At 38.6% G+C, this 72,089-nt stretch overlaps 1 long non-coding RNA gene across 1 annotated transcript; it reads left to right on the top strand.

Annotated features, from left to right (window-relative positions):
* Nucleotides 1-20,682: 20,682 nt before the first annotated feature.
* Nucleotides 20,683-47,869, top strand: LOC125156627 (uncharacterized). The gene is made up of 4 exons (XR_007148711.1): nt 20,683-20,785; nt 20,960-21,046; nt 46,397-46,544; nt 47,553-47,869. It is a non-coding gene; the product is annotated as an uncharacterized LOC125156627 (long non-coding RNA).
* The last annotated feature ends 24,220 nt before the right edge of the window (nt 47,870-72,089 follow it).

Below are 72,089 nucleotides of genomic sequence, written 5' to 3'. Positions count from 1 at the left end.
GCAGGGAAGCCATTCCCCTTATCCGTCAAGTTGGCTTTGCACTTTGTCGTCTAGTCCTAGGCTCCGTGATCTACGACTGGGTCAGGAGCTGGATGAGGAAGACAGTGAAGAACCTGGCTTCCCTTCTCATCATATGTCTACTCTCAATTATTCCAAATCTTTGCCAAGTCCAGTACGTTTCAGTGTGCTTCCTTCTCTGACTTTCTATCCCACGAGCAGGTAGCACGCACACACCTCAACACGGAGCTTTCTCATATTTTCATTGTCATTTACCTCATTCGTTCATCCACTTGGCCAACTGGGTCTTAACACTAGGGGTAACCATGGTGGGCAAAATAACCAAGAGGCTGATTTTGTAGAATTTACCATTGGGCAGATTTTTAATCCAAGGTTTCTTAAAAACAAGCATCTTCCCTGCAAGACTTCTTAAAGATCATGGAGTGTATTTAAATGGTTTCATCTGAAGATAAGTAATCTCAGGAACGCACTGAGCTCATCAGTACAGTGGCCCCTGAGGCAGTCTTTCGTTATAAATTGCAGATGCGGGGCACATAATTTTGATTATGAAACTTTTGAAAATGGGGTTATTGTAAACTATAGTTACATCATGGGCAATAAGAAATGAAATTGCACATCTGATAACAAAATTAGAGACTGAGACCTGCCACTGGGGTTCTAACTGTGCAGAGAGAGCAAGTGGAGAGGCTGCTCACCACAGGGAGCAGAAAGAAGCAGACACTCAGAGGGGCGCAGCAAGGAAGGATGGTGACCAGCTACCCAGGTGTGTCTGTACTGAGGGGCTTGTCAGGGCACTGGACTTCAAGTGCTAACACCAGGAATGTTCCAGGCAAGCTGGGACGAGTGGGCCACTTTACCAGGAGTTCCTGGAACCCAGCTTTGTTCCTGCACTTGATTCTATGAGAATCATGAGTTAGTAACTTGCAAACTTGCTTGAGAACTAGAATCCTAGAATCCTACTACTGAGAAGTAAGTAGGTTGTATTTCCCACTTTATAAAGAATTTTGAAAAAAGTAGATGACATCCCCATCTTCGAGTGGAGAGAATGGGCTTGGAATTGTGGGAACATTTATTATGATCCCATGGCTAATGGGTCAGGGAGCAAGGCTGTGTCCTCTGTCTTGTATCAAGGAAGGTTTGTATTTCTAGGAGGTCTCCTTCATAGGGCACAGGGGTTTTAGCATCTTGCAGACATGGATCCTGCAAGGCGTGGGCCATCCATCAGTCACCACCCACGCTTTTAAAGACACTGCCACCCACCTCTACTTTGTTCAGAGGTTGTGTATGCTCCTGCACCCTACATGGTGGTCAACTCTACCACTCTCACCCCATTTCCTCTCCCTGGCTTCACTGCATGAAAAAGCACGAAAGTAGGAATAACCAAAACTCACAGGTTACCTCTCTTTAGGGCTCTCCACAGGTTATCTAACTTAATCCTCAAGATAGTTGGGTAAGATAGGTTTTACTATTTCTCTTCACAGATAAGACATCTGAAACTCAGGGTTTGTCACATGGCTTGTACAAGGTCGCACAGCGATTGTCCAGGGAAACCATGATTCAAATCCAAAGCTTCTGACTCCAACACCCATTCTTTTTTCCCCACACATAATGCAACTTTTAGGTACATAAGGTACCCTGTTTTGGAGCACGCAATTTTTTCATAGGAGGAGAACAAAGGAGAGAGTCGTTGCAAAGTTTCCGTATGGAGAAAGGCCAGTGAGAATGTCAAGCAACTGTGGATGCCTAGCCTTCAGACTGTTCTAGAGCTGCTAGATAGGAGAGGCCCCAAGATGCACGTTACTTTCTATTCACAGTGCATTTGTACTCACCCTGGAATTTTCCACTTCATGTATTTAGAAGACTCTCAGAATGAATGTTCCTCAAAAGGAAATAACAAAATTTCAAAACCAGGGAGAAAAAGAACTAAGCATAATCTTTTGCTTAATGTCTATTATTTTTTATTTCATAAGTAATGGGTGTTTATTATAAAATTATAATAATTGAATTGTAAAATTATTAAAAATACAGATGAATAAGAGAAATGGTAAAAAACTCATTTCTGGGAAGATTTTACCATTTATTCTTCCAGGCTAAACACACACACACACACGCACACACACACACACACACACACACACACACACACACTTTGGAACCAAAAATAAAATCACATAAAACTGGTTTCATAACCAGTTTATTTCTCTCTTAACTGCCAATTGTGAATATCTGTACATGGTAGTGAATAATAATTTTTATTGTTTCTTCCTAATAGCATAGAGCATTCATAGCTATCCAAATAGATGCCAGTACTTATGTTTTTGTATCTGGTGTTTCCTCTTCCCCCTCCCCCATCGCCAAAATTCAGGCCCCTCCATGAGTAATGCAGTGTCTGATGAGCTCAAGTATTTAGTAAGCTAATGTTCACTGTCCACAGCAGGAGGCCCGCACAGCTTGGCTGATGAGAAATGAACTGCCTGAAGCGATCTTTTAATGGCAACTAATTTCCCATATTTGATTCTCAGCTTAGCCAACTAATATCCAGTTCAAGCGTGACAAGGCATTCGCAGTTCCTTTTCAAAGTTCTCCATCTGAGAAGCCGAACAATGTGTCCAGGGCCATCGTGACCCTTCTGAGATCTTGTCCTGGCTTTTCCAAACCAAACTTTGATCAGCCGGGGTCAGTGATCTTATAAAAAAAAAAAAAAGTGTAGGGATGGGTGTCTTTATATAGAACCCTTTCTCGTTTAAATTCTATTTTCAGAGAAGTTGCTGATGAAAATCGCTAGGCAACAAAGTTTGTAAATGTCCCTCAAGAGTCTTCAGAGACCATACATCTAACCCTTAAAAATATTTTCATTTTCTCAGAACGGTTTTGTATCAATCAGTCTTTTTTACTCTTAATGCATTTAAGATATCTAATGTGGATTAAGCTCCTCTATCCTTGCCTTAAACAAATCCTATTACTCTGTGAGTCTATCCCATTACACAGTGATTACTGAATAGAGATCAGCGTAATTGGATCCGATCATGTCCTGGTATGTAGAATTATCATCCAGGAAAGTTAGTATTTTTAGTTATTACCAATATCCCTATTTCTGCTATATTTTACACTTTATCCCCCCAAAACTACAGAAGGTTTCATTAACATTTTTGTAAATGGCTCTAGATTTAGGGGAGAAGATATTCAAGGATCTTTTTAAAAAAAATTTTTTTAACGTTTATTCATTTTTGAGAGATAGAGACAGAGCACGAGTGGGGGGGGGGCAGAGAGAGAGGGAGACACAGAATCGGAAGCAGGCTCCGGGCTCCGAGCTGTCAGCACAGAGCCCGATGCCGGGCTCGAACCTACCGACCTTGAGATCATGACCTGAGCTGAGGTCAGAGGCTTAACCGGACTGAGCCACCCAGGTACCCCCAAGGATCTCTTTATCACAAGTTTTAGGGGCAGAGAGGGAGAAACAGGGGAGCACAGTGAACACTGACAGGAGTTAAATGTAGGTGCACGTGTGTGTGCAAATGTGCACATGTGTGTATGCACGCACATGCTGAAGCTTTTTGTATCATCAAAGGAAAGTGCCACCTTCTGCTTCCCCACCTCCCACCCGTGACCTCTATTTCATGTCCCTGGTTTCTGGAAACCCGAATTATGAATATTTTTAGTTTGGACTAGGTCACCATTTTTTAATTCTGAGATGGCCTCACCATCTCATTTACACTTCAGCAAGAATGGCAATCTCAGATGGTACTATAAATTGTTCGCAAAAGCCCAGATTGATATGAGCGGCATTACAAGCCTCCTAGGAGGAAAAAAAAAGTCAGGAGGCTGTCAGGGAGCATGATGGGACTTGGGTCCTCACCCTCAACTGACGAAAGCATGACTGTCTTCCTGTCAATGAGCTATTCCTGAGCTGTTCACGCCAGCGAATTAACTTTCCCACGAAACTAGAGTCAAGTGATTCATTCCATTCCAGTGCTTTTGGAAGAAGTGATATCATGGTTTGCCTTAGAGAAAGGTCAGGCCCAATAGATACTCATTTGTCCCCTTAAATTGCCCAAGAAACAGTTTACCTATTTGCAGACTCATTGCTATTAAGCCATTGGCAGAATGGTTGTCTAGCATGAAAACCTTCGCTCTTCTATGAAACCTAAGAAATTCCATCATTTTCCTAGAATATCCTTCCCTGAGGTGGTACAAAACCACAGCACGTGGTGGTTATGGGGATAGGCTCTGAAGTCTGACTATTCTGGCTTTGACCTTCAACTATGCCACATGTTCCTGCTATGACCTTGGACAAATTATGATTTGTCTTTTGATGTCTCAGTTCCACACTCAGTAAGATGGGGAAAATAAGACAACCATCTCATAAGACTGTCATGAACAATAAATTAGATAAAGTATGCAAAATTCTTAGGTGATTGCCTGAGACATAATAAATTATTAGGTTGTAGCTCCTGTATTATTATTACTATGTTTTAGTAATAAACTATGTTTATGTCTTCAAAGCCCAGTCAAATTAGGAATATTTCTTAGGTTATAAGGTTTTCAATTCTTGGTTATGTCACAGACTCTGATTCCTTAATAGTCCATCTCAATTAGATGATATTCTCATAACTAATGCCCACCAACAATAAGATCACAGGTATTAAAGACTCCTAAAAAACTCTGCCTATTTTCTTGTTGGTTGCTTCTTTGGTTTTGTTTTGCTTTTAGGCTGGATTCTAATAAGAGTACATTAACTGCAGTCTTTAGATCTGTGTACTTCTTTCTTAGCTTATTTTGATGACAAGGAGTAAACAAGATGGCTTAAAAAATGTCAAAGATTGCCATGGAAAAGGAGGATTGGCATTGACTGTTTGTGAAAGGTAGGCGTAAATAACTCTGGACAGTAAGTGACATTCATAGCCTATACTGTCCAATTATTACTGGATAAAATGTTTTGTTTTTCCCTTGCTACACTGTCAAATATAGCAGTCTATAGCAGTCTCTAATATACCATTAGTCTTATGTGGCTCTTTAAACTTCTATTAATTAAAATAAAGTAAAATATTTAGTTTTTGAGTTCCCACTAGCTACACTTCCAGTGTTTAATAGTTACATGTAGCTAGTGGTTACCATGTTGAACAGTGAGAATTATGGAACATTTCCATCCTCCACAGAAAATTCTATTGGACAGTGACTTTCTAGAGTATGGGGAACAGAAGGCCCACTTCTGGGTAGGTGGAGGCTAACGTACAGATCTTCTCCTCTGTCCTATGGTAATTACACTACCTAGGCAAAGTGCCTTGAAAATGTACCCACTCCTCAAATTTAGAAAACCAATCTGCTTTTGAGCCAACCATTGGAACTTGGACTTATTTGGAAGATTAGAAAGATCAAATTTGGAAAAAGTCAGGGAAAACTGCCTTCAAGGGTGAGTCTACCCGGAATAACGTCAACTGAGTTGGGTCACCTGTTACCAGGTGGTGAAAGGGGAGGGACCCAGGTTGCCGGCCCCACCAAACGTGATCCCGCCAGGGTTCACCTTGACCGGGCACGAGTATCAACATGATTTATTTAATATCAGCACGATTTGCTTAACATTAGTCCTAGTAATACAAGACACAGTGAGTAATAATGATCAAATTCAGTTTCCACATGAAGAAGATTATCTCCATTTCAAAGAACTGTGATTCCATGTTTTGTAAGTGACTTGCCTAAATGTGGATATCTGGAATTGATATAGAAATTGCAATCCTGGTTTTCTGATGATAAATCCTCAGCTTCCCCCCCATAAACCAGGATGTGTTGTAGCTTTAATATACAGTAACTAGTGTCCTTGCCAGTGTGCTCAAAGTTTATTTTCCTCCTGGACTAATGACTTATCTTTTATTAGCACGAACATCCCATCCACACGTGGAGACACAATTCTAATAAGAATGTCACAAATAGAATGTAGCTATTATTTTATTTTTTCAAACCAAGATGCAATAGGTGCCACGCAAAAGTGTGTTTGTCCTATTATCTCTCAAAAGCTCACCTGGCATATGCCAATCAGGTAATTGCTTGTGCAAACGGATCATTAGGTGCACAATTACCTCATTTGAAACACAAATTCAGGGCTGAGTGGAAGCAATCCCTGTATGTGCAATTTTGTGAGTGTACTCATCATTACAGCCAATATGGAAAAATTAGCCCTTAAATTCTTTTCCCACCTATGGCTTTCTGTTTCCTTCGCTGATGATATTCATTAAAATCAGACAAACATGATGTGTTTTCTGGACATAAACAATTAGTCACTTTCCGTCCTGGCTTCTTGAGTAAACACGTACATAAAACCAAGTTGTGTATGCAAACGTCACCCTGCTCTATCCAAGCAGGGTAGTTCTCCTCCCTTTACCCCAGGCACCCGCTGACATTCTATTTCATAACTGTTTGCATGGAAATGATGAAGGCTTTATTTTATTTTATTTTATTTTTTTCTTTCCAAATACATTTGGCAAAATCTTCCAAGCTGTCTCTTTTATGGCAGAATATTGTCCCTGGCCCATTTATATGCTAATTGCTGAAGTGTTACCTTTTACTGACAAGTATTTACATGTTAATTAACTTTGGGAGGAGGGTTAGAAATACTAGTTTGCCCTGTTTAAAGTGATAAAGGGGCTGCTCTTTCCTTTCAAGAAGAGAACAAAGACAGTATCATAAAAGGAAATTATTTAATTACCTCCTCCTAAGAATTAGAAATATGTTTTCCAACCTTTCTCTCTGTAGAGGAATTCTCCAGATTGTGACCTGAGGTACAAAAGGAGCAGGGAGTGAACATCCTTCCGTTTAATCTGAGTTCCAGGTGAACACATCTGGTGTGTGGAATCTAGGTCAGTGAAAGTGAAGAAGAAAAACAAAAGGAAAGAAAATGAAAAAGGAAGCTTGGAAATGGCATATCTTTAATTGAAAATACATGAGACTAACTGGATTCCATGAAAACCTATGCAAGTGAATGAGAAATAGTCTCTGGACCTCTTACTTGATTACACTGGTATGTGCTATCCCTGAAGGAGGAGGAAGAAGAGGGCTGTGATAGAAAGAGGATGTGACTGAAAATACTGGGGCCAGCTACAAGAGGCGATCAGAGTAGATGTCCATAATGGTAAAAGAACTAAAATGAAGAACCCTTTAAATTTAATTAACAAAAGAAATCTTTTCTGGAAATTGGAGGCGATCAAATGGGAGCGTTACGAGACAAATGGAGGAATATTAAAATTTAAGTATATATTTGAGCAAAAATCCACAGGAATAAAGCAGTGCCAAACCTTAAGTGGTTAGGAGCGCCCCCCTGCGGCAGCGGAGGGTGAGACTCTTATAGAGAAGAGGAGGAAGAAAAGCACAGAAATTATTTGATTGGCTGTGGCTTAATTAGATGCATTATTTGGGAACTCCCGTTGGCTGCTTGTGACTGGTTATCTTTAGGGTTCAGTTAGAAGCTTAGGTTTTAGTTTGCTTGTGTCTACCGGCCCCCTTGTTAAATTAACTTAGTAGGATCAAGAAGTAGAAAGACACAAAGTCACCATGGGAAAGAGCATTTGGGGGAGACAGTAGTTAGCGATGGTCAGTACTTGTGCTCTCTAAATTTTGTAAACTCATTAACATCCATGTTGATGGAATTTTTTGAAATGTTCCAAGTTTCAGGTGAAAAACCAGCTGGCACCCAGGATTACTTGCCTTTTTCATCCTCTGGATGCAAGTCTTAGAGATTTTACCTCCTCTCTGTCTTTAACATATGTCTAGCCCCTGTTTTCCATCTCTGCTACCTTTTTAAATGTTTATTTATTTTTGAGACAGAGAGGGCCCACGCGGGAAGGACAGAGAGAGGGAGGCAGAGGATCTGAAGTGGGCTATGCATAGATAGCAGACAGCCTGATGTGGGGCTTGAACTCACAGACTGCAAGATCATGACCTGAGCTGAAGTCGGATGCTTAACTGACTGAGTCACCAAGGTGCGCCTCTACTACCTTTTTAGATCTTCCTCATTTACCTCCCCAATATCCTCAAGATCTTTAAAAATCCCCTACCTATTCTTACCAGGTCCAGCTGGCCCAGTCTCCAATTCATCTTCCACACTGCAGCCAGAGTGATTCACTGACTCCTCAGTTCACTGATTTATGTATTTTGGGGGGAAGTTTTCATATCACAGGCTCAGTGCTGGATATATTTTACATGGCTTCTTCCTTTAAGAAATTTGAATGGATTCGATACACAAGTTACATACCTCTTCACCTGCTAATTGCTAATCATGTTCATAAAACATAATAAAATGTAAGAAAATATGCTGTTAGCTGTGAACTTTGGTTTTGAGTTGCTTTATGTGTTTAATTCAATAGAGAAGATGTAAATGTTTGTAGTTTTCTTTAAATTAAGTATATAAAGTTTCCAGCATTCTTCTCTAATAGCAGAGATCTGTCTTACTAATAGAGGTTTCTTTAGTGAGACTACCCCTCAGGAGAAACAGAAAAATAGAAGGCTGCATACCACCCTCTCCAACTTCTCCCTTCTTCAAAAGGTGAATGATGTAAAAATGGTGAGGTCAGTTTGGGGAGGGAGGTGAGAACTGTAGACAAATAGTAAGCTCAAGGAATTGAGGGTGTTGGGACATGGATAGTAGAGGGAGAAGTAAAGCAGGCTACAAAGAGAGAAAAAAGACAAAATTCTGATTTCAAAACAGAAAAGTAGTCTGTGATAAACAACATGAAGAAATACAGAGTCACTGTTTTATATCTATTCAAATATGCTTAGAATTAAACTCTGGTAATAGAGATCATTTTGCAATTGAAGGTGATATGTTCCCTTCAAAAGACTCTTTGCTAGAATAGGGAAATGTGGTATGCTAATTGGGTTTTAATTGTAAATCTAAGCATTGTGTGAAATCTCAAACTTCTGATCAAATGGAATAGAATTTATATCAGTATTTGGTAGAAAGAAAGTAATTTTCTGATTATGTTCCACACACAAGAGTATTATTGCCTTGTTGATTTTTTTTTTTTATTCCTTTCACATTTTGTTTGGTATTAAGCCAAAAGAGGAAATAGAGTCTGAGTGCCAGAACTTAGAAAGATAATTAGGGCCTTTCCTCCAACTGGCTGGCTGCAAGCAGGCAGAGAGATCTTTTTTCTCTAGGAAGTAGCAATCTGTAAGAGAAAAAAGACCAAATGTTTTTTGTTTTTTCTTCTGTGCCAAATGTAGCTTTAGTTCTAGCAGTATTTACACTTCAAAAGGGCTCTTGTCTAGACACAGGTATTCAGGGTGAGATGATAAAACTATCCTACCCAAGCCTGGTAGAAAGCCATGGGTAGAGAAAGATTAAACAGTAATTGGCCATAGTTGACATTTAGTGAGAGTGACATGTGGAAAAAAAATGTATTTATATATTTATTTAATAAATACTTGATGACATATTAAGTATTAGTGACATATGGCCGACCCTATCCTAAGTGATGGGAAAGCATCGATGAACCAAATTACCCATCCTCATGGGGATACAGGCTGTTGGCACGGTAACTACTTGTTTGCTTTAAAAAAAAAAAACCTTGCTTTATCAATGTATCTTTCAAATCAAAATTATTAGTAGTTACTGGTTATATTGGGAAAAAATATTTTTTCCCATTTAATAAGGGGTAGAAAAGGTGTCTGGACCCCAAAGCCCTTATTAAAAGTGCACCTCTCCACATGCATTTGTTAGAAGTGTAGCTTTTTTTTTTTTTTTAGAGAGAGAGACAGAAAATGTGTGAGTAGGGGAGGGGGCAGAGAGAGAGAGAGAGAGGGAGAAAGAGAGACTCTCAAGCAGCCTCCATGCTCAGTGAGGAGCCCAACACCTTGATTCCATGACCCTGGGATCATGTCCTGACCCGAAATCAAAAGTCAGATGCTCAAATGACTGAACCACCCAGGTGCCCCTATATTCTAATTGTAGACAACATATCAAGGAGAAAATGAATAAATTCATTTATATTCTGCTTAGGAACCCAAATCTAAGATGTAAGATCAGAGGAACAGACTCTTAGGCACATTTCTACATTAAAAAAAAAGAATAAAGGGGAGCCTGGGTGGCTCAGTTGGTTAAGTATCTGACTTCGGCTCAGGTCATGATCTCACTGCTTGTGAGTTTGAGCCCCCGCATTGGGCTCTGTGCTGGCAGCTTTGAGCCTGGAGCCTGCTTTGGATTCTGTGTCTCCCTCTCTTCCCCTCCCCGACTTGTGCTCCCTCTCTCAAAAATAAATAAACATTAAAAAAATTAAATTAAATTAAAATTAAATAAAATTTCTATAACACCTGATATTTTGTTAACGTTCCCTCATAATACACACACACACACACACACACACACACACATAAATAGCACACTGGAGTCTTCTCATTTACTGTTCATATTTACTTGAAAAATTGAATATAAAAAGGAAAGAATTGTTAACTTTTTTGGAAACTTCAGAGGCACTGTAAACAAAGGGCAGAAAACAGTTTGCAGGGTGTCTCATCAATAGCTATGGTAATTATTTGGTAAGATAAAGATGCTGTAAGATACGAAATAAATAAACAATTGTGCTAATTTTCAGTAAACAGCATTATTTTGGGGTATCTGTTTCTCAAGCCTTCCATTGTTCAAAATTTTATCCCTCCCTTCTTTTGAATACCAGACTTAATGACTGAAGTGTTCACGACTGAATTTTCTTTTTTATGTAGCCTTCTCAAACCCCACCGTTCACATGCACTTGAAACATACATAATTAGAAAAGATGAGAGCCCAATTATTATCTTCTCTCCACCCCCTATCCTCACAGGTGCCTGGCTACTTCAAGAGTGCGAGCTAATCACAGGGAAGATTCATTCTCCGTTCAGCTGCCTCATTTGATCAACTCAAGCCTGAGTCCAACAAAAGTGGTGTATCTAATGAAACCAATTTTCATTTTCCCTCCTTAGTTTATGAAAGACTGAGAATGTGAAAGGACAAAAGAATAGAGTGAAGCATGACAGTTAGAAAATATTTTTCTCTGACCTTTTATTTGACCTTTTCTCTTCTTCTTTTACTTAGTTATTGGGCTTCTTTATTTTCTTTCTCATTCTCTGGGGGTTGGCTTCCCCTACTTTCTTCCTTTATGAGGAAAGAATTAAAAAACCCGTGGCCTGAGGGCTAGCATACCTGAGAGGCCTCCAGGTTCTGAGCTGTGGGATCAGAATGCTAGGCTCCACCAAGGAAACGGTCATTGGCACGGCCATCCCAGAGATCCAGGGGAGCCTTTGCGTAAGGACAGACGGAGGGGAGCAAAGTGAGAGCGTGTGAGTGTGTATAAAATTGGGTAATTGGATGTTTTTGCCGCACATATAATAATTATACATTTCTGCCCATTTTTCCTCTTAAAGGCTGCTATTATGTTACTCAAAATTCATTGCTTGGTAAAGCTGCAATTCACCTTTCTAATTCACCTGTTTGGTTTACTGTAACACAAAAGAGAAGAAATTGAGTAAGCCTTCACTCCGTTAGCACCAGAATCACAATAGAGTGATGTTGGAAAGAAAACAAGGACCTTGTGCCAGGCAGCTTTTAATTGCAAGTAACAGAAAATTTGAGTCCGGTTGACTTTTAAAAAGGCTGGGCAAGGGTGGGGTGCGGGTGTCTTATGTAAGTAAAATAAATCTCGCACTAGGTGAAGATTAATCTCATGGATCAACAATGACCTCCAAAGAACACATTTCATCCCTTCTGTCCTCTCTGCCTTCCCTAACCATAAACTGGCTGCCCATAGCTGGTGGAAACTATTTGCTCCTTATTCATGTCTAACAGGAAAAAGCAGCGTCTAGCCTAAGTTCTCAGCAGTAAACTTAACATAAGCCCTTGGTAGATGTAGCCAAGCGTCTGATTGGTCCAATTGGTCACATTCTCTGAACCAATCACCGTGGCCAGGAGGATGGAACCTGAGTGGTGATTGGCTGAGCCAATCAGGACTCCCACACAGAGTGGGGGAGGAGTCGGTGCCTGCGCTGTAAGGGTGAGATACCAATGCCTGAATTATGAAAAACCCAAGCAAAAGGCGAATGGACTCTGAGAGGTTCAAGGTAGAACATACTCACCTCAGAGCTGAAAGTAGGATGAGTTGCACAATTCTTAAAAAGGCCCTCACAAAATGAATAATGATACAGTAAACATTAGTTCTGTAACACTAAAAAATTCTAACAGGGGCGCTGGTTAGAAGGTTAGAGGTTAGAGGTTAGAGGGTGGCTCAGTAGGTTGAGCGTCTGAGTTTGGCTCGGGTCCCCATCTCACAGCTCTTGGGTTTGAGCCCCGCTTGGGGCTCTGTGCTGGTAGCTCAGGGCCTGAAGCCTGCTTTGGATTCTCTCTCTCTTTCTCTCTCTCTCTCTGCGCCCCTCCCCTACTGGCACTGACTCTGTCTCTCTCTCTCTCAAGAATAAATAAACATTAAAAAAATTTTTTTTTAATTCTAGGCATATGGGTTTTACATATGTAAAATAAATCTTTACATAAGATGAGTTTAATATATGCACAGTGAATATGTGTGTGTGTGTGTGTGTGTGTGTGTGTGTGTGTGTGTTGTGTATTACGGCGTTTTTTGAGGTCTTAAATAACATTTCTGACTAGGGAGAGACTGTCCCTCCCTAGATTAGCCAGTTCTTAGAAATGGCAAAAGCATGCCTTTGATTAGCAGATTAACCAATCTAGAGCCACACCTCATCTGTCTGGCCCATACTCTCTAGGAGGCAATAGTTCTCTGCCTTCATCATTCTAGGGTCTGGAGAGCCTGGGTGGCTCAGTTGGTTGAGCATCCAACTTCGGCTCAGGTGCTGACAGCTCAGAGCCTGGAGCTTGCTTGGCATTCTGTGTCTCCCTCTCTTTCTGCCCCTCCCTGGCTCATGCCCTGTCTCTCTGTGTCTCTCAAAAAATGAATACACATTAAAAAAAAAAAAATCATCCTGGGGTCAGGTACCAGGCACCTAGGGACCACTCTTACAGTTTAGAGTTTGTTGAAATTATTCAAACTGGACCTTAACCTGTTTCTCTGCCCTGCCTTGTCTTTCCTGCAGAAACCCCAATAAAGGCTCTTGCTTCCGCTTTCCCCTTGCTTCTGTCACCCGACCAAAACATGATGCTTCCCTTCGGAGCCTGCCTGGCATGGAGGGACCTCTCCCTAGGTTCTATGACTGTAATTAACTTCGTTTTCCTAAGACTCTCCTGTGTCTCCTCCTGTGGTTGCACTTGACTGACCATCATGTAAGAAAACACAGAATAGCGAATGAGTAGACTGGTTTTATATCTCAAAAAGAATAGACATTCAGGTAAATGGATTGTATGAGAATGACATTTTACCCAGTTATCTACAAATTGTGTAATGGCTGGTCATGGCATCCCTGTAATGAAGACTAGTCTATGGGTATGAATTATCCAGGAGGGACTGAGGACGGCAGGCTTGGTGGGGCCTTCTAACATAGACCTACAACAGTGCTGACTTTAACACAGCCCAGGGTCCCCTTTGTACATCACATAGAAAGTTCTAGATATTGAAGACGTCAAAAGATTTTCAGCTTAAACAATGATTTCCCCATTGTAGTAAGTGGAGTGTGTGAATCTTACTCTACAAATCTAAAACACAAGAACAATCACATTCTTCTATTTTCTTTAAACCGAACTAAATTCCATTTCTTCAGTGATGACAGAGAATGTAATCTTAGATATTAATAAGATTTTCCATTTTCATTTTCCTTCTCCTTCTCCTGACTTTTCTTCTACCTTTACCTCTGTCTCTTTTCCACAAGCATAGTCTCTTCAAATTAGTCAGTCTTCCAGAATTCATATCCCAGTAAATTTTTCTTATATTTTGAAATAAAGACCTTCAATGCAGTAATAGAGTGTAGGACCTGACTTCAGGTCCTACACTGACTTCATTCAAAAGGAAAAGAGGAAATTCAATGAGGATAAAACACAAATTAATAATTCAAATCATCTTGCCACATATTACCTGGCAATACATTCTATGAACAGTTTACTAGTTTCAAGTTTCCTGTAATTTTATATTGTCCCCCTCCCCCCAACAAAATAACACCAGAAAACACTAGAGTAGATTGTCAGGGGAACATGTGCAAAATTCTTCCCTGGAGATCTTTATGAGAAGCCTGAAAACTTCCTATCCTGGAGAGTTTTGGAGGTGTTTTTAAGCTTTCTGCTTCTCTCAGCCCCCAGGCCTTTATCTGTGCTGACCAAACGCTCTGTGAGGAGCGTTTCCCCATGTTCCCTCTCCTGTCTTTACCTAGTTAATGATCCTAGCACCTTCTGTGCTTTTGCTTTAGAGCACATAGAATATGCAAATACAATTTGTATCATATGTCATCAATCAGTCTACCTTCCCTGCCAGACAGACTCATGTGACCAATGGCTACGTTCTATCTCAGATTCTGGCACAGCGCCTGTTATAAAAGAAGTGTTACATTAGTGTTTATCAAGCAAATGAATGTCTTACGTGGTAGGAAGAAAACTGCTTAGAAAGACAAAAGGGAGAAAAACCTTTTGGAGTGCCTAGCACCATGCCAGGCTTTTTGTTCTCACTGTGACTTGAAATGATAGATGCGTGATCGCCATTTTGCAGGTGAGAAAACTGAAGCTTCAGAGATCATTTAACCTACTTGAGATCGCAGTCAGTGGGTGCTGGGAATATCTGGCTTCAACTCTTAGTATGTTTTTCCATGGTCCCATGATTTGTGTGTTCCATCCGCAGGCCTCCAGAACAGTGAGAGTGAAAAATGAGAAGTATTAGAAGGAATATTAGAAAGAATAGACAGAAAAGGAATCATTCTCATAAAAAGGAATAAGGAAAAAGACACTTAGACAAGTACTGAAACCTAAAGACAGCTGTCACTTTTTCTGCTGACCTGCTGCCTCCCTACTCCCCACCCCCTGCCCCCCCGCAGTGGATTGGAAACCAGCAGTGAACCTAGATCTCCACAGAGGATACACATGTATGCAGCAGGAAGTTCAAGGTTCTCTGATGGCTGGTGTGCTTATTTCGGCAGTCAGAGGACCATTCACGATGCTGACTGACGCTCTGAACTCAGTCAGAGATTTACTTTCAGTCCATGAAAGTAATTTTACTGGGATGGCTTTTCTCCAGTTGTGCTCTGTAGAAAGTATAGCACAGAGTGAGGTTCACGGCCACTGCAGGGCTAGCCAGCCTTATGGGGATTACCACGCTCAAGCACATGGGCATTATGGCCCCTGGCACTGGTTCTCCAGGGTTTGTGCAAAGTTCTCCCTACTTTAGGTCTGCTTCGCCTTTCCAGAACACAAAAGGATCATTTTTAGCGGGTGCCCTTGTCAGCTGTTTCTCTAAGAATAGGGCCTTTGATAACATCCAGAAAAAAAGTAATTGTGCCACCGCCCCTGCTTCATTTACATAACTGAGATTGATGAGAAGGGAAGGAAAGTGTTTACAGTGCAGGAAGATAGGAATTTCGGGATTAAGTAGGAAGCAAACCGAAATGAGCTGTCTGAGGTAATTATGAAACACATACTTCATATGTTTTCATTAGATATTGCTATTATACTACACAAGGCAAAGGAGTTTGATTAAACTACAGTTCAGTATATAAATGTATGCATAAATTACAGGGAAAGCAGTTACTTCATTACATTCCAAGAACTCTTCAGGGACATTAAATAAGTAGAAATTTAGCCATTAGGTATACTGCCTTAGAATAAAACTGTGGTCAGGCGAGGAGCATGGAGGCACAAAACAGATGAAAAGTGTGCACACAAAGCACAGCCAAGAAAACTGGATGATCATGGATTAAACAAAGTGAAAGCCAAGGTGGCAATATGGCGCACCTAATAAGAAGCCGTAAGAACTTTGTAGCTGTTGTTGAAATCTATTGAAAAATAATTTCCTTAAAATCGTCTTTGCCTACATTATATAAAATATTTTACCAATTCCCATCTGTGTCTTGTACGCCGTTTGTACTTTTTTGACTGCCAAAGACAAAAAGAATGGCTTCTCATTGTGTCAAAGATCTCAAAGGGCAAAGATGTCAGGGCATCTTTGAGAAAGCGTCTGGGAGCTACTGTTATTCCTCAGGTAGCCAGAAGCAATAGCCATCGGTTCATCTTCCCTGGATAGTTCTTTGTCCATGAACCACACGATCATTTGGTCCTTTGGAGCCTCTGCCTGAGTCTTGCCTTGGACTAAAGGCGAAGGAAAAATGGGTTTCTTCTGGCCCCTATCATGAGCATTCCCTCTCCTCCTCAAACACTTATTGCTAAACATTTTCTTTAGTCAGCCACTGTGTCAAAGTGAACTGATATATTATACTCACTCGACAAATATTCCTTCCACAAATACTTGCCTTCTAAGTGAAAGACAATGTTTTACTTTCCTAGGGCCACTGTAACAAATTATCACAAACTTGGTAGCTGAAGACAAAGAAATTTATTGTCTCACAGTTTTTCGTGGCCAGAAATCCAAAATCAAGGTGTTAACAGGTTGGTTCCCTTTGAAAGATGTGAGGAAGAGACTGTCTCATTGCTTTCTTTTAGCTGCTGGTAGTTGATGGCAATCGTTGATACTCCTTGGCTCACAGACAACTCTATCTGTCTTTACAGTGCTTTCTTCTTTACATCTTTGGGTCTTCTCCTTTTTCCGTGCCTTGAAAGGATAGTCTCACTGGCTTTAGGGCCCACTGTAATCCAGGTTTATCTCATCTTGAAGCTTGTCTTAATTATATCTGAAAGGACCCTTACTCCAAGTAAGGTCATTTTCTGAGGTTTTGAATGAACATGAATTTTTAGGAAACACTATCAAACCCACTACACAGATTAAAATGGATTTGGCTTCAGAAGTTATCAGAGCTTTAGAGATCACAATTCAGAGCTTATTTAATGTCCCACAGATGTCTACCATGTTAGCTAGCACATGAGGAAAGTCCTGATTGAGGCTCAAGACGTTTGGCCAAATCCTCAGAGCAAGGTCTTCAAACTGGGTCCAGGGGAATTCCAGGTTTTGGAAGAGGCATCTAGGGATAGAGGTAGGACAGTTTGGGAACCTCTATATAAATGATATTTTAACTAGAGCAAATTGCCCTTTTCCTGTTTCATATATGGTGGTTTCATGTAAAAATTTATTTGTAAAAGAGAATCCACTTCATCGATGATTGAAAATTAGTGGCCAAGAATTCCATGTTCACACACATATTTTTTTCAAAAGTGGTTCCAAGGAGGAAAGCACATTACAGGTTTCAAAATGTGGCATAAAACTGACTGTATCACCTCCCAAGTATCTGCGTGATGGCTCGCAGGGCTAGTACATTTCAAGAAAAGAGGTGGCTGTCAGGGAAGGTCTAGACCCTAATGTGCTCCTTGGATGAGCGACCTCTTTTTAGCACTTTTGAAACCAGAAGCTTCAAATAGGACTATAGACTATATTCTGAGAACAGAGCAAAGCATTGCATAAAAGGCTCCTCCCTGAATGCTTAGGGTGTGAATGCTCCCAGCTTAGAGCCAGGCTCATTCATTGCCCTCACGCTGGCACCTGGCTAGTAAGCATGAATCCTATTGGGTTGAGAGAAGCAGACTTGGGTTGAGGTACAGTGGTGATTATTCGGGGAGTTGGGGAAAGCTTCTTTCACTCACATTCAGGCTTCTAAGCCCTTCAGCACCCCCAGAGCAGCGAGACTGTTGAAATTACAGAGGCTTTCTGGACTCTCACATCTGTTTATGAATAACCCCAAACCCTAAGCTAAGCAAATCTATTTAACTCAATGTAATTATAAATATGAGCCTTTATTATTCAAATGACTTCTTCATATGCCAGGAAAACCACCTTGCAAAGCTTATTAGGAACCACAGCACAGAAATCTTTGTTCGCAGAAATGGCAGATGTCTTAAAGCAAAACAAAGCAAAATAATAATAAAATACTCAACCTCCCCCAAATGGCAGCTTTTTATGCTAGATGAAGAATAGATATTTGACCTCCAAACCAGTAAGATGTCTGGAAGGGAAATAATGGTGGTTTGGCCACTTGCTGCTTCATTTTGATTAACAGGCTTCTACTTCTGTTGGTTTGGGATGCTCATTATGAAGTATTTCCTCTGAGATCATGTGGAGTCACCTCTGAAGGTCCCTTCCCTCCACTCTCTCCACCTCCTTCCCCATTCCACTATTACTACCAAATAAAGAGTAATTCTAGATTTTACATTCTCTGACATTACTTTGATCTTAAGGGCATGCTGGATGCTCATTTTGTAGTTGCTAATCAGTTTTGTTGCCTTGACTTAAATTTGTTTCTTTGGAGATGGGACTGGAAAAGAGGGGGAAAGTGCACGCTTTCATCAAAGCACTCTCTGTTTAGGGTGCTTTTAACCAGGAGCATGGGTGGCTTGGTCAAGGGAGTGCGTGAGAGTGATGGCACAGAGATGAGGGCTCATGTCAACAAGTGGGGTGCTGGGGTCACTTTCTTCAGGGAAAGTCCAGGTAACTGGTGAAAGGCACAGCCTCTGCGTAAAATTCACCTGTCACTGATTAGCAGGTGACATAAGGCAAGGTCCTAGACTCTCAGTTGTGAAAATTATATAGATCTACGGGTGAAGTCTTTGGACCTGCACCTTTGTAAATGTCAGGTATGAAACAAGTCAGACAAGGGCACTTTCTTCGTGGTCTCCATGATCAACCAATTAATGGGTTAATTTCAGATGCTGTGTGAAATAAACAAGAAACAGGAAAGGGGCAAAAGCCTAGTTAGAGAAAAGAACTTGACATGAGAGGATTAGAAATGAAAGCGCATAGTTACTGGAGTCCAGGCAGGAGGGGTGGTGATGGGAAATTAGGTGAGGGAGGCAGGTAGGGGACACATCGTGCGGGGCCCTGCAGGCCACATAAGGGAATTAGATTCTCCCTAAATGTAGTGAGAATCCCCTGGAAATGACATCAGGAGATTTATGCTTTAAGGAGATCCTTGGTTTATTGGGTGGATTATGAACTTCAGAAAGAACCAGGAAGGTCAGTTAGGGCGTCAGTGTCATGGGAAGAGCACAGGGTTTACAACTGGAACATCTATGTTTGATAGCAGTGTGGTCGTGAGTAAGCTTCCTGAGACGTACTTTTCTCATTCACAAACATGGGAAACAGTAATACTTACTTTTCAGGGGTGCTTTGAAGATGAAATGAGATGATATATATGGAAATGCTTGGCGAACTGTAACTGTAGACAAAAAACCAGTTCTTAAAAATGTTTCTATGCCTGTTATCTAAAACTGTGTTTTTCAATGTATGGTTCTCATGCCATCTGCATCAGAATCACCTGAGGCCCTTATTAAAAGCACAGAGGTCTTAGTTCGGAATTCTAAATTTCTGCCCACTTTTTCTAATCCCCAGTATTGTCCTGACTGACGCATTGCAGCGTGGTGATGAAGAGTGTGCAGGCTGGGGCAGGACAGCCTGTTTTCAAATTCTGGCTCTGCCTTGACAAGTTTCTTTACTTCTGTGCCTCACAGCCTCATCTATAAAATGGGAATGATTAACTGGAGCCCTTTTTTTATTGGATTTTGAAAAGGCAAGTGAATTAGTACATATAAAGGACTTAGAATAGAGATCAACTTACGGTAAACACTAAATGAACGCCAGCCACTGTTACTGCCCAGGAGGGGTCTGATGGGGTGCAGATGTTAGTGTTGGACACAACCACCGAAGACTAATCTTTTGACATGCAAAGACACAGTCCTTGTTTGTGAGGTGTTCCCAGGTTTGCAGAGGTGATAGACATACAAGCATATAGATACATTGCAATGTCATAATTGGATAACAGAAAATTCATGCTGGTGACCTTGGGTTTTAATGTGCATTCCATGATGATCTCTCTCTCTCTCTCTTTCAGGCCCAGTTTACTATTCTTCTATCTTTAGAACTGTTAAACCTGGCTAGCTTAAATGTCAGTTAAAATAGTATTTAAATATTTGGTTCTGAGATAGGAACTTTGGAGAAGAAAAATAACTACAAAAGCTTTATTTCCTTTACTTTTCTCATAGGCCCCTCCTGGTTTGTGTTCCAGTAAACATTTATATTTATAGCTCATTGAATAAGCTTGCTTCAGCTTTAAAGAATTCAGTGCAGCCTGGCTTGGGATGTGGAAACGCTAGGAGAGCTGAGAGCATGAGGAGCAAGCCGAGTATAAAATGAAATCTTGGATAAAGGATCTTTAAAAGTTTTTACTTCGGGTGTAGACCTTTTAATTTGGTCTTGGGTCTTTGATGTATTCCATGAAATAATTTATTAAGTTCTCGTTATATGAAGACATATACAACTTTACATGATTTCCAGGAGTCGTAGCATACACAAAAATGCAATGTATGTACCAAATGGGCTATGGTGGGGCAAGGGCCATGAATACTGTAGCCATTTAGAAAAGGAAGAGAGTCAGGGGCAGCTTCATAAAGGATATGGTTCTTCAACTGGGCCTGGGAAGAAGTCTAAGAAAAAATAAATTGACAAAGAGATATTCTAGTACTTGATAAGTATAGGGTACCTAACCAAAATAAATCACTTTCCTTTATAAGACCCATCATAGGATAGAACATCTTTGAAGCTATAACATAATTCTGGAACTGATTCTTTCATCTTGGACAAATCATATTATATGCTTATTATTTACTTTCTAGGTTTTACAGGGACAACACACATTGGCATCAGGAGTGTTGGTTCCAGAAGACCGCTTGAGAATTAAATATGTGCTCTACTGTGTCAGTGTCACCTAGGTAGGTTACATGAACTTTCCTGAGTCTCATTTTTTCTAACTTTAAAAATGAGAGTAATAACAGTACTTGCTTCATGGATTTTTTTTAACTGGTGAGTGTATTGATGGCATATTTGGACATAGGCTTGAGTAGAAGTTATGATCAGATCAATACAAATGTTTTCTTTATATTTAGGAGCTCTACTTAAGAGAAAAAGTGGAAGAAGAGGAGTAGAAGTGGATTACATTTTTAAAATTATCATCAACACAAATTGAGTCTCAGGTAAGTAAACGCCTTCACAGATGTGCATACTGAGTGTTCATTCAGCCAACCCAGAAAAAATATGAAGAAGGCTCCTATAGTACCATACTTACACTTTCCAAATGTGGTTCATGGATATCTAGATCACGTCCACCTTTTCACTGCCATTTTAATCCTTGCTTAGTCTCATTTCCATCCACATCTACTATGGAAGGCTCTCAGAGGTCACCAGTGCCCTTTGAAAAACCAAGTCCCTTTTGACCTTGTACAGCACTTGACATAATTGTCCATTTCTCTGAAATGGTCTCTGATGTGGGCTTCCTTGATGCGGTACAATTGGCCTATAGACTTTTTCCTAAAGTTTGGCTATTCATAGAACACTATCTTTTATTTTTTTTCCATTTCTGCACTCTGCCTACACTGTGATTTAATCAATAATTTTCTTTACATGCTCACTTTTTATAAACTGACCTAGATCTTTGTAATAATTATGAAAAAAACACTGCTGATACTACAGCAGAAAAACCAGCATCAATTGCCATAAACAGAGGATGGATATTAAGATAAACAGGATTTGAACAAAACAGATTCTTCAATTCTGGACACATTCTCTGCTAAAAACTTTGATCCTGAAATGCTCACTCTTTTTTTGTTACATAAGGATGCTAATGATTCTCAAAGAGGTGTTTCAACAATTAGTGCCTAGTGGAAAGTTTCTTCTTAATGTGATCCTAAGGAAAATAGTGTTCTCTCCCTATAGTTAAATATTACACAAAATCAAATCTGTGGACTCTTTAAAATATGTTTTAACCACTAGTCGTCCTGACCTCACACTTCAGGAAACACAAGCATATAGAATGAAACATAAATCCCTTAGCCTGGTGTGTGGGCCAAAAGTAGATCTTAATTCTTTTCTTGAGCATTGCTGTTATCCTTCAGCATACACCCCATCCTGAAGTGAAATTGAACCACTACCTTCATACACATATCTGGAACTTCCCATATCTTGCTTATACTTTTGCTCTACTTAGAATGCTACCTCAAATGTTTCATTCTCCACCTATTCTCAAATGCTGCTGAAAACCTTTCTTGATTTCCTAACTTGAAGTATTTGCTTTTTCTAAGTTTCAAGAACTTAGGTGTCCCTTGGGCTATCTCATCATTAAACTCATCACTCAATATTGTAATTATCGTCTGCGTTTTTCTCTGGTAGGGCAGGCTGCATTCCTTAGAGACTTACTTATATTTACTCATCCCCAGCAACTAGCAGATGGAATAGTACATAGTAGGCACTTAGAAAATCTCCACAGAATTGCATAATTGGGTTGGGTTTAGGCAAACCTGGCTTATAGTAATTAACTTTCTGCAGTATGATAGAAAGGAAACTTACCTGGAAATTAGGAAAACTGAATTTTCACTGTGAAACTGAGTGTCAATGGACAATTTCCCCGACCATTTGTCATAATATCACATCTGTCTCTGTTTAGATAGAAGGACAAAAGTTTAGGCACTGGTACTTAAAAGGGCTGGAAAGAATGCCACTGAGGTAGGAAGGAAGGCTGTCTAGAGTTCCAAAAGTAAATCCTGCCCTAAGAGGTCATTGGTCATGACTTGTCCTGAGTACCCAAGGCTCTTTGTGGCCGATAACTCCTTTGTAAGAATAAGGGAATTATACACTCTTTCTTAAGAGACAAAACACATGTACTCTGGACTGCATTTTTCATCTTAAACTTCCTATTCCTCATCTATAATGTATGAGATGTTGTGTGGAAAATGTAATCAGTGTTGAGTGGTACCTAGCAAGTACTCAATAAGATATTAGTTTATAGGACTACACCAAAATAAAATTTTTTGCACAGCAAAGGAAACCATTAACAAAACAAAAAGGCAAACTAGTGAGAAGGAGATCATTGGCAAATGATATATCCAGTAAGGGTTAATATCCAAAATATATAAAGAACTTATAGGGGCGCCTGGGTGGCTCGGTCGGTTAAGTGTCCGACTTCGACTCAGGTCATGATCTCACAGCTCGTGAGTTCAAGCCCCGTGTTGGACTCTGTGCTGACAGCTCAGAGCCTGGGGCCTGTTTCAGATCCCGTGTCTCCCTCTCTCTCACCCTCCCCCGTTCATGCTCTGTCTCTCTCTGTCTCAAAAATAAATAAACATTAAAAAAATTTAAAAAAAAAGAACTTACACAACTCAGCACCAAAAAAATCAGTAATTCAATTAAAAAAATGGGCTGAGGACCTAAAGAGACATATTTCCAAAGAAGGCATACAGATGCCCCACAGACACATGAAAAGTTGTTCAACATCACTGATAATCAGGGAAATGCAAGTCAAAACCACAAGGTATCACCTTACCCCTGTCAGAATGGCTAGAGTAAAAAAGACAAGAAATATGAAGTGTTGATGGCGATGCGGAGAAAAAGAAACTCTTGTGCACTGTTAGTGAGAATGTACATTGACACAGCCATTGTGGAAAACAGTATGGGGGCGCCTGGGTGGCTCAGTCCCTTAAGCGTCTGACTCTTGGTTTCCACTTAGGTCATAATCTCACAGTTCAGGAGTTCAAGCCCCACATCGGGCTTTGCGCTGACTGTAAGGAGCCTGCTTGGGATTCTCTCTCTCTCTGCCCCTCCCCCTGCTCACACACATGGGCGCTCTCTCCCTCTCTCTCTCTCTCAAAATAAATAAATAAACTTAAAAAAAAATAGTATGGAGCTTCCTCAAAAAAATGAAAAAGAAAAATACCACGTGATCTGGTGATTCCACTAGTGGGTATTTACCTAAAGGAAATGAAAACTTCAACTTGAAAAGATATGTGCATCCCCACATTCACTGCAGCATTATTCACAGTAGCCAAGGTATGGAAACAACCCAAGCGTCCATTGATAGATGAAAGGAGAAAGCTGTAGTGTGTATATACATATACACCACACATACGTATGTATATATGTATATACATTATGTATACTACAATCAATGGTATTGTAGTAACATTGTACGGTGATAGATGGTTGCTGCACTTGAAGTGAGTGTAGCATAACGTATAAACGTGTCAAGTCACTACGTTGTACATGTGAAACTAATGTAACATTGTGTGTCACCTATACCTCAGTAATGAAAAAAAAGAATAATATGGCTCAAAAAACTAGTTTATTACTCTCGAATATTAAACTGCATCTGAAAAACATATGAACAATTCAGATCAAGTATAGGACATAGAACTCAAATTTTGCATACTTTCTTATAGCCGATGAAGATAATTTGGTAAAATTTGCTTTTGTCCCTGTTGTGATCTCTGCCTTCCCCTCTCACCCACTAAACTGAATCTCTTTTCATGGTTTCTGATATCAGTGAACAAATGACCCTCAAGCACGTCTCACCTGCAATCAAAACATTACTTTCCTTCATAGATTTCCATGGAAACAAAGCTATAGGGAAAGGGGAAGGAGCGGCTGGGGGTGGGGCGGGACGGGGAGGGTGGGAGGACGACAGACTCACAGTGAAATTTCCTCTGGACCCTAGGCACGTGGCTCAGACATGGCTGCTTTACTTTCTTAATAATTTTAATCTCACCCATGACTATATTTGTGCTTCCCTTCTAAACAAAACTAAGTATTTAAGATCTTTCTGACCACTCAGTTTCAAATACATATCGGTAGAATGAACAGGCATAGGACCCCTTATTGACTGTGTTTGATTTAGCCACTCTTCTCCCCTTATAATTGTGCTTCGGCTGCTGATCTCTTTTCTTTCATTCCTTCTCCACCTCACTCCTCACTTTGCCCAGAGCCATTTAGATTTATTAACAGTTCCTTGACTGTTTGTTCGATTTGATCTACAGTTCATGGTCTATGCTGAAATTTGATTCATGAGTCTTTTTTTCTTTATCCCCTCTGATTTCATTCCATGACACCTTGTCCCCACTTGTGATTTCTCTGCGATCTCCTGTCCCATTTCCTCCAATGGCTCCAATAAAATGTATGGCTTCTTCTTCCATTTGCTCTAATCACTTTTAGGCAGTCATTATGCTTAAATATTTAGCCTCCATTGATTTTCACTTGCACATCACCATTTAGTTAAGACTGTGATGTCAAATATCCTTTATAGCTTTTTCATTCCTCTCTTTTCCTTGTCATGCTTCTTTGCTCCTGCATAGAATTTCCTCACAAATTTCCCTGGAGTGACTTTCTGAGATCGGCCTCTATTTTTTTCTTCTTAGGCTGTAGGCTTTCCATTTCACTGCTTAATTTTTTTTTTCTGCCTCTGCTATGTTAACTATTCTCTCATCTTCTCCCCCTCCTTTGCTCACTAATGAGCACAGTTGCTGATTCTTAATACAATCTTCTGATTTAGGGAAGCTGATGAAATGGGGGACAAAGAGGTTTTCAACTGCAGCTACTCTCAAATTTCTGCTACACTGCGATAGGATTGAGCAGAAAGGAGAAAATGTTAGTTAAGTAATGTATGAAGGACCAATACGGTAAGTTACACACACAAGCTAGAAGAAAGCAAAATGTTAGTCTTATAAGCAGAACTCTGGCCATGAGATTGAGGAATTAAGGCGAGTGCAAGGGTGTCTGAATTTGGGAAGGTAATGTAGCAACGAGCTCTGATACTCAAGGTGTGGTTTGTAGAATGGTAGCCTTGGCATCAGCTAGAGGCTTGTTAGAAACGTGGGAGCTTTGGTTCCATTTCAGATCTACACAATCAAATCTGCGTTTTATTTATTTATTTATTTATTATTTATTTATTTGTTTTTGAGAGAGAGAGAAAGAGAGAGAGAGAGCGCACGAGCATAAGTAGGGGAAGGGGAGAGAGAGAGAGAGGGAGACACAGAAAGTGAAACAGGCTCTAGGCTCTGAGCTGTCAGCGCAGAGCCCCACGCGGGGCTGAACCCCACCAACTGGGAGATTATGACCTGAGCCGGAGTCAGCCGCTTACCCAGCTGAGCTACCCAGGTGCCCCTCCAATCTGCATTTTTTTTTAATAGTTACGTGCACATTACAGTTTGAAAGCACTGGCATAAAGTAAAACATCCTTAAAATTCAGATCAATAAACTCCCTAGGCAAACTTTGAGTCAGTGACTTGACCTCTTTGGATTTCTGTTTACTCACTCGTGAGCTGTGAGTAATAATAACTAACTTTTAAAGCTGTTGTAAGGAATAGAAATAGTGTACGGTTTTTGTAGCAATAAATAGTAGCGATAAATAGTAACAGCTAAAATTGTAGATTTCCATAGAACAGGGAGGGTATTTTAGTTTAGGGGACTTTAAGGAATGTAGTCTGACTACATTTTAAGTTTAAAGTCATTGAAGAAAGAAAATACCTACTTCTGAAAATATTCTCATTTTTTTTCCTCTGGTATCTGAAACAGAACCCCATATTTCTCACACCATATAGATGAAAGCTAAATTATTTTGTGAATGCTCAAGGTATTAACACATAAGCAAATGTTGAAGTGGTGTATACACGCCAGACAATGGATTATTTATTTATTTATTTATTTTTTTTAGGTTGAAGGTTTTTTTTTTTATTTTATTATTTTTATTTATTTATTTATTTTTTTTAATGAAATTTATTGACAAATTGGTTTCCATACAACACCCAGTGCTCATCCCAAAAGGTGCCCTCCTCAATACCCATCACCCACCCTCTCCTCCCTCCCACCCTCCATCAACCCTCAGCTTGTTCTCAGTTTTTAACAGTCTCTTATGCTTTGGCTCTCTCCCATTCTAACCTCTTTTTTTTTTTCCTTCCCCTCCCCCATGGGTTCCTGTTAAGTTTCTCAGGATCCACATAAGAGTGAAACCATATGGTATCTGTCTTTCTCTGTATGGCTTATTTCACTTAGCATCACACTCTCCAGTTCCATCCACGTTGCTACAAAAGGCCATATTTCATTTTTTCTCATTGCCACGTAATATTCCATTGTGTATATAAACCACAATTTCTTTATCCATTCATCAGTTGATGGACATTTAGGCTCTTTCCATAATTTGGCTATTGTAGAGAGTGCTGCTATGAACATTGGGGTACAAGTGGCCCTATGCATCAGTACTCCTGTATCCCTTGGATAAATTCCTAGCAGTGCTATTGCTGGGTCATAGGGTAGGTCTATTTTTAATTTTCTGAGGAACCTCCACACTGTTTTCCAGAGCGGCTGCACCAATTTGCATTCCCACCAACAGTGCAAGAGGGTTCCCGTTTCTCCACATCCTCTCCAGCATCTATAGTCTCCTGATTTGTTCATTTTGGCCACTCTGACTGGCGTGAGGTGATACCTGAGTGTGGTTTTGATTTGTATTTCCCTGATAAGGAGCGACGCTGAACATCTTTTCATGTGCCTGTTGGCCATCCGAATGTCTTCTTTAGAGAAGTGTCTATTCATGTTTTCTGCCCATTTCTTCACTGGGTTATTTGTTTTTTGGGTGTGGAGTTTGGTGAGCTCTTTATAGATTTTGGATACTAGCCCTTTGTCCGATATGTCATTTGCGAATATCTTTTCCCATTCCATTGGTTGCCTTTTAGTTTTGTTGGTTGTTTCCTTTGCTGTGCAGAAGCTTTTTATCTTCATAAGGTCCCAGTAATTCACTTTTGCTTTTAATTCCCTTGCCTTTGGGGATGTGTCGAGTAAGAGATTGCTACGGCTGAGGTCAGAGAGGTCTTTTCCTGCTTTCTCCTCTAAGGTTTTGATGGCTTCCTGTCTCACATTTAGGTCCTTTATCCATTTTGAGTTTATTTTTGTGAATGGTGTGAGAACGTGGTCTAGTTTCAACCTTCTGCATGTTGCTGTCCAGTTCTCCCAGCACCATTTGTTAAAGAGGCTGTCTTTTTTCCATTGGATGTTCTTTCCTGCTTTGTCAAAGATGAGTTGGCCATATGTTTGTGGGTCTAGTTCTGGGGTTTCTATTCTATCAGACAATGGATTAAATGTTCACCTTTGGTATCATTTCTGGAACTACTCTTTAGTAACAAAGAGTAATGACTGGACTTGGCTTTGAGTCTCAGTTCACTTACTAATTTTGTACCCTTGGCCAAGTCACAGAACTTTTGGGGGCTTCAATGTTCTCATCTGTAACACGTAGGAAAGAATAATTCACAAGGTTGATTTGAGAGTCAAACACCAATAAGGTGAGAGTATCGTTATGGATTCAATCTCCTGTGCAGCCACCAGTTCATTCCACAGACATTTACTAACTGCCCATTATGTTCTAGTGCACTGGAAAGGGCCCTGGACATCTAAGTGTGAAGCAGACATAGTCCTTCTCTCAAGGAGCTCACTCTCAAAAGAAAATGTGTAAAACCTAGCTCTGACCAATAATAATGAAAATCAGGCACCTTACTAGACACGCTATGCTCTTTGCTTGTTTCTCAGGGCGACTGAGGCTTAGGGAGGCTAAGTAGCTTCCCAAGGGTATGCAGTTAGTCACAAAATACAACAAACCCTACTAGGATCTATAGAACAAGCACGGTGCAAAAGGTAGCTACTACGATCCTGGCAGAGGGCAGAATTCAGAACTAGATGGCTTTATTGGAAACTCCTCAGCTCCCGGAGTCCCTGTTCTGTACCTTTTCCTGAGAAATGAATTCCTTCCACTGTGTGCTGTTTCTCTTGTATGGATGCATTCCCCAGAGCTGGGACTGAGAAGTCACCTGCAGGATACAGAGTCTCACTCTCTTTCCATCTTCATTGCAAGGAAAAAAAAAAAAGAAAGAAAATTTTGGTGGTAAAATTTCATGCACCTTTTAACTCCCCAGCAGCCATTTGGTCTCTGCTGTTTCTGTTTTGTGGATGCCTTTCTTTTATGAGTTATTTCCCCTTAAATTTTAAGGACATGTATCTTCATGAAAAGAACAAAAGAAGAAAAACAACTTGTAAATTATCACAAGAAAAACCCCTGCTAAAAACAATAAGTTTGCTGACAGATGGCAGAATCAGTTGAAAAGCGAGTACCATATTTACTAAGTCTAACCCATTTAGTAAGCCAAAAAAGTGTTATCTAATTCTATCCCCTGTGTCTGTGTGTGTTTTGGAATAAACAGATGCCTAATGAGGAATGCGTCTAGTGCAGTTTTGAAGGAACCTGGATAAACCCAGGTTCTGATTCAGGGTTTGATTTTGACAAATATAAAAGTGTACAAAGTCAAATCTATTGTAAATAAAGTTGTCAGAGCAAAAACAGCATTAAAATGCTGTCAAAGCAACATTATTTTTCAAAAACAACACACCCCAGAATTATTGTGCCACATAAATTTGCTTTTAGAAATCTCTCTATTCTTTATACAGTTTTATAACAACTCGAAAGTACTTAAAAGGAGGACACAAACCCTGTCATCATTAGGAAACCTGGACGTGTGCCTGGCCAGTATAACAAGTTTGAATATGATGAAGCTTTTTATAAAAAACTATTTTACAGAAAATAGAAATAATCCATCGAGGCTTACATTTGTTTATATTGTATAGGACATGGCTGAGACTCGAAGGGTGTGCCTTCCCACCCTCACTTTCTTCCCCCAAAAGCCTAGTTTTCTAAAAGCGAGAAATGCTAATCTTATGACTATTTTATTTTGAATTATGAGTTTTGAGACTGTGTATTCAGATGAAGATGCTTCAGGATCCAGTCTAAACCATGAAGAATAAATAAAGTCTGGGATACTGTATACATAAAAAGAACTTAGAACAGACTCAAATTCTAAGTGAGCACATGTACCATGGTTTCTAGAAAGTGGACTGATGGGTTCTTATTTAATGCCTCTGTGAGTTTCTTCAGGTGAAATGTTGAGATCGGTGGTTTGTACAAGGTCAGCATGGTATAGATAATCCTCTGTAGGCAGCCAACACACATGGAGAAAAAGCCAAAGAATTTCTTTTCTTTTTGGCCTTTCTCTCTTTTAGTAAAATTGTGGAAACATGATTAAATGATGAACCAATTAATATCACACAAAGTAAACTTTCTTTATGCTGGAAATAAAGAAAAATATGTCACAATGATCAAAAGGTCTATTCACTGAGAACATACAGGCCTGAATGTGTGTGTCTCACAACTTCAAGGTACAGGAAGCCAAAATGACAGAGACAACAAGCCAAATGGAAAAAGCATCCAATCATAACTGATGATGTTAATGATCCTCTCTTGGTAATTGATAGAACAAGGAAAAAGCAAAGCAGAAAAGATAGATAGATATGAACAATTATCGACTAGATCTATAGAAAATCAGATCTATAGATCTGATTTATAGAACCTTACACCTATTGATTGCAGAATATGCATTGGTTTCGCTTGTATATGGAACATGTGACCTCACTGGGCTTTAATTTTCATTTTTGTGAGTAATGAACATAAACATACTTTATGATTACTGGCTATTTGACTCTTGGTATAGGTGCTGTTGACGTCCTGAATAGACCTTCTTCACTAGGACAGGGCAACTATGTTTCAGCTGCTAATAACAGCTTACGGTTGCCTCTTAGAGGATTGCCATTGGCTTATGGGAGCCACCCCACCCAGTAGAAGCCACCTTGCTTGGCATTTCTAGAAGGATATGCCGCCCTACCAGTGGTGGCCCATAGCTGGTGACCAGCTGATGTGAGAGTCAGCTACCTTGTGTTTGAGCAGGACAAGCGGTGCAGTACAATTCATGTTCCAGAGCTCTTTATAAAATCAGGCTGAAGTTAGATTAAAAAAAAAGCACAGTGTTTGGCTTTTCCTCTTTCCCATGCCTGCCAGGGATGGGGAGATGGGAGCTGTGTGCATGGAGGGAGGCAGTGAGGCTGTGGCCATTGCCAATACTTCCAGTTCAGTTCACCCAAGAGAAGTATGGAAACAGACTCAAGGCTTCTCACTTTGGTCTTTGTTTCTTTAAGACAGAAATTGCCGATAGTAAAAGGAGAGAATCTGTTGGCTGCTTCTTATCAAAATGATGACACACTGAATTATAAGAACAGGATAGCTTTTATTTCCTTGATTTGAGTCCTAAAAGCTTTTTAAGTACAACATTACCAACAGGGGGGTTGAGTAACCTTCAAGTAGGTAGAGCTAACCCTGTAAAGATAGTCAATAGCACACATTTTCTAGGTGGTAGCTGGTGTTTTTCCCTTTCCTTCTAAAATACAAAGAGTTCTAGTTTATGGAAAGGTCCCAGAGAAAATTCTTGACTCTTTTCTGGGTGGGTTCAACAAAGATTCAAGCACTGAGTTCCCTCTTGTTCTTTCCAGTAATTTGCTGAGCTGTGCTGTGCTGCTGGGCAAGCTACTTAACCTTTCTGAACCTGAATTTAGAAAACTCCAAAATACCTGACACATTTCTCCAGAGGCGCCAGTGGAATTGGCGAATGATTCAGCAAATGTGTTTTATGATTCCTGGAAAAGGAAGCTCATATCTTTTTATAAGTACTGCGTAATGTAAAATAAGTCTTATCACACACTTCGCCCATCTATCCTAATGTATTAATTTAAATGAGTATTCTAGTTTTTCCTTATTTATGTTTATTTTATTTATGCATTCCCTCTTTTTAGAAAGTCAACCTGTATCCTTCATTTGGAAGCAAAGTCGGGAAAAGCTAGTCATTGAGCATACCATACTAATTAGTTCTTTCTGATTTTTATTCTTCTGCCTGAAAAACTAAAATATATTGGATTAAAAAAAACCTTCAAATATACAAATGTATGACTTAGGTCAGTGGCCAGATTTGGCTTCACTGTGGTTGCCAACCTGTGATTTAGCTAGTGGAAGAATTCCATATTCACTCCACCCCAAATACAAACTCTCTCTCATCCATTATGTATTTGTGGTTTGGTTTATATGCTTCAGTAGATTTTTTCCTATACTTATTAATTAATAACCAGAATAACCTCATAGAGAAATTAGCTATATATAACATTCAGCTGTAGGATGATAATAATAGTATGAGAGGCAATTTTCTCCATCTGACCCCTCTAACTCACTATTGCCTCCAACCCCAAAACAATGGAGTCTTCCTATCTTTATTTCCAAAATTTAGAATTTGAACTTTAGTTTTTGTCTTACATTTACCATCTCTTTAAAACTATTTTTTCAAAATTTTTATTTTCAACAACGTTCAATGTTTATTTATTTATTTTTGAGAGAAAGAGAGCACAACAGGGGAGGGGTAGAGAGAGGGGGGCAGACACAAATCCAAAGCAGACTCCAGGCTCTGAGCTGTCAGCCCAGAACCCAGGTGGGGCTTGAACCCACCAACCATGACCATGAGATCGTGACCTGAGCAGAAGTAGGACGCTTAACTGACTGAGCCACCCAGGCACCTCTTCAAAAATTTTAAGCCCGAAGAAAAGTACAATGCATACCCGTATAACACTCACCTGAATTCACCAACTGTTAACTTTTTGCCACATTTGCTTTATCTCTTTCAAACACAATTACTTTGCTGAAATATTTGAAAGTAAGTTGCAGACCGACAGACATTATGGCTCTTAACCTCTTTATACCTCAACATAAATCCCCCGAAGCAAGGACATTCTTTGACATAAACACAAAACCACCGTCACACTTCCAAACTAGCAGTGATAGAGTAATATTATTTAGTACACAACTATCTGCAAACATCTTTCCACTGACCCTTCTCTACTCCCCAGCCTGAAATCAGAATCCAATTAAGGATCACATGTGGCATTTGTTTGTCATGTGTTTTTACTCTTTTTAATATAACACGGCCCCCTTGCCTTTTGTCTTTTATGACATACTAGTTTTGAGGAATTAATTGATATGTCGAATGTCTTCAAATCTAGATGAGCAAAATAGCTTCCTCATTCCAAATTCAAGTTAGATATTTGGGCAAGAATATTATAGAGGTGCTTTCTTGGACTTTACATTCTAGCACATCAGAGGCATAAAGTCTGTCTGTCTCGTTGTTGATAATGTTAACTGGGATTATTAGGTTAAAGGCATATCTCCCAGCTCTCTCTTTGCAACCAAGAAGTACTCTGTAGTATACGACTTTGAAATTGTGTGAATAGCCTGTCTCTCAATAATATCCCAATCTTGGAGTGTGAGCAAAAGCACTATTTTCTAATTTTTAAATTCCTTCTAAGTTTATTACTCACCATTCTTATATAAATAAAAGCTTTACCTTCTCTCTCATCCTTTTTCTTTATTATTATGGTCTCATGGATTTTTTTTCCTCAGTGTATTACAGCCTAACACATCATTATTCTTCTTTGATGCTCAAATTGTATGTAGTTTGGCCAGCCAAGCCCATCAAGCTGGCTTTTGTCTTTTAGACATGTCTCCATTATTGTTTGGACAGTTCAGGGCAGAGTTTTCCAGGCTTACCTTGTATTTTCTCTTCCTATACTTAGCATCAATCTTCTCTCCAAGGGGTTTTGTTTTCTTCTAGAGATGGTATTTAGACATCAAGATTTTGGTACTAGATGTCCTCAATGCTACTGGGATGCCATTTCTTCTGGATTGTTTGAAGGACAGCTGGCATATATATCTTTAAAAATATCATGTGGTTCATATGGGTGCCTCCAATTTAAATTTATCACCACAGAGTTCTTTATCTTCTCCCCACTCCATATTTACATCTTTTTTCCCTTAGTAAGAACCTTGATTCCAAAATACATCATTCTATTTACGCATGTGTTCTATAGTAATGAAAAAAGGTTAGGTTATTACTTTAACAATAATACCAGCAGCAAACCCACTATGTAAAGTTTAAATTTCTTTGCAGTTATTTAGTTTTTAGACTGTATCTGCTAAAATTTTACAGTGAAGGTGCTATATTACAAGTAATTTGATTACTTTTTCCGTGTGGTTAAACTACCAATTTGATTAAGTTTTGGTTTTATTTCCACTTGTATTTAATTTTAGGATTAGAATTTTACAGCCTTTTTGAGTTAATCATTTTTATTTAAACATGTATGGCTCAAGTCTTATAACTATATTTAAAAAAATAACAGAAACATCTTATTCCTATTTCATACCATCTACCATCTTCTTAACTACTTCTATTGTAATAATTATCATTGTTGTGTGGTTTAAAAATTTTTTCTTAACGTTTATTTATTTTTGAGACAGAGAGAGACACAGCATGAACGGGGGAGGGGCAGAGAGAGAGGGAGACACAGAATCGGAAGCCAGGCTCCAGGCTCTGAGCTGTCAGCCCAGAGCCCGACGCGGGGCTCGAACTCGCGGACCGTGAGATCGTGACCTGAGCTGAAGTCGGACGCTTAACCGACTGAGACACCCAGGCGCCCCTGTTGTATGGTTTAAACTGTCTAGTTTTAGGGGGTGTTTCCTTGGTAAAAATTAGCAGCATCTACCCATTCGCAATACGTATTTCTATTTCTTCATGTTTCTATGTGTGCTCATATTCATCTTTCTTTCTTCACTTGATAGTATGTCCTTGAAATCACTTCTTATCACTTCATAAGATCAGCTTTTAGTTTTGTATAGCTTATTCCATTGTGTGAGTTTTTCCAGTTTATTTAATCCATTTTCCATTAAGAATTTAGGGTATTTGCAATATTTTGCCGTTATACATATTTCTGCAGTGAATAATCATGTGTATGTCTGAGTGTATGTGTTGCCTTGTATTTAAGAGGGATATTCTTATCTTCAAGACCTAGATTTCATTGTTTCCCAGGAGATAATAAAGCTCTCTTACGGGGGTGAAGGGAGAGGAAGGGCTCAGTGGGATTGGATAAGAAGTGAATGGTAAGGCCCTAAAAAGAAGGGTTGATCCCACAAAACTGAAGAAGGGAAAAGGTGCTAGATTAAGTAGTTGCTAGAGTCCTGTATCCAGTTCCACACAGTGCTTCAGAGATGGCAGAAATCATGTAGGATAGACTTGTGGAGGTAATGGAAAGGAGCTGGAAGGGCCCAGGTGTTGAGGGCCTATTGGATTTCCTGATGGCTGAGTAGACTTGGAAGAAGTGGATTCTATGCGCAACAAAGCCACCCTCACTTTCCAAAATGCCATCCAGGTTTGGGCAAGGTTCATTTCATTCGTGGTCATGATAGAAGCAAAGACAGGTTATTCCTAAAATTTCATGACTTTTAAGCACCCAGGGCTCTTGTATAATCTTAGGAAAGAAGAGAAACACTCAAAAGCATTTTTGAGATAAAACTTTCTACCGGGCAGGAGAGACAGAAAAATAAAGATACAGGATGTTTCTTTCTGCCTCTGTTGTGAAATAAATCCATTCCTATTCCCTAAATGATTTAGCTTGTTTGTGTGTGTGTGTGTGTGTGTGTGTGTGTGTGTTTACAGAAATGGTATTGTAAATATTTACAGAATGGTATAACATTTTCTTCTATGACTCGTTTTTCTTATTTAACAAAGTAGAGTGGACATCCTCATTCTTTCAACACCTGCTTGATACTTCACTTTATGGATGTATGCTGTTTTGTTCTTGATAAGGTGCTATTGGGATAAATGAGTACTAAGATATTCAGAGAGTATTGGATAGATATTTGAGAAGCAGAGTTTGCAGCTGATTATCCTGCTCTAAAAAAGTTTTAGCTCTGAGAAAGTTTGCATTCATGTTTTTCATAAGGAAAATAATTATACAGTGTTCTTTGTATTTTTTCAACATTGACAGATGGTAAGTGAACAGCCTGGGAGGAGGAGAAATGACCCAACTTGCTTCTGCAGCATTAGAAAAGATATCAAAGCAAGAGGCAGACACTCCCAGTGCCAAAGACTTTGTTTTCTTTCTCACTCATCTTATTCGAACTGATCGCAAATTGCTTTATTGCATTCCACTGTGTCAAAGTAATTCCTTTTTACTTTCACATTGAAAAAAATGTCTTAGCCTACAATAAAATGATTTCCTCAGATCACTTGAGGTTCAGAGTAATCGGTAATGAAAATTGTTCAGAAATCTGTCACAGTCATAACAACACTATATGGAAACACATGATATATCAATGTACTGTTCAATATGAAAAGGCAAAAGAAAATTTCCCAATGAGCATGGTCCTGCGGACTGCAGAAAACACATCAGCATAAGTCAGGACAATTTTTGATGTGATTCCCCCTGACCCGCCCAAATGTGTACCAGGATTGTGATGCTTTACATAATGCCAGATTTAAGTTGCCGGTTGATTAAACAATAATATTGAGAACGTTCTGCGTTGCCGGTGGAAATTGTTTTGTCCATTTTTTCTTCTTGTTTAGCACGTTTGTGGAACCAGTTAACCTAACAGCCTCGAAGGTAGAAACTCTCCGGCACCCAATTTGCATATGTTCTTGACAAAAATAGGTTTTCTAAAGCGTAAAAAATGGCTTATAAATCATGCAGGGGTGGGCGCAGTGAAGATATACAAAGACGGCATATGGATGATAAATAAACTCATATACTTCACTTCTGTTTTCAAATATCTCAGATATCAAAACGAGAAAGTAAACGTGGGCAATGACAATGATTAAAATGTGTTGTGTAATAGAGGACACAAACTAAAGTCAGAACATTTGAGCTTCGGTTCTCATTTTGGCATTAACTATGAGACTAGGGGCAAGTCACTTTCAGCAATGTTATTTGACAAAAAGTATAGGTGCGTGGGAGTATTAGACTAGATGACTAAGTCCTAATGATTATTTTTGCTTCTTCTGGAAACAAGCTTAGCACAAAAGTAACGTGTGTTTAAAATAACGTAGCATGGTTTAGCATTCCAAAATTTCTGCAATATTATGGAGTTGTTTTTTATTTGTTGATGGCATGTTCTGGGTAACAGAATATATTTAATTCCATAGTAGAGGTGATTAAGCCAATAATATTCATAAACTTTAATTTTTCCTCAAAGAACAGTATGTATACTATACATATATAACTATAATCCAGACCCTCTGAATATTTATTTTACTCACAAATATTTACTTAGTGCATACTAGAAATGGACTAATATGTAGTGAGTATTTACTATGATAGGAAGTTTGAAAGCAAGGATTCTGGAATCAGAAATGTCTGAGTTTTAATCCTGACTGCAATTTCTTAGCTGTGACTTTGGACAACTCTTACGACATTTGGGTGGCAGAGAGAAGTTTGTGAGGAAAGCCTCAATTTTCTGAAGGTGAAACATATCTACTTAAACACTTTCAGTGATCCCATTTCTGGTGCCACTGTGCTATAAAATATTTATGAACCTGGAGTATAATGAAAATTATTAAGTAAAATGTCATTTATAATAGTCAGAATGTATATTAAGCTTATCTCATAAATTATATACGACGATGGCAGAAAAGGGCATTAGCCAGTGTGATGAGTATACACTGTGGACTAAGATGGTCCTTAGAAAGAAAAGATGTTTGAAATACTAAGTAAAAACCACTTCTCAAGGTAGGAAATCTTAAGCACTGAGTGAGCGATTTGGAGGCTCTGTTAATAGTTGACGGACAGACAGCCCATTCAACCCAAGATTCTATTGATACAAGAGTCCAACATATATTACACTCATTTTAGCAAATGGAAACCCTGAACAGCCACCTAAAGAGAGAGCAGCTTCTAAGAGGCTCTGCTCCTGGAGATGTTACGGGAAGCATTCTGACTTCACAGTTCTGCCTAGGAATCCTGGATAGCTGCTCAGATTGTTTTCATTGAATGTGTGATCTATGAGGGTCCCTGTCCTTCAAGCCAAAGATCAGCAGAAAAGCCAGGCACCTCTTCCCTCCAGTTCTCTTTTTGTTTTCTCTGGATAAATAAAAATGGGACAAATAATCTTTTAAAACTAAACCTGTTTTTTTTTTTTTTTTAGTTCCTGGATAGTTTTGAGGTAAAAAAAATAATAATAATCTCTTGAGTATAGCAAATTAAAATCCAACAAATGATTTAATTTTATGTTGATGTGTGAAATGGATCTCCTGCATGGGGTTGTTGCATGAATTAAATGAAATAATAGATGAGCAACTAAGATATAACTTAGTTACCTTGAGACCAGTCTCTATTTTGTCATATGTTCAAGAGGAAAATAAATATGAATTCACACAAAATCTCTGAAAAATCATGAATATATTCTCTGAGAATGTCTTGAAAGCACTTTGGAGGAGTTTAGACAGAAAAAAAAAAACATCTTTCTTTTTCTTCCCAATGTCAAAAACCCCATAGGGCAGCTGCCCTAATCTTTCATAATTCTCCTTAAACACCCTTCTTTAAACTACTCTTTCTTTCCTTCACCTTGGTTCTTTTCTCTTTTTCCCCACACCTGCTGTGGTCCACTTATTATCATATAAAGCAATCTGATCTTGGTTCCCTCCAATGGAGCTCCAATTGAATAGTCTTTTCCAAGTGATTTCCTCCAATAATGTAATAATAACATATATAATTTTATACAACATATATATGCTAATGACCACCAAATGACCATATTCAACAAGCATCTACAGCATCTGGTAATCACTACAGACTCATATCCAACTACCAGCTTAGGTGGTCTCTCCAAATAACATGCCAAAAATGTAACCCTTGATTCCTGTCATCCCAAATGTTTTTTCTCTTCCATTTTCCCCTGTATCAACAAATTGCATCATCATCCATCCACTTTCTTGAAGGGAAAAGTTGAATTTTCCTTTCTCTTAACCCATACATTGAGTCTCTCAGGAAAGTCTTTCATTTTTAACGCAAAACATGTCACAAATGTACTCACTTCCAACATCCTAATCCAGACATAATCACCTCTCAGATGGTCTACTGTAACAAACCACAAACTGAACTCATGATTATTGGCACTCGACCGTGGCCTTTTAAAACAGAAGTCAGAGATTTTTTTTTTTATTTACATCATGAAGTTCTTCTGCCTGAAACTCTCTAATGGTTTCCATTGCAATTTGGAGCAAACCCCAAATTCCTGCAGCCCATAAAGCCTTACAACACCTGGTTCCTACCTCCTACCCTTGCAACCTCATTGCATAGCAATCCTCCACCTGTCACTACCCCTCAGACATTTTAGCTTTCCTTTTGTTCTGGACTCTTACTAGTTCCAAATGACTGTCTTCTTCTTTCATCCAGGGTTAAGCTCAAATAGCACTTCCAATAAGAGCTCTCTCTTACCACATTATCTGTATATTCAAATATATATATATGTATACATATATATACATATATATGTGTATGTATATATATACACATATATATGTGTGTGTGTGTGTATATATATATATATATATATATATATATATATATATTTGTTCACTTTCTCTCTTCATTTAGTCTTGCATATGTCTTGTTTGAGGGTAAATGCCCAGAGGACAGGGACCATATTTTTCATATCTATAGCTATAATTCCACAGCCGAGGACACTTTGTGGCAAAATAGACATTTAATAGTTGATAGTTGAGTGATTGACTGGATGAAGGACTTTAGTTTTTCTTTCTTTCTTTTTTTTTTTTAAGTAGACTTCATGCCCAGTGTGAAGCCCAACACAGGGCTTGAACTCGTGACCCTGAGTTAAGACCTGAGCTGAGATCAAAACGCAGATGCTTAAACAACTGAGCCGCCCAGGTACCCCTAATTTTTTTTTATTATTGTCACTCACTTCCACAGTGAATTGTTACAGGGCCTCTAAGGATACCCAGGGTTTCCTCTAGAAAACCTTTCTTCCCTATCTCCTGCTGCAATGAGAGAGATATTTGGATACGCTTAGGCACAATGTGGTCTCAACTGCATTGTGTTTATCAAAGTTTCTTCTACAGCATCTTGAAGCCAAGGAATTATAAAATGTTTTGGGGAGCAAATCCAGAAGCTTCAGTCTTAATATTCCCAGCATTCTTCATGGTCTATGTCTACAATGAGAGAAGGAAGATGGGTGCCCCCTGAACTATTTCCCTTATGTGTGCACCGTTTGCCAGAAGTGAACTAATCATTGAGCGTCACCAACCCCCAAGCACCCGAACATTCTGAATTTGTTAGTCAATTGCATAATGCATCCTGGGATCTCTAAAGCACCAAATAATCAATGCCTGTATTTGTACGGGAATTCCATTTGGGACCAAATCTGGGACAACGAAAGCAAAAAAAGGTATCAGGTCATTCTCCTTCCTCTCGCATTACCTTCTTCATATTACTGCCATCCTTTCCCCAACTCCTGCAACAGCCTCTTAACCTGGACTCCCTGTATCCCTTCTTGCCCACATCAACTTCTTGTACACCTTATGCAATGATCTTTTCAGGCCTGAAATGTAATCACGTCTCTTACTTGCTTAAACATTTTAATTATTTCCCCATTGTTAGGAGTTAAGATAAAGACCAAAATCCCTAATAAGGCCTTTTTTTTTTTTTTTAATTTTTTTCAACGTTTATTTATTTTTGGGACAGAGAGAGACAGAGCATGAACGGGGGAGGGGCAGAGACAGAGGGAGACACAGAATGGGAAGCAGGCTCCAGGCTCTGAGCCATCAGCCCAGAGCCCGACGCGGGGCTCGAACTCACGGACCGCGAGATCGGGACCTGGCTGAAGTCGGACGCTTAACCGACTGCGCCATCCAGGCGCCCCGCTAATAAGGCCTTTGAGCAGGATGATCGTGTCCCTTCCTTGGCACGCTGGACTGCATTTAGGATTGAAAGGTATGTTATTATTAATTACACTGGACAGCAGGCGTCAGAGGGACTGTCTTAGACTCACGGGAGCATATGTCATTCTACTCTAAGCCTCTGCATTTGTTTGTGCCCGCCTCTCCCTCCAGCTTCATGTCTCACCTTACTTGCTCTTGCTCTTTACCCTTAGCCACCCTCACCTTGTCCAAATTTAAAATACTGTGCCATTTCAGCTGCAAAAACACTTTGCTCTCTGCTTGGATTATTCTTGCATCTTCAGCCGTGCCCTTCTCTTTGCATAGTTAATTACTTTTCTCAGGTGAAACCCTCCTCTAATATCATGTGTCAGCTAATGATCGTTTCCTCAGCAAACCTCACCCTGCCTGCCTCATTTATCTCCTTCCTCCACTCCGCACTCACGGTGCCAGACACCTCACTGAAAATGTACTTACGCTCCTCTAAAATTTACATTTACTGATGCGGTTGTTTTATCAAGTTTGCCCCCCTACCCCCACCCCACCAGACTATGGGAGCAACAGAAGGCATGGCGTTATTGTATTGCTGCCTCTAGAAAAGTGCCTGAATCTCTGTATGCAGAAAGTGCCTGACACATCATGATGCCTGCTTAATTATGAGTTGAGTGAATGAATTAATACTGTCCTTACATTCACAGAATTTACACAGGGGATCGAAGGTATATCTCTATAGTACGTCAATAGGAATGATCATTACATGTTGTGATTTTTTTAGAGTATATTTTTCTTTCCCTTCTAAAAAATGCTGAAGAAATCTCAGGTGCTTACCTGTATCTCTGATGAAACCACTTAAATTTCTCCTTCTCTTAGAAGCAAAAATGGAGGAGAATGAATGTCTTGGTCGTATAAGATGAGGTGACCAGCATGGGAATTAAAGACTCATGGTTCAATGCCTGTATTTCACGTTCACAAAATGAATAGTCTATAGTGTATCCAATATTTTAATTTCAGACACATTCACAATCAATACTGATCATCACAGTCTAGTCAATTGTTCAGTGATCCGTGTCGATCGCGATGACAGCTGAAATTCATTGATTGGGTATGTCCAACACCGGCAGAGTTGCCGCTGGGAAAAGTATTCTCCGGGAAGCAAGGCCGGGCCTCCACCAACCTGTAAGGTAACCGGCAGTTGTCACACAAGTGCCGGCTGTTCTTGTACCCTCAGACAATTCCTCCAGTTGTGCCAAAGTGCCAAGTGCCAAATTCTCTAGATGCCCCCCCAACACTTACCAAAACTTACTCTCTGAAAATTATCGGTTATATGTATTTGTAGGGAGAATTTTAACTTCAGTTACAGAAACTTCAGAATTTTAAGCATCATCTCTTAATATCTTAAAGGAATATTATGGGATTTGACATGGGACTTAGGGGCCATCCTAAGCACCTTAAAAATAAAACCTATTGAGGGCTGTGATAAAGAATTAGTCTCACTCTCCAGGAAAGGTTACTCTACATTAGTAATTTCACAGTCAAATTTAGAATACTGCTTCCATTCCTTCTTAAGATTTCAAGAATCTCTTAGTTTAAAGTTTTGTTTTCTCTGTAAGGAAGAATGGGTAAGTGTAATGTGAAACTCAGCATCAAATAGTGGCCAACTAATATTGTTTTCAGCGCAAGATCTTACAAAAGAGAATTTCAAGAAAATCTTCAATTGACACAGAAATAGTTTGTTAATAGTTTAATGATTATCATGCCTAAATTGTTCCCTCTTGGAATTGGTTACACTCAAACTATGTGGAGTCAATCTTAGTATAAGAGTATAAGAGAGAGAGGGAAGGAGGGAGAGAAAGAGAGAGAGAGAGAGAATGAGAGACCAGATAAACATTTAATCACCCCCTTCCTTCATCTTATAGTGTGCATATGCACACACACACTAACACACACTGCCGGGTCTATTGCATTCACTTTAAGTCTTGTTCTCCCTTGTAACTCAGAGGAAAAGATAATTAGCTAGGTAGAGATTGATAGGAAAGAAAACATGAAGGTTCTATCATACTTTATCATAGCAAATAGCAGCTATCAAAAATGTCTGCAAACAGGGAAGTTTTATTGAGAAAACATAATTTGTATTTTTTAGACTTTTGAGATCCCTATCAAAGCCCTACAGAGAGTCTTTAATTTTATGGTCAGTACATTTTCTCATGTTAAGTGTGGAAAGAACATAATATATATAGCATGAAGACCCTGCAATATTAGGATATTGATTATGAAGAAAAGGAAAAGGAACATAATATGCTTCATCCTATGAAATACAATGAGAGTTCAAAGACAAAATCAGTAAAACAGTGCAGTGAATGAGAAGGACATGGAAGAGGCAAGAAAGCAAATTGAAAGCCAATTTATGAAATGAAAGAGAAAAGCAAAGACATGAAAGAAAGAGAGAAAGAGAAAGAAATAAAGAAAGGAAAAAGAAAGAAAGAAAGATAAATTGATTCATTTTACAAAAAAATTCAATTTACTAGCTAACTTTTAGGATCATGACAGTGACTACAAAGGAAAAAGGCAAAGGGAACAAAGCAATAACAGTAGATTTGAAAGATATGATGAGAAAAGAGACTTCAATATAATCTATCATTGATAACCTCGGAATAAATAGCCCAGCAGAGCATAAAAATTATACAAAGTTAGAACGAAAGACAATTCCTGAGATGAAGAGATGCATTGAATCTACACAGTGAGAACTCCTCTGCATCTCAGGAACTCTGAAAAATCACACAGAACTACATCCTGGTTAATTAAAATGAATGACAAATATAGGGAAATAATGTTGTAAATATCCATAAAAAATCATGAACTAAGTGGGTGGGGAGATCAGACTGATTTTGAATTTCCCCACAACAGTCAGTGTTAGACTGTGAGGGAGCAATGTTTAAACAGTTTGAGGAAAAATAAAGTATGACCAAAGAATACTAGCCAAGACATAATCTAAGTATAAAGGCAATAGGTAGAGATTCTGTAATGAACATGGCCTCAGCAAAAGAGAAACAGTGATCTCCTCTTGAAAAAAAAAAAAAAATAGGAAGAAACCTACATATATTTAAATCACACAAAAGAAAAAAATTTTAAAAAGAACCCATAAATGTCAAAACTGGCTAAAGAACTGTAACTTAAGGGGCACCTGGGTGGCTCATTCGGTTAAGTGTCTGACTTAAGATCAGGTCATGGTCCCACAGTTTGTGGGTTCAAGCCCTGCGTCGGGCTCTGTGCTGACAACTCAGAGCCTGGAGCCTGCTTCAGATTCTGTGTCTCCCTCTCTCTCTCTGCCTCTCTCCTGCTCATGCTCTGTCTCTCTCTCCCAAAAAGTAAACATTAAAAAAGAAAAGAGCTGTAACTTCATAATTATTAGAGACTAAAGTATAAATTATTAAAATAATTCCTAATAATTATCTATAACAATATATAATATATAATTATTAAAGTTATTAAAAGTGTAAAATTATTAGTATCAAAATAATACTCCAACTATCCCAAATCAGGAAGTGGTGAAGGGGGGAGAAAGTCTAAGACTGTTAGCTTCACATATGTCATAGGAAGCAGCTAAAATGTGATGTGCAAGTAAAAAGAATTATCCTCATAGCTTGATGATTTTCATAATCTTCTTTTTTGAAAGCATATAAGGACTTCTGAAAAGTAGTTTTCCTTGTGATTAACATTTTTATTTAAATTTAAGCATTACTTTAATAGTCACTTTAGCTTCACTTTTTCAATTTAATCATGTAAAATTAATTTTAATAATTCTTTTAAATTTGAGAGACAGAGAGAGCACATGTGCAAGTAAGGGAGGGACAGAGCAACAGAGAGAGAATCTTAAGCAGGATCCATGCTCAGTGTGGACAACGTGGGGGTCCATCTCGTGACCCTGGAATCACGACCTGAGCTGAAATCAAGAGTCGGATGCTCAACAGACTGAGCCACCCAGACTCCCCTAATTTTAATAATTAACAAAAAAATTTTTAATGTTTATTTTTGAGAGAGAGAGAGAAAGAGGGAGAAAGAAAGAGAGAGAGAAAGAGAGAGAGCATGAATAGTGGAGGGGCAGAGAGAGGGAGACCCAGAATCTGAGGCAGGCTCCAGGCTCTGAGCTGTCGGCACAGAGCCCGACGCGGGGCTGGAACTCACAAACTGTGAGATCATGACCTGAGCTGAAGTCAGACACTTAACTGACAGAGCCACCCAGGTGCCCCAGGCATCCCTAATTTTAATAATTTTTTAATTTAAAAGTAGCATATATAATTTCATCGCATGTAACAAAAATATTTTTTTCTAATTTTCCATTCTTCCTTTGGTCCATATGATCATCCAATGTTAACAATCATTATTTCGGGGTAGTGATATTGTTTTGTGTAATTGTCTACAATTCGTGGTTAACAAATTTGTGATTTAGAGTACTGATTTTGAATTATTAATAGTAAACATGTATTTGTTTTTAAATTGCAATCAAGTTAATAATCTAGAATAATAAAAAATCAAGTAAAATGTCTCAGTAATTTATTAGTTGGCCTACTTTCATTTTTAGAAGATCAGAGTACATTTTTCTACTTCTCTTATTTCTTCATTTTTTTTTTTTTTTACTTCTGGCATAATGTTCATGGATAGAGAAGTCTGTTGAAATTTTTCTCTGCCAAAGATTAGTCTAATAATTGGTAATTCTTACATTCACACTGTTTCTCATATTTATATGGAGTTCATTCTCTCATAATTCTCATTTCCATTTCTTTTTTGTTGCTCTAAGGGTACAAAATTGGGCCATCCATGGGCTGAGAACCAGGAGCAACAGTATCCACATGGACAGGAGTCAACTCTCCACCTTGAACAGCTCTAAGACTTCTCTCTAGTCTGCACCCAACATTGTAAATAACACACATATTCATCAACAGTGTATTGAATAAAACAATTATGGTCTACTTGTACAATGGGTCTTATACATCACATAGAATAAGCTATTATTAGTTGCTATAGCACAAATAAATCTTTCAAACAAAATATTGAAATAAAGAAGCCAGTCACTATATGTATATATGTATATGTGTGTGTGTGTGTGTGTGTGTGTGTGTACAAAATGTGATTCTGGGGCACCTGGGTGGCTCAGTCGGTTAAGCGGCCGACTTCGGCTCAGGTCACGATCTCGTGGTCAGTGAGTTCAAGCCCCGCGTCGGGCTCTGTGCTGACAGCTCAGAGCCTGGAGCCTGTTTCAGATTCTGTGTCTCCCTCTCTCTGACCCTCCCCCGTTCATGCTCTGTCTCTCTCTGTCTCAAAAATAAGTAAACGTTAAAAAAAAAACAAAAAACAATGTGATTCCATTTTTATGAAGTTCAAAAATGGGCAAAACTAATTTATAGTTTTGGGAGTTAGGTTAGTGGTCACACTTTAAGAGAATTAGTGACTGGAGATGAGGGGGGCTACTAGAGGCCAGTAATACTTTGTTTCTCTGTGACAAAGGTTATACGTTACGTAGGTGTGGTTACACAGGTGTGTATTCACTTTGTGAAAAACTCATTGAACTAAATACCCATGATTTGGTTGCTTTTCTGTATGTATGTTATACTGGAGTAAAAAGTTTGCTAAAAAATGTTTTTGTTCCAAAATTATTTATTGCATAGCCCATCATTTCCCCATTACTATGTATTGCCAACTCAAGAGAGAGTGGGAGAGTCAACCAGCATGGCTGGCTGCAAATAACAACTGAGGAACGGCTACCTGGGGAGCCACCCTCTGAGAGGAACCAGGCTCATCCTGACTAGTGGCTCCTGCCTCCCTATCATGCCAGTAGCATCAGGAGCACAGGTTCATGTCTGATCTTTTCATGAATTGCAGGTGCTCTTTTTCTCCTTCTGCTTCCTGACACGTGATGACTACATCTGCAAGCGTTGGAGTCGGACATCCTAAGCCTGAGCCCAGACTTTGCCACTTGCCAGCGTGTTGGAGCTAGATTAACCTTCTTTAACCCTCAGCTCTCTCATCGGTAATTTGAGAAATAGTAGTTTCTTAATGAAATAATTATTGTGAGAATGAATGAGATAATGCGCATCAAGCACTTAGCACTGTGCCTATGCACAGCAAACTCTGATAAAGATTAGAGATGATGATGATGATGATGGTGATGAATCTTCCACTTCCCTTGATGTCTTCTTACATTCTCTTTCTCCCTGGACTGGAACATCATCTATCTAGATTCTCATCTATCCACTTTCCTTGTTTTCACACTCCTTCCACCATGCTATAGACCAAAGTAGATGGTGGCAGAGTGCCTAGATACTTTTATGATCTCCAAGAGTGTTCTCAAAAGCTATCACGCACATTGAATAGAGGCAATAGCTTGATCCAAAATGAGACAGTCTTGTGTTCTCACACAATTGAGCTAAGCCTTAAAACCTCCATAGTACCTAGCACAGCATTCTGTAATTAGACCAGGTGTTTAATAAAATGTTTTTGACAAAGATGGAGAGAAGAGTCCACCCACTTCACATGTGTGCCTGGGGGGGCTGGGATACAATGTGTTTACAAATGCCCCCCCACAGGTGCATGGCTCTATGAGATGGCTCATGAGACTGGTGGTATGGTGTGTGTTATTTATCACCTGTGTTGTTTACTCTTTAGTCTTTAGTTTGCGAACCTCCTTTACTTATGAAGCTTCATGATTAAATAGAAAGACCTTTTTTCGTGCGTGCGTGGTGGGGATACCCATTAAAAAGCTGCTTTCTCTTTGTAAGTGATGTTTATCTGTTGATTGAATATAACCTATTTATTGAGTTATTTTACATAGAATCTCACCTATCAATGCGTAGACTAACATGTCATTAAGTCATTCAAAGATTCAAAAAATTATATAAATTTCCTGGTACGAAGTAGTTGCTCAGAAATGGTGGATTTCTGTCAGGGCAGATTAGAGTGTTTACCTGTAGGTGCGTACTGTGTGCTGAGAAAAGAAAGGAAGGAACGCTGAGAATATTCTATCTTCTTTCTCTTTCAGAGCTGGAGAATGGCCTCAGGTTGGAGGTGGAAAAGACTGGAATGTGGTTTTATGCCAGGCTGTGAGCTATACAAGCCACTTCACCAGGAAACCATTTCCAAGCCACATACCACTAGTAATTAATGCTGTAGTCGTGACACTTCCGTAAGTGGGTTACAGATTGTTGCTGTGGTGTGTACAAAGCTTATTGGATAAATGTCTTTAGGAAAGGGGAAGGCATTAGTCTCTTGGTGATCAATAGGATAATAAATTGTGTTTTGTTTCTGTACCTGGATTTAATGTTTACCTTTCAAATAAACGCTAGCTTGCTCATTGCTTCTCTGGTTTTCAAGGCGCATAGTCTCTTGAAACACTTACAGTCACTGTCTCCACAGTCAGCAAATCCCTCGCTTCTCTTCTGGGTAGACAGTCACACAAGTGAACAGGACAGAAGATTAAAGCAACTAAAAGCGAAAACAGATGATGTAAGGGGTAAGTACGGAGCAGAGCTTTGATAATCTACTCATCAGGCAGCACGTGAATCCCAAATAGAACCAGATTTTCTAATAGGAGCGCCTTCTTCCCCCCATCAAAAACACACTGCGTGCTTCCCTCTAATGTGCTAAGGCCTTTGTGACATTCTTTTGGAGACATTTTCCCTTTATCACACTGTCAATAATTTATGAAATGTTTCTGACTAACCAGTACTTACGAGTGAATACAAATAATGTTTTGAGTTAATAGCAACTTAACTACTTTCTATTCTATTCAGCTTTCCCCAATTCAAATATGATCAGGACTTAAGATTCTGCAAGAGCCATAGCAACAGGATGAAAGGAAAGGGGGAGAGCGTTGCTGGTGTAGTTTCTCTTCCTGTTTCCTTCTTTTATCTGAGTTGCTCTTATTGAGGTAGTTTCCTAATGTCCAAAAAGATCAAGGTTCAGCCACAAAAGAATGGGAATAGAAAGAATGTGAAACAAAGAGCCATGATTTCTTTCCTTAAATTCCTTCCCAGATAACTCATTCTGCAAAAGTAATGTGTTATATTTCTTATCCCAGTTCAGTATGGGCAGCTGGCAGTGACAGAGCCCACGATCTCCTCTCCCTTAGCAAATAACTTCTGTCCAGTATTGGTTGCATACATAGCTAATCAATGACAGATTCTCTGTAATCATCATTGAAATTAAGCACCCAAGTGTAACCAGTAGTCCTGCCAGACGAATCTGTACCATGGAAACTCAGAAATTATTCAAAAAAGGTTAATGGTCTTCCTACTATGCGCGCTGGGCATTGCGCTAGCATCTTGAATCAGAATGTAGCTATTGAGAAGGGATGAACAAGTTAAAACCAGGGAGGAAGCCAAACTGTAGAATGGTTTTATTTTTCTCACCAATGCTATAAAGAATATGTCATTTTTAGTAACCTCCCATACCGTTGGGCGTGTTGATGCATGAGTGTAGATAAAACGTGCGTGGTTTGCAATGGGTCGCATTTATATGCCTTGTTATTCCTACATAAATATGCCCAGCCCAGCTTTTGTTAATTGCTATTTAGAGTGATGGTGATTAAAGTAAATACAGGAGTACAAATAGGAATGCTTTAAAATGATGGTGTAATCATTACTAATTCATTTTATATTTATTGTGGTATTAATTCTAATGAACCTTCTTGATATTAATGTGGGTGTTATAAGTACTCAGATTGAATTTTTCACTCTGAGTCAGTATTAATTAAATGAATGGTTATTATTACCTGTGTAATGGGCCTGGAAGGGGTATTATTTTGGTGTTTATAAAAATCAATAGTAATGCTTTAATAGTAAAAGCTTGTTTTTATTCTTTCATGTTGATTATGGGTGCTGCCTGATTAATGCACGCTTATTGTACAATAATACAGTTAAGTAGATTCCAAGCCCATGACCCTAAGTTCCTGTAACATCTTCCTTACCCATCACAGAAAGAGGAAATCCTATGAAATGTTTTGTTTTTTTCTAACTCCTTGAAATTGGGAGTCTGTGTATGGATTGTATGGAATGTTCCCAATTAATCAGATTGTTAGAATAATCAACATAATTTTCTAACAGTAAGTTAAATGAGGTGATATGAAAGGGCTTGAGAACCATAAATTATTATTTTCACAACCCTGCACTGGTGGAACATTTTTACAGTATTCAAAGAACTTTCATGACCTTTTCCCTACTCTAATTATTATTATCATCCACAACACTTTTAATAAGAAAATGTATTTAGTTGACTGCAGTGAATAGTTAAGAAAATAATTTAGCAGAACAGAGAAAATCTTGCTTCCGGGCTTAAATCCCATGTCTAGTGCTCACTAACCATTTGCCCTTCTAAGGCTTAATGTTATCATTTATAAAAGAGGAGTAACAAATGCACCTACCTCCTAGATTTAGGAAGCACTGCACTCAGTCATTGGCAGAGCACAAGCTCCCCATTTGTGCTAACTGCTACAATAACAATAGACAATTGTGCAGGGGATGAACGAAGCTAGAGCAGGTTTGGAGCCATTGAAAGAAGAGGCATTTAGGTAACATTTTGTTAGCACCAGGGAAGGGACAAGAAGACAGAAATATGGGCAGGGGGAAGGGGGCAGGGAGCAGAGAACTGAGTAAGAGAGGGTGATAAGGCTGAGTGCTGAAACAGCTCGTCCATGGGCAGGAAGGAACCAGCTGCAGAAGGACCGACCCTGTCATTCTCACAAGACTTCACTTGGAATGAGAACAGCAGGAAAGCAGCACACCATAGAATGGGTCGAAGGAGTCAGAAACAAGGCTGGAACATGAAGAAACTTGACCACGCAGTCTACACATTGTGAGGAGGAAGTATCAAAAATGAGCCAAACTTTCCAAAGTGTAGGTCACCCTTGGGAATTTACTGCCGAAATTTACTGGGTTGATTTACTTCATGAGTTGGTATGAAATACCAGAAGCAAAAAAGTAGTAATTCTTTCCATTGTGCCTCTCAAATTGTGTCTTGCATGAGATAGGATTAAGATAGTTGTCAAAATGTATAAGATACATTATTTCAATGATGTGTTAGGAATTAAAAATTACAATATCCATGTGGTATATGTATGTTTACATTTTTACCAAAAGAAGGACTATCGTAAAATATTAGAGATGAGTTTTCACTTAATGTGAAATGACATTTCTGTTATATAGAGGATTTCAATGTAGAAAATATTTCTATTAAAAAGCAAACCACAAATTTTAATAATTATTTAATAGCACACAAACACATTTATAATCTCATTAGTTGTGTCATGATTGCTTTTGTATTAAAACATAAATTCAAAATTTACCATATTTTGAAAAATGACCTTAATGCATACAATATTGTTAAATCTCAATACTTGTGTTAAATAATGACTGTTAATGTATGTTCCCAGAGGTTTTGGTACATAGTGGCTTATAGTATAATTTGAATCTTGGTATAAACTGAACTACTCTTAATAACTAAGCACAGAATCAAAAGAAAATGTGGAAAATTTCAAATGGAGAGAAAATTGGTGAGAATATATAGGTTAGGCCACCATCAGTCACAAAACTAACTAGAAAGCTAAACACCCCAAATATGCCAAAATCTAGCATGTATTTTTATTATTTTATTTTAAACAGCATATATATTTTTAAATACCTCTGTATGATGCGAATGATACTCTGCTGAGTTCGAATATTTCTCTCTCTCTCTCTCTCTCTCTCTCTCTCTTACTTCTCCACCTGCTTACCCTCCTCTCTCCTTGGGGAAAAATAATTCAAGGGGAAAAAGTCACTAGGTTCCTTCTCTCACCAGAAAGCTTCTTTCATAAATAATGTCAGTATTTTAAATATAGATAAATTATGTGTAATGGTCTGCTCATTACAGGGAAGGGTGAATGGCGGGAAAATAAAAGGAAGGGGGGAAAGGCAAAAAGGAGAAGAATGGAAATATATAAGATAAATTGAGACAGAAAGAAAGTGCAAGGAACAATGTGTATTCCAGGGGAAAGAAGGAAAGGAAAGGAGGAATGTAGAGAAAGAGTGGTCCAATAAATGATATGGGGGGGGGGATGATGTGGGGAGTTCATGGGGGGCAAAACCTGTTTCAGAGTGCGGTCATAAAAATTAGCTGTGTGATCTAATCTGTATAGTTTTCTCAACCATTCATCATGCCCTACTGATTGGAATAGTGCAAGAAAGGCACTAGGATTGCTGATCACAGAACACTGTGGAACTGAAAAAACTGGGAGAGAGCGAAGTTTTCTGACTAGTACGAGACCCCGCAGTGTTTAAGTACACTTCAGGTATGGATACCATTTGCAACTTTTAATAGCATTTCCTCATGGCAAAGGAAAAAAGAAAAATGAAAGAATAACACAAAAACACCGGGGTCTCCCTTCAATTATGAAAAACAGCAGTGGCATCTTTACATATCTTCCAGGTAAGACTAAGATCCTAACGTGATTCTGGTTTCACTTTATATCCTGAATTGTTAAAAATCTCTCTTCTACTGTCACGAAACCAGTACTGCATTTTTCTTTTGATCCTGCCATCTTTCTTTTGAGGCCAAACAAGGCAAAGAGGGAACCTAAATGTCCATGTAATCAAAACAGCTATGGCTGTTTAAAAATAATTGCTTCCCAGGGATATATGATTCAGTAATTATCTGCATTAAGTTTTGGATTAGATATTTGCTTCTTGGATATAGTGGATATTTGATATTTAAGAAGCATGGATATTGCTATTGATAAACAAAATGAGGTCTGATAGGATTACTTAAGGGAACATGGTCCTGACTCCGCAGCTATGGACTGGAGCAGTGCTATTCGCTCTGGGCAACAATGACACGGTGACTTGGGACGTTCCTTTTGTTTTACCTGTCCATCTTCAGGGTCGAATGATATACAGTCAATACCAAAAATATCAATAAACTAAAAACTAGAAATAAATCTGTGTATACTCTCCAGGTTCCAGATCGCTGAGTTTCTAAGTTAAATCTATCCTAATCATACTCTAAGCCATGCTTGTTCTGGGTTTCTTTTGTTTTCTTCTAATTCTCATATTTCATTTTCCACTTGTCAGACATACAATACCTCTTCCCATCATTCTTGCTATTTACCATGCTATTTATGGCAAATTAATGATGCAGTCGGAGGTTTTAAGTCTTTCCCTTACAAAATAGGTAAAATGATTCTGCCCTCAATTTTTTGATGACTGCAAAATGAGCATTTATGTGTATTCTTTTGGCCGGTGCCTCACACGTGGTGGGCGTTCATAGTCTGTAAGTGTTATTATGCCTCCACAGTTTGCATTACAAATGTACTTTTGCGTAACTTATAAACAAAAAAGATACCTCCGGCTCTGTTTCTTTCTTCCACCTCGAGAGAATTAAAAGAGCCCAGTTTCCTTCATTAATCAGGTGGAACAGTTGTGTACAATAATATCAGATTATAGAGAGAGACTTACGGTTTGCAAGGTGATTCCACATTGCTCCTCATCCAGATCTGACATTTGAATCCAGTGTCTCCAGCCTCATTCACCATTGCTGCATATCCTGAGTCCCTCTATTATTGTCAAACGGCAAGATTCTGTATTCCACAAAGCATATCACAGACATTGGGTCTTTGGTGCCTCCTGTTAAGCAGTTGCATAGACTTGAAATTCGACTTCACACCATCTACCTTCGGATGAGTTGGCTCTGTTTTAATAAATGGACCTGCTTGCGTGGAATCCTTCACAAAAAATTGTCATTGCTTTGACCTGCAGAAAGTTTATAGAGTCTGCTTTTTATTCCTTGCACAATAATTTCACTGGTAACCATCAAAAGATAAACTGAGTCACACTGAAATTTTCAAGAGTTTATTTGACCAAAGATGGGTTGGAATTGGCCAATGCCAAACTAAGAAAGGTTAAGGGAGAGGCTATATGCAGAGGAGGAGGAAGTGAAGCAAAGAAATTATGTGATTTGCTACAGTTTAATCGGTTGCCTTATTTGGAAAAGTCTAATTGGCCTTTTGAGGCTGGTTGTTCTTAAATTTGTTCTTTTTTGGAAATCAGTACATTTACAGAAGTTAACCCTGGCTTAGGTTTTGCTTACGTGGGCTGCCAAGGCATTAGAGCCACTTCAGTGTAATGGCCTCCTTGTTTACTTACTTTAACATATTATTTTGTTTTGTAAATAATCCATTCTTTCTCTCTTCTCACCAAGTAAGTGGCAAACTGGAGAAAGCATGTCATGTACAAGGCGGGTCAAGCAATTTATCCACAGGTGGAATTCAGTGGCTATTGTTTTACTAATTCTCTTAAATATAGAGTAATGGAGATACAGAATTTTAGGGTAAGAGGGGCATTGAAAGCCTAAATCTACTCTGTTGATCCAATGATTAACTCTCCTTCTATCAACCCATGCCAAATAGTAGTCTGGCCAGCATTATGGTATTCCAGAAGAAAGCAACACTTGACTCCCCTCCAACACCCCCTCCCCACTCCAGTTGAACACAAAGAGTTGACTAATTCTCAAATATATCTCATGTGATCATCAGAGATAAATTAATATCAGGCAATTTCACTCATCCCCTAAAAAAGTCTCCCATAGCTCTCAAGTTAAAAATTCATGATGGCTCAAAAAAGATGAAACCTCATAACACTAGAAGCTGAAGTCAGCAATTTATTAGACTCTGAGAGGAATTTTCTTTAGTTACAGAATTAATTAGTTCTTTCACTTTTTTAAAAAGCTGGTTGGAGCTGATTTGCTGAATAAAATCCATGTCCCATGGACATTTACTCTCTAAAAATAAAACCATGTAGCTGAATAGGTACCATGAAAGGAAAATTTCTCCTCACTCTTTGATCCTCTCTTGGACACATAATTTACACAAATTGCAAAACACTGTGCTTGCCTAGGGGTGTTCAGACAGAGTCAGACTGGAACTTCCATTTCTACAACCATTCAAAGATCACAACTCTTACAGAATATACACTGGGGGTACTGAAGGCAAGAGAGGCTTCAAAATAGTAAGGAGGAAAATGAAGACAGACACTGTTCTTAGTTGTTCTCCATGTGCTGTTCCCTTTGCATGAAGTGTTAGCAAACATGGTAGAAAGTTAATATGGAGCTGCTCTTTGTCTTTCTGTGAATTCTGGAGACCTTTGGAGAATTAATGAACACAGAGGATAGCAGAGTCAGATAATGGAGAGGTGGATTATCTGCCAGAAGCCTGATCTGGCCTGGACTTCTCAATGCCTTGAATCAATCACCGCCCTTTTATTGAAGTCTGTTCGCTAGAAACCCGATGACAAATAAAATAGTCCTGATTGATACATCATTTCTCTCAGCTCAGCTTAAGCACTACTTCCTCAGGTAAGCCTTCTGTGACACAGCTGCAGCCATAACCACTTCCTTCCTCTGCCTGTTGCCTGGCTGGTCTAGTTGCTTTGTTCTTGTTGTTTGTTTATTTGTTTTTTTAATGGTGTCATATATGCTATTTATTTATTTATTTATTTATAATTTACATCCAAGTTAGTTAACATATAGTGCAATAATGATTTAAGAAATAGAATTTTGTGACTCATCACTTACATATAACACCCAGTGCTCATCCCAGCAAGTGTCCTCCTTAATGCCCCTCGCCCATTTCTCCCATTCCACCACCCAAAACCCCTCCAGCAACCCTCAGTTTGTTCTCTGTATTTAAGATTACCTTATGGTTTATCTCTCTCTCTCTCTCTGTTCTTATATTATTTTTGCTTCCCTTCCCTTATGTTCATCTGTTATGTATCTTTTTTTAAAATATTGAATCACAATGAATTTATTTACATTTGGAGTAAAGTTTTAAATCATTCTCAAAATTCATTTAGCTTAATTAATTTCAATCCATGGTCAAAGAAAATAACTATTATAATCACAAATTTAACAGTTTTAGTGCTTACTATACATTTTATTTCATGTACCTTACTTCAAATAGATACCTCAATTATAAAGCTGACTGCACTGTAGAAATACACTAGTAATACCTATTATGTTCATAAATACACATATATATATATAAATCTGTTCAATATATTTTGTTTTATTTATTTATTTATTTATTTTTCATTTACATCCAAGTTAGCATATAGTGCAATAATGATTTCGGGAGTAGAATCCATTGATTCATCCCCTATAACACCCAGTGCTCATTCCAACAAGTGTCCCTTTTAATGCCCCTCACCCATTTGTCCCATCCCTCAATCCAAAACCCCCTCAGCAACCCTCATTTTGTTGTCTGTATTTAAGTCTCTTATGTTTTGTCCCCTTCCCTGCTTTTATATTATTTTTGCTTCCCTTCCCTTATATTCATGTTTTGTATCTTAAATTCCACATATGGGTGAAGTCATGTGATATTTGTCTTTGACTGACTAATTTTGCTTAGCATAATACCCTCTAGTTCCATTCACATTGTTGCAAATGGTAAGATTTCATTCTTTTTGTTGCTGAGTATGTATATATACACATAATATATATATATATATATATATACACACATAAAGACACACACACACACACACACACACACACACACCATATCTTCTTTATCCATTCATCAGCCAATGGAAATTTGGGCTCTTTCTATACTTTGGCTATTGTTGATAGAGCTGCTATAAACATTGGGGTGCATGTGCCCCTTCAAATCTGCACTCCTGTATCCTTTGGATAAATACCTAGTAGTGCAATTTCTGGGTTATAGGGTAGTTCTATTTTTAACTTTTTGAGGAACCTCCATACTATGTTCCAGAATGGTTGCACCAGTTTGCATTCCCACCAGCAGTGCAAAAGAGATCCTCTTTCTCTGTATCCTCACCAACATCTGCTATTGCCCGAGTTGTTAATTTTATCCATTCTTACAGGTGTGAGGTGATATCTTGTTGTGGTTTTGATTTTTATTTCCCTGATGATGAGTGATGTTCAGCATTTTTTCATGTGTCTGATGGCCATCTGGAGGCCTTCTTTGGAAAAGTGTCTATTCATGTCTTTTGCCCATTTCTTCACTGAATTATTTGTTTTTTGGGTGTTGAGTTTGGTAAGCTTTTTATAGATTTTGGATACTAACCCATTATCTGATAAGTCATTTGCAAAAAATCTTCTCCCATTCCATCGGTTGCCTTTTAGTTTTGCTGATTGTTCCCTTCGCTGTTCAGAAGTTTTTTATCTTGATGAAGTCCCAATAGTTCATTTTTGCTTTTGTTTCCCTTGCCTCTGGAGACATGTCAGGTAAGAAGTTGCTGCCACCGAGGTCGAAGAGGCTGTTGCCTGTTTTCTCCTGTAGGGTTTTGATGGCTCCCTGTCTTACATTTAGGTTCTTTCATCCATTTTGAGTTTACTTTTGTGTATGGTGTAAGAAAGTGGTTCAGGTTCATTCTTCTGCATGTTGCTGTCCAGTTTTTCCAACACCATTTGCTGAAGAGACTGTATTTTTTCCACTAGATATTCTTTCTTGCTTTGTCAAAGATTAGTTGGCCATACATTTGTGGGTCCATTTCTGGGTTCTCTATTCTGCTCCATGGATCTATGTGTCTGTTTTTGTGCCAGTACCATACTGTCTTGATGATTACAGCTTTGTAATACAGCTTGAAGTCTGGGATTGTGATGCCTCCAGCTTTGGATTTCTTTTTCAGGTTTGCTTTGGCTTTTTGGAGTCTTTTCTGGTTCCATACAGATTTTAGGATTGTTTGTTCTAGTTCTGTGAAGAATACTGGTGTTATTTTGATTGGGATTGCATTGAATATGTAGATTGTTTTGGGTACTATTGACATTTTAACAATATTTGTTCTTCCAATCCATGAACATGGAATGTTTTCCATTTCTTTGTGTCTTCTTCAATTTCCTTCATAAGTTGTTTTTTTTTTTTTTGTATAGTTTTCAGTGTATAGATTGTTTACCTCTTTGGTTAGGTTTATTCCTAGGTATTTTATGGTTTTTGGTGCAACTGTAAATGGGATCGATTCCTTGATTTCTCTTTCTGCTGCCTCATTATTGATATATAGAAATGGAACCCATTTCTGTACATTGACTTTATATCCTGTGACTTTGCTAAATTCATGTATAAGTTCTAGAAGTTTTTTGGCAGAGTCTTTTGGGTTTTCCACGTACGTGTATCATGTCATCTGCAAAGAGTGTAAGTTTAACTTCTTCCTTACTGACTTGGATGCCTTTTATTTCTTTGTGTTGTCTGATTGTTGAGGCTAAGATGTCCAATACTATGTTGAATAACAGTGGTGAGAGTGGACATCCTTATTGTATTCCTGACCTTAGGGGGAAAACTCAGTTTTTCCCCATTGAGGATGATATTAGTGGTGGATCTTTCACATATGGCCTTTGATTTTGAAGTACGATCCTTCTATCCCTACTTTCTTGAGAGTTTTTATCAAGAAAACATGCTGTATTTTGCCAAATGCTTTCTCTGCCTCTATTGAGAGGATCATGTGGATCTTATCCTTTCTTTTATTGATGTGATGTGTCACATTGATTTGCAGACATTGAACCAGCCCTGCATCCCAGGAATAAATCCCACTTGATCGTGGGGAATAATTCTTTAATGTATTGTTGGATCTGGTTTGCTAGTATCTTGTTGTGAATTTTTGCATCCATGTTCATCAGGGAAATTGGTCTGTTGTTCTCCTTTTTAGTGAAGTCTTTGTCAGGTTTTAGAATCAAGATAATGCTGGCCTCGTAGAATGAGTTTGGAAGTTTTCCTTCCATTTCTATTTTTTGAAACAGCTTCAAAAGAATAGATGTTAACCTTTATTTAAATGTTTGGTAAATTCCTCTGGGAAGCCATCTGGCCTTGGACTCTTGCTTGTTGGGAGGTTTTTGATTATTGATTCAATTTCTTTGCTGGTTATGGATTCTAGTTCCTTTGTTCTATGCTCTCGTGAAATGGTTTATCTCAAATCATTGGATTTTACATTTGTAAAATGTGATGATGATTAACATGAGTCTTTCCTCTAATAGTGATGATGGTGATGATGGTGGTGGTGATATTATATATAATGAGATCTAACTGTGTGTCACACTTTGCTATAATTGTGCTGAACATAAATTCTCACATTTGAAAACTGTGGGGCAGTTTTCCTCAGACCAATAAATAAATGCTATTGGATAGTGGAAATTGGATTGGGGGATGGGGAAATCAATCATTAATTCATCAATCATTAATTCACCAATTCATCCATAACATGAAATCTGAGAACAAGACTAGGAGTCTGCAAGCACTGAAGTGGACATTAGGAGCAGGGGCAAAGGAAAATAAGAGGTATATGTGAGTTTTATATATTTAGTTCATTCTTAAGCAAGAGTAAATTAAAAAAATATACAAATGAATAAATGGGGCCTTTGGGGGAAAAAGTCCTTGACATAAGAAAAATAGAGTATTGTATGAAAGACTCAAAGGAAATTACACCACTATAAATGCTTATTACAGGAAATTAAAAAAAAATAAACTTATTGTTTTCAGTAAGAGAGGCAAAATGATGGTCGGCATAGAAAAATAACAACAAAAAATCATAAAGAGAGGGCAGAATAAGGTTGTAAAAGTTAGGTTGACATACAGAAGGAAATAAAAAAAGCAGAGGCTTAAAATGCCAAAAAAGTGATAGTAATAAAATGAGAATTAAAAATCATGGAAACCAAAAACAAAAATCACAGAATTAAAATCTGCATTGGAAACATAAAATAATAGAATTAGTTCTGGAAAAATGGCTTAACTACATAAAGGAGCAATTTGAACGCCTCTGCCATGACAAAGAGAGAGAGCATGAAGACACTTGAAGCAGGTACTCCTGGGGGCTAGCCAACCCCATCCACACCCCTTTCCCAGCCACTTACCAGCAAGGGAAGCATGTGACCACGTCTGGCCAATAGGCAAAGAGTTAGTCCTGGACTATCTCCATCCAAATAAAAAGACAGAATGTCACTGGGAGAAAGCCTTCTTTGCCTTTTTGTTCTTGCCTCCATTTCCTTTTTGGAACACAGTAATGATGACTGCCATTGCAGCAACCATTTTAAAACTAAGAGGCAATAAGCCCACATGCTAAGGCTGGAGGAACACAGAAACAGAATGAGCCTAATATACTGATATTGTTTTAATCATTGTTTAAACCATTGCACTAGCTGTGTCCTGCCTAACTCTGACCCTCTTGTGATATAAAACAAACCATCCTGCTTGTTTAATCCACAGTTTGCTGTTTTGTTGTTTGCATTTGAACATATTGCTAACCAATGAAGACTAAAAATTACAACATGGAAAGGTGAATATGGAAAACAGAAAAAGGGTCAACTTAAAAACACCAGAAGTTTCCTGATTAAAAACCAGAGAAAATGAAATAAGAGTGACAAACAAAAGACATTTTCCGGACAAAAGAAATCCGAGCCAGTTGGTCTAAACGTGTCATCATGTTTCAGTCCAAAATCAATAAAGGTTGACTCACTTTAAGACATAGATGAGGAATTTCTTTTTAATTAAAAGGATATTTTTAAAAAGCTCTACATGAATCAAATAAGAAAAGCACATCATCTAAGAGATAATAAACATTAGGACCAACCTCCAGCTTTTCATCTCTCCAGAACCAAATTCCACCAAAAAAAAAAAAAAAAGAAAGAAAGAAAGAAAGAAAGAAAAGAAAAAGGAGACATATTAAGAGTTCTAATTCAAATTCAAAACTGAAGCAAAATTTTGTGTGTGAAGACTACAGAAAGATAGTCAAATACATAAGGGCCTATGAAAAAAGAAGCCATCCTTTATCATTGAAAGGGAAAAATTATTGCAAGACATATGTTGTATAAGAGATGAAGAAAACTAAAATGAAAAGAAAACAATATTGGGAAACTGGGATAACTTCAAATAAATAAATATGTAAAGGCTGGAAAGTTGTGAGAACACCTCTGATTTAAAAAACAAACAAATAGGGGCACCTGGGTGGCTCAGTCGGTTAAGCTTCCGACTTTGGCTCAGGTCATGATCTCACGGTCCATGAGTTGGAGCCCCACATCGAGCTCTGTGCTGACAGCTCAGAGCCTGGAGCCTGCTTCGGATTCTGTATCTCCCTCTCTCTCTGCCCCTCCCCCGCTCATGCTCTGTCTCTCTCTGTCCAAAATAAACAAATGTTAAACAAAAATTAAAACAAACAAACAAAAAACAACCTCAGTAATTTTGAAAATTACTGTTCCAAATGCAGCTTCTAGAGCAAATTTCCCCATAGCCCTTAAGAGTGGTTGGCCACGTATCTCACTCCAGTTGTTTTTCCTCCATCTGGGGAGAAGGACAAAGGTTTATGCCCCTTATACTGCCACAGTTCTTTCTGATTAACACGGGCTCACCATCAAGCTTCCCAACAGGGTGGCATCGTAATAGTAGCTGCTTCTTGAAGCTCAGACACGGGCATCTGCGGTGGTGCTCTATCTTTTATTTTCTGTTATCTGGAGACTTTGACACTTGGGCCTTTGTTGATCCTGGAGAGATCAGCCAGTTTCTTGAAACAGAAAACGACTTACTCAGAAGCACACCTTTAGGTACAAACTAACCAGTCTAGAGCCCACAATCCTGCCCCCTCTTTTATTGCTCCAGGACCAGGTACCAATCAACTAAGGACAACTCCTATGCCCCACAAACTGCTGAAATTATTCAAACTAGTCAATCATAAAGCTGCTCACCCTGCTTGACACGTTCTTTCCCAGGGTAACCACAATAAAGGCTCTTGCTCACATTTGCCCCTGGCTCACTCTGCCTTCTGACCGACTCTGGTGCTAACCTATGTGTCTCCCTATATGGCATGCTTCCTGTTTCCAGGGATCTGTGAGTCTAATAAACATCTTTCTTCATAACAGTCCTGTCTGTGTCTGTGTGCCTTACCATACCTATTTAAAACAGATCCTGATACCCTTAAAACACACAGGGACCTCCTCATATAATTCCCTGATGTGAATGGCACACCCTGGCTGACCTTTGGAGTCCCCCACTTCTCAGCCTCTTACTGCTGGCATCTGCTAATCTCTACTGGCCTCCCTTTTGGGCAGGGTCCAATCATGAGGGCTTGAGCCAATGTGACAGACACACTCCATCAAGCCAACTGGCACAAGCACAGGATTCTCCCCAGAGCAGCCCTTGCTTCCACGCGTAGTTCAGGCAATCTCAGGCCTTGTGTGTGAGCTCACCAGGTAGAATGCAAACACCAGTCTCTGTCCTCTGGGGACACGTGTCACTCACAATACTTATTTCCTGGCTCATGGTGGCAACTACAGGGTCTAGCCAGGCACGGTTCCCCGCGTTGCCTCATGTAGCTCTTCCTGAGGCAGTTCTCCTTAACTCTTTCTCCTCTGGCCAAGATAAAAGGGAAATGCCTCGGCTGTGGGGTCCATAATGCTCAAACACAGGGGCTCTTTTCATTCTTTTTTTTAAAATGGAGGTGGGTAATGGGAATGATGGGCACTGATTATTTAACGTGAGTTAGTAAATATAGGATGGGGCTTCCTGCTACTTCTATTTCGAATACAGAAGCACTTCTGCCTGATTTCCTCAGTTTTGGGGGCCTACGCTACAATGCCAACGCATCGGAAAAAACCTCACTGTGTATCTTGCATTCCGGAGCTGTAAGAAGGCTCTCCATTGTGGGGAATTTAATGTAGTGAACTTTAGAGCTACTGAAATCTTAAGCAAGTAGTTTCTGCTTTAATCAGTTCCCCAGTACCAGTGAAATTTGAGGGAATTTTCATTTAAAGGTCCCAGGGCATTTTATTCTGAAGTGGGAGAATATAGCAATACCAAATAATTTACTTCTCTATGATCACATTAAAATGCACTGCACAATTCTTTAATTACCATCTCAATCTAATTCTCTAAGAAGTTTGCCTTAATTGCATTGTTGCTATGCATGGATGCAAATAAGATGTTGGCTGTTTCCCTTGTAGCACACGACTGTTTCCAATACCTACCGGTCTATTCTCTTGTTAGAAAGGCTGGCGTGGTTCCGCTGAACTCCTAAAAGTTGTTGCCCTATCACAAATGGCGATAGCTAAACTCAGCAACCAAAGAGCACATTGCTCCCCACCCAGCTTACCCCTCTCCCCACCACATACACCCACACACAGCAAAAAAAAAAAAATGTCCCCGAATAAAGCAACGAAAAGCAGAAAATTCCCTGTAGACTGGCAAGATGGAAGTGCGAATTGGACATTTGTGGAGTGGCACTAGCCAGAAGGTATGTGAAACAAACAACCCCCAGCTGCTCTGCTTTGCTTTTGCAAAAGATTTTAAGGTTGGTTCACAAACACAGGTGTGAGAAGGAAAAGAAAGAGAAGAGGGAGAGGATGATATATGGGCAACTGGCAACCACAAATAGCGTCGTTGTTCTTTTAGGGATGGAAAATAGATGCCTTGGTATCACGTGGGGCATCCATCCGCCTCGCTCCTCTTAGCCATTCCCGTTCATTCCTGGAAGGCACACGGAAGTTTGAATAGGTGTAAGTGGATGCTGAGGGAGGGTCCAGGGGTGGCTCAGGTGACAGGTCTGAAGCCTGGTTAAAAATGCCTTTTTTTTTTTTTTTGAATTAGCGAAATGGAAGATTTATAATTTGTAAAATTACCTCCCCTTAAAATCACATTTATATTCCTATAGGAAATAAGTAAGAATAAATATTTCTCTATATGAATTTTTTATATATGCGCACATATGGGCACTTATTTTAGTTTATTTCACTTGGCATATTTTGTCCCTCTGCAAAGAGCCTTTGTTATGGAACACCTTATGCAAGTGTGCTATAGTCGTAAAACTCAGAAACCTGTATTTTTCCAGTCATGATGTGGACTTGGAATTTAATTTTGTAGAGTGTATTATGTAAATGGACTCAATGAAATTTTAAGGTTTGTAGATCAGGGATGAGATCTGGATTCAAGAGATCATAATGATCAAATTCTCCTCCGACTTCTGCTTGAGGGGGCTTTGGGTGGTGACATTTACATTTACTCATGATTCTTTGTATGTCACTGATTTCTTTAGTTAAATGGGTATGTGGGGACTGATGCGCTTATTTTCACTGAAACTTCCTCAGACATTCAGGTTTATGAAAACAAAGTCCTTTATTTTCGCGTTCGTGAAAGAAGAAAGTGACTTTTCGTGAAAGAAGAAAGTGACTTTGTAGGTGAATGAATTTCTTTGGCTTATTTTGGAATGAGTCATGTTCTCTCCAAATGCTTTAATTAGGATTGCAAATTTGGCATATTTTCAGCATGACATTAGTTTATCCCTTGACTGTACTGAAGAGGTTTCTTAATACTTTGGGTGGTAGTTTCAGAAGGACAAAGAGATATACTGGCCTCTTCTCTAGCCTACTCTTCACAGATATTTCAATTTTCCCTACTGAGCACCAATTCCCCTTTCTGTAATAGCATTCTAATTTTCCTTTATAGAAGTACCCACTTTAGGATTGCCAGTTACAATACAGGACTTCCAGTGAAATCTGAGAATCAACAAATTTCTAAGAAACAACAAATAACATGTTAAAGTAAATATGTACAAAATATTGCATAGGATATACTTACACCAACACAATATTCATCATTTGTCTGAAATTCAAATTTAACCTGGCATCTTGTATTTTCATTTGTTAAATCTGGCAACTCTACCCCGCTTCTACTCTCGGTGAGTTTGGTTCACATGTGGTTGACTCCACCACTCAGCTTCAGAGGCAGGCATGTGACCCAGACCTGCCAATCAGAGAGTCTGTCATCATGCCAGGCTAATAAGAATACTTCTTGGCCCTTTTACTGGAACTTTTGGAGGAGAGAAGCCTTCTTTTCCATTGAGATTATTCAGGAAGCAAACGTAGAATTGCCAGAGAACAATATGTACGAAGAGCCTGAGTAAGAATGAAGTTAATAAAGAGAACAAAGGACACAGAGTCAAGAGACGTAGAAAGAGACTGAATCTTGACATGATTTGAGCTCCTTGATGAGGCTGTGCCTGAAGCCCAAAAACCTTACTTGAACCAATAATTTCCTTTTTTATTTAAGCCCATTTGAATTTTGTAGCCTTTTTGAAGTCTTCGTTCTTATACTCTGCTTTTAATTTGTGCATTCTTGTTCCCATTCCGTGAGTTGAAAGTGAGACAAATTACTTTATGACAATTTGGGCACTGTTAATGACATTTCTCTACTTATGAAATTAGTTCTGGATCAAAACTTCTTCTCAAATTCTTGGGAAATATCACACCTTTGAGACTTTCCTTATCCTTCCTTGAACAGTAAGAGATCTAGAGAGGATTAGGAATAACATTTCATTATATGGGTATACCACATTTTGTTGACCCATTTATCAGGTGATAGACATTTGGTCTGTTTCTACTTTTTGGCTATCTTCTACAAATATTCATGTACAAGTTTTTGTGTGGACATGTGTTTTAATTTATCTGACATTGTTTTTTGCTATCGCTTGGTGCCACTATTAGACATGGTCTTCCCCTAGGCCTGGGGCTCTAACCTGTGATAAGGAAAGTCTTTCCTGCCCATTTTTTTCCCCTCATTTCTTCCATCTCAAATCCATCAGGAAGACCTCTGTAATTACTATGTCAATCAGTGGTTCAAACCTTCTTATTGCCTGCCATTGTTCTCAAAATAGAGCCCCAAACTTTAAGATTTTCATTACTAGGGGATTTCAACTCCAAAAAATATTTACCTGTTTCCCCTGGACATGGCAAAAATCTCTGGATGACCCTCCTAGATTGTCAGGATCTTCCTGAGTCCAGTAGCCAGCCATGTTCATTTCTCTTATTGGCCTTAGTTTTATATTCACTTTCATCTGGCCATCATCACTTAGAGGCTTTTTCCCTCTTGTGCATTTTTCTGTAGTCCTCTCTGTAATGTAAATCTATCACAGAGTACTTTACCTTTTCTTGGTTTCCAAAGCACTTAATGTCTATACCACTCAAGTTTGTATTTAATAAGTAATTGTCTTATATTGTTCTGTAACTGCTTAAGAGGCATGTGCCATATCTCTTTGGTCATATGAAAGGTCCAGAATGGCAGGCATTATGTCTAAAAGGAGACAGATGTAAAAAGATGAAAAGTCCAAGGATGGCTGATTTCTGATTCTAGTAAGAGATGGCTGGGTAATTCAGAGCAACCTTTCTAGTAAGGATTACTTGAAATGCTGGGCACAAATATTTTAAAAGTCTGATTTAGTTACTGAACTAAAACACCTGAGTTTTTGTTTGTTTGTTTGTTTGTTCTTTAAAGGTAGCATTGCAGTATTTTAATATGTCCTGAGACATTTGGGAATTTGTTGGAATCCATACCTCACATGATAGGCAACAAAATAAAATTTCTAGATGGATTTTAGATCTAACTGTGAAAGACTAAAAAGTAATACTTCTAGGAGATAATTAAAATAATATCTAAGTGGCCTCTATGTAAGGATAGAGAAGTATTTCTTAAATAGTATATAGAACACACTTAGCACAAAGGAAAAGATTAATAAAACTAAGAATTTCTGTTTGTCACCATTAGAAGAGTAAAAAGGGAATTATGGAATAAGCTACTTATCATACACAACCAAGAGCTTATAACCGAAACTTTTTTTAAAAAACTCTTATAAATCAATAAGAAAAAGACAACCAAATAGAAAAGTGGACAAGCACTTCACAGAAGAGGTATACATATGGATTGGCATTTTCTACCAAATCAAGATGTGCCATTTCTAGGTATATATTCAGTAGAAATGTGACACACATTCAAGTATGTTCATAGCAGCATTATTGGAAATAGATGAAAACTAGAAACAATCCAAGTATCCATCAGTAATGAAATGCATACATAAATTGTGATATCTTCATATAATACACCCATCACCATATAGCATACAACAAGGAAAATGTACAAAGTTTAGCTGCACCTAAACATGGATAAAGCATAGTTTGGGTGAAAAATGTCAGACTTTCACTATATATATATGTATGTGTTTATATACATGGTGTATACGTGTGTTTATGCACACACACACGTATGCAGATTCTATTTATATAAAGTACAAACATTCATAGTTTTCAGAGATGAATGCTTGGGTGGTAAAATAGAAAGTAAAGGAGGCACTGTCATAGCTGTAAAGATAGTAGTTACTTTTTGGGGAGAGTGAAGGGATAACAATTGAGAGGTGACACCAAAGGGCTCTGGGACTCTGGTAATGTTGTATTTCTTGACTTGAGTGGTGGTTATACTGTATCCTTCTTAAACTTTACCCTAAAAAATATTTTAAAAGAAGAAGGATGAAAAGGAGGAGACGGAGAAGAAAGTGAGTGATCCCCCCATTCACTCTTTTGGTGGCCTTAGGTAAATTGCAATATCCCTTTGAACCTTATTTTGTTCATCCATAAAATGGGAACCATGTTACCTTCCTCACAGAACTTTCATGATGATTATGAGACACTGCATGTAACAACAATTGATAAATATATAAAGCGCTTTATACATTTTGAGGAAAATAATAGTGTTATATTAATATCTAATGCCATTCTGGAATTGTAATAGTCATAGCAATCGTCAGGTTTAAATAGATCTTCAAGGATAATTTGGTATAGCCATCTGAAACCTCAGAATAAGATTGAGTTAGGAGGAAACACTAAAATGAAATTATTTGTAAAAAGTTGATTGCTTCCAACTTATAAATATCTTATTTATTCTGTACCTTGAGAAACGGTGGTGCTTCCAGAAAGAAACTGAGAGAATTCCTGAACTGAACAGGGCACAACACTGCCTGCTCTCCTCAGATCCTTGAATTGTTGCAAGTCTTTGACTAATCTCCAGAGTTGTTAAAAAATTGACTCTGGCAATTTTTATCCATGTTCCCACTGCTTTTATGGAGCAGTGGATTTTCAGAGGCCCTTAATCTGCCATTCCTATGATGCCCTTCTGATATGCCCAATCCTGACATGGCTGCCTTTTCCCTTACCCCCATCCTGATAACTCGCCACTTACAGACCTCGCATACAAAATCCGACACAAGTTCTGCCAGAGAGGCCCCATTAAAATAAATAGCTGGTAGCCACTTTCTGTCAGCACCACACACTGCTTTGGAGACAACAGTTCTCACCTACGTTTTTTTTCTGCTTCCCTGCTCATATCCTTTGTGTCTTTGACATCAGACTCCAAATGATCAGACTGTTGTGGTAAGATTGCATTTCTTGGTTGCTCCTATTAACCCTATTTTGTTTAAATTTCTACCCACCCAATGACAGTGCTTCTTACCATTTCATTCCCGAATATCTAATGTCAACATCTGTATGCTCCAGGTCTTGGTTTAGATAACTATGTTTCTTTAGGCTGTGGCCCCCGTGCCTTTCACCTCAATGCTACATTCCTCAAAGAGTTCTTTCCTTCCCCCGTGTCAGCTGCCACAGCCATGCTAATGATTTATAAATCTCTCCCAGCCTTCCCTGATCTAAACTCAAGTCATATATCTCTCAATGTCTTTAAGACATTTCCACTTTGATATATCTCCATTAACCCCAACACAACAGCCTAAATGGAACTCCTACAAACTGCCACATCTACTGTCACATTCAAAAATAATTTTGACATCTAAAAGAATTTTAAAGGTAAAATAGCAGTCACTCTAAAAAAAAGAGAGAGAGTTTCCTTAATAACAAACAGAAAAAAAAAATTAATCCCTTCTTCAACATTATCTTCTGAATCTTTTGAAATCATATCATGGCAGCTAGCCAGATAACTTTCCCTCTTATTCCTGAAACTCCCCTAAACTCTCCCTCAAGCATAGCATATGCTGGATATTGCTTGTCTTGTTACCATTCCCCCCACCTCCCGGCCCACGGTCTTATCTATAAATAACTCCCTGTCCTTTCCAGTATGAATCAATCAGATCAGGTTTCTTTATTCTCCCTCTCATGCATTACCCCAATTCTACACAGTAAAGCCTTAGAAATTAACCTGGCAAAGATGGAGTTCTTCTTAGAGTTTAAGAGAGGAAAAAGATAATGTGAATAATCACATATTAATATTATTTTTCTATTATATCATGATATTCCAAACTAAATAAGCCTTTCTATTTCCTTCGTCAAATGACACCCAGGCACTGGTCTCCTTGGTGATTATCATGATGTAATCTTCAGGTTTTAAGTGGCTCCTTAAAACTTCATGCATAAACTTAGAAGCAATTTTGAAGAAAAAGTCCTTTTCTGACTTGGACTAATGCTTTGATTTAAAAAAAAAAAAAAGTTGTATTATTATAATGAGACAGAGTATCCAAAATAACCAGCCATAGAGAAAAATATTTTCATTAGTATGACCAAACCGGAGAAAAATGATGCCTACTTGTATTCAGATTATTCAATAAATTACTGAACTATTTACCATGCATTTAATATTTGCAAAGATGACTCTTTGAATAGGCAGTTAAGGGAAACTCAGAAAAAGCTTTTGAAGAGAAAATGGGCTTTGAAAAATAAAGGGGGGGAAGGGCGCCTGGATGGCTCAGGTCATGATCTCACAGTTTGTGAGTTCAAGCCCCGCGTTGGACTCTGTGTTGACAGCTCAGAGACTGGAGACTGCTTCGGATTCTGTGTCTCCCTCTCTCTCTGCTCCTCCCCTGCTCACGCTCTCTCTCTCTCAAAAATAAATAAACACCAAAATTTTTTTTTTTTTAAATGGGCTTTGAAATGGTCTAGGAACTTACAGAAAGCTGCTAGAGTAACTAACATCTACATATGCCCAGGATCAGGTATGTGCATTGAACACAGTGAATACTATTTGCTATAGGCTTGGACACCTGAGGAGGACAATGTCTAGTACACATTTATTCATCAGGAAGCATTTCAAAAAAATTAATGGGATAAAAAAAAGAATTAATGGGCTACTATAAAATACAAACGGAATAAGAAATTAAGGCTTCCAGCTGACCATTCTGGGAAGCTTAAACATTTTCGGGAAGCTATAGATAGTAAATATTTTTTAAAGAAAATGTCTCCATTTTATCTGACGTGAACATTTTCATAAGTGAAAATCTAAAGAATAGTGGGATATGGTGAGGACAAGCACTCTTACTGTGTATGGTTTTTTATAATTACTTATGTCTTCAGCTTCTTTTTAGGCAAAATATTAATCACATTAAGACGGATTCACGTACAAAAGAATAAGTGAGGGGAAAATGCCTATTTATCATTTCAAAGAAAATTAAAAATGAATTAGTGTGAACAAAATAAAATGTGAACAAAATGATTACTGCTCTTAGTTAATACTAACTCAATATGGCTCCTTTCTTTCTCACCTTTATGTTTCTTTCTCCCCTTTCATTGATAAATCCTGAACATCTTTCTTTTGAAATAGTTTTTGTAGAATTTCTATGATGTGCATGGCTACAGAATTCAGCATCTTCTTCATTAAATATCTAGAAATCAAGCAGGGACCATAACTGGAAGTCAACAACAACAACAAAACCAAATATCACAAGCAAAGGAACCCGTGTCAATAATCTGGAACTAGAGCTAATCTAGGCACCAATATGCATGTCTAGCCTGCCAAAAACAGCTAGGATGGAATGGGACCCATGTGAGTGTGGGCAGCAAAGAAAAGAAATGTGGAAGGTGGAGAACAGACTCAGTGCATCTGATCGCAGTATACATCTTTAAAAACATACTTCCAGAGCCACTACTCTAAAATGAAAAATTATATTTATTTTCAAGAATGAGTCCAGAACGGGGGGAGGCTGCTCTTTTACCCACAAGTACTTTATTTCCAGCTCTGTCCCAAAACTCTGGCTAATTTCCTTTTTTTTTTTTCCTATCTGAATTGTATCTATCTTTCCAAAATTTACTCTTATGCAATCTCTTCCAGGAAGACTTACCTGAATTCTTTACTCAAATCTTCTCCTTGTTGTAGTTAATACTCTATCAGTTACATGCATAGAAGTATCATCTGCTCCAAAATGTAGGCTTCCAGGGAAAAACATACATTCTTTCTCTGTTGCCTATGCTTCTTGGCCAAATATTAAACATATTTGTGTTGGGAAATCAAGAAATAACTAATAGATTGACTTTATCATATTTATGTGCATTGTATTATATACATAATCTACATATATAGATTATGAATCTCATTAATCTACATGACATGTAGATTAATGCATTTAATTAATTTCTGCATCAAACCAAACCAGCTATCTCCCTGACTGACACTTTCGCAGTTTTATCGGTCTTGGAATTGTTTATTAAATTATAAAACACCACCTCACTTTCCAAAAGCAACAATATACCATACTGTTATAATTGTTGGCATTGAGTGCTTATTGGAGAAAAGATCATTCAGGCATCTGAACAGATTAATGTTATTTTTCCAACATCAGTTTCCATTGCGCTCTCTGAGTTGGAGATTATCATTTAGGAAGTTTATCAGGAATGCTTTTGGGACTAATCACCACCCTTTTAAAGGAATAGGATGAAGCAGGATTGGGCCCAGGGAGGAGTCAGTCAATAGTATGGGAGGTGGAGACTTCTGAGGCCTTTCAGACAAATCTTCAGTTGGCTGTAGGCGCCAGACTTAATTTCCGGTATAAAGTCATCAGTCACTGAATGCAGACTGCTTCCAGAATCAGGCATGCCCTTAGGTGAGGCTGGTTTATTTAAGAGAGGTCTCACTCCTACTAACTGGAAAAAGGTGCCTTTCATTCTTTGAAGTGGAATCTGGGTGGCTCACCCCACCATCCATTACAGTTACCATTTATTATTGTTATTTCTTGTTATTTATTTGTTCACAAAGATTCCTCCTCCCTCGTTAGGTTACTGTGGGTTCAAACCAGGTCTTCTATATTTCTCTCTAAAACCTCCCACAGTGCCTATTCATTAGAGGTATTTAGTAACTGTTTGTGGCTGATAGTCATATAGTAAAAGCAAATTTTATCTTAAATTCTGGTATTTGTATAAAACCATTGTATTTGACCTTAAAATGAATACAGCTGCCTGACAAAACTTTATTCAGAGAAGTGTTTGGGTCTGAATTAGACAGAAAGAGGAAGGATGGTGTAGGTGTGGAGATACTCAGTGTGGATTTGATATGAGGCAATTATAGGCCATGATGGCAGCTGTCAGGTTTCCAGGAAGAACTTCAGGAGGGTCCTGAACACTGCTGTGTGATCACTCACAGAAGAGTGGTTTCATGGGTGGCTTTTTCAGATTCAATGAGTTCCAAGTCAAGTGCTTCCAGCAACACTGAGAAAGGTCAAAGCTGCAAACCACCTGCTTATTACATTAGCTGAAGCATTTCTCATTCATTTGGACCCATAGTTTATTCATCCAGTATAATAACCTGGCAACTGGAACTGTATTTTTTTAAAGTAAGCTCTACACCCAATGTGGAGCTTGAACTTATGATCCCTGAGATCAAGAGTCACATGACATGTAGATTAATGCATTTAATTAATTTCTGCATCAAACCAAACCAGCTATCTCCCTGACTGACACTCCTGTACCAGCCAGGAGCCTAGAATTGTATTTTTTGGTGACCAAAATACGAAGCAAAATTAGCAGAAGA

The sequence above is a fragment of the Prionailurus viverrinus genome, chromosome F2 (assembly GCF_022837055.1).
Source record: "Prionailurus viverrinus isolate Anna chromosome F2, UM_Priviv_1.0, whole genome shotgun sequence".
In the NCBI taxonomy this organism is placed as follows: domain Eukaryota; kingdom Metazoa; phylum Chordata; class Mammalia; order Carnivora; family Felidae; genus Prionailurus; species Prionailurus viverrinus.
This window is presented reverse-complemented; position numbering and strand designations above follow the sequence as displayed.